We start from the raw sequence: 60,821 nt of genomic DNA, 5'->3' as shown, positions 1-60,821 counted from the left end.
AAGACAATTATAACTCATCTATCAAACTCAACTCGATAGTCGTGGATTCGCTGGTTCATCATTTTCTCCTTCTTCCTTCATCTCCATCCTCCACACTGATGCAATTCACGGACATTCTGGGGAACAAATACTCTTCGCTTATTCTTTTCATTATAATATTCATCATCCTCTCCATCATCCCTACCTTCTACTTGAAGAAAATGTGGTTTATCCTCAGATGTTGTCTTGGCTTCATACTCGTCCCCATCAATGGCGGATCCACATAGGGACCTGGGAGGTCCCAGGACCCGTTGGCAATCCTAATCGCTGCTAGAAATTTTTCGAGGACCCCTCGTACTCGAGCATGAGGTATGTGCAGGTTGTAGGTTGCAAGTTGCAGTGGTTGTCTTCTTCTCGGAGAAGATGACCGCGCACGGAGAAGAAATAAAATAGGGACCCTTCTTGCCTCTCTCCTCCTTGCTTCTGCCATGGGCTCATTTGTCGGTGCCACCCACTTCTTCTCCAACCTCTCTATGTCGTTTGGCGGGGGCAGTACATAAGCCCAAATTTCCCCAAATTATTTCAACCACCTTAGTAATTTTTCTTCTGGGTGAAATTTCCTTCATAAGGTTAGCAAGAAGAGTGAACTACTTTGCATTGGAGGTGATGAGCGTGCTGTTTGCTTAAAGACGTTTGAGGAACAAGACAAGTGTGCGATGCTTGGAGTTGTGGCTAGATGTATGTGACGAGAGACTTTGTCAAATTTGTCGTCAGGAGGTTTAAGCACCAATTAGGCAAGTGCAAAGAGAAAATGCACATAAAAATGAGTAATGCTAGGGAAATTAAATTTGTAGACTAAATTTTGTAAACTAAATGGTATGGAAGTTGATGATTAGATTATTACTTAAACATTAATAACTGTGCTCATTTCCTATTGGTGACACATCATTTAATTTCCAAATTTAGTATATAAATTTAGTCTCTCTAGCATTACTCCATAAAAATAACTTAAGGAGCTGGTTATTAATGATATATCTGGTTTGGTTTATTTATTTATTTATTATAATTTTGTTTTTCAATTTTGCACTAATTTCTACTAACTTGATACTCGACATTTGTATCTAATAATGCATTGTCATTTGTAAGTCTGGAGACATATATTTCAGTACTAGCATAAAGAAAGTGCAAACTTAGGGATGTTCACTTCCAATTAATTTGAATTGCAATTGTTTTGATTCATTACTTTCATGTGTTTACTAAAATATGAGTATGAAAATCTTTTCACTACTTCACTTTTTTCATGTGTTTACTTGCACATATAGAACCGGCAAAAATGTAAGTTTTTTCTTTACATTCATAATCAAATACCTAAAAATAGAAAACATATAGAAACTCTTTTATGCACTTAAATAGTAAATGTTAAAATGGTTCATGTGTTTTAGTCATTAAGTCAATTTAGTCCATGTGTTTTCAATTTGGCCAATTTAGTCATCTTCGTTAGCCAATTAAGGACATTTCCATCTAATTTTTGTAAATTTGTTTTATAAATTATTATAAAAAAAATTATTTGATTTAAAATATTTAAAAATGAAATAAAATTTAAAATTAAAAGAAAATTTATTCTCCTCCCAACTCCCCAACCTCCTCCCTAATATTATCCCCTTTATTTTCTATGCCACAACCTTAATCAATTTTCATATTGGAAGCTTTATCTCTTCTATGTATTATTTCTCATTGATTTTGCATTTTTCTGTAAAAAAAAAAGGTAATTATATCTCATATTATTTTTCTTATGAATTTTTTAAAGGAAATTGAATGAAATGTAATTAATTGGCTAACCGTAACCAATACGAGGACAAAATTAGTCAAATATAAAACACGGGGACTAAATTTGCCAAATGACTATAACACATGGATCATTTTGACATTTAAACCTATTTTTTAATATTACTTTGAATTAACTAATGATCAAACTAGAGTGGATTTTACAAACTCAGCACATAAATTGTTCTAACAAATATTATTAACCACAACTTTTGGGGTGCAAACCACACATTTTATTTTCATTTATAGACCCTTTTTTTAAGCACCTTAATTACATCCGTTATGGATCAAATAGGTGGGAGGTTTTTCTACAATTGGGCCTACCTGGCAGAGCCTAAAAACTACTTTTGAGATGCCGAATTTTATTTCAGGGGTTGGCCTTTTGGACATTATCAACCAATCTGATATCTTATTTAGGAATAGGATTCTCTCCGAAACCTTTTTGTGGAGATCCGAAAAATCAATTAATCGTATTTATTTACTATATATCGTACGGTTAAAAATTATTTTAAATTTTAAATTGAATATAAATAGTACATAATGAAAACTGGCCGCACAATATACGATGAACGAATACAATTGATTGATTTCTGAATCTCCACAAAAAGAATCCGAAGATAATCCTTGTCTCTTGTTTATAATCATTTTTATATAAACGATATTTTTATAATAAATACAAACTATAAAAAGAAATAAATGTTTAAATTCATGACAGCAATAGTTTGAGAAATACCGTAATCACTAAGTGATTGTTTGGATGTGCTTTTATAATGATTGAACGTGTTTTTAGAGAAAATGTTTTTCAATTCCAAAAGCACTTGAAGTAATTTCTGCAAGAAACACCAGTTATGTGCTTCTTCTAGGAAGCACTTTAAGTGCATTTCTAGAATTTACTTGCATTTTAACTAAGGATTGGTTCAAAAAACATTTTAACCAAAATCGCTTTCAGTCATTTTAAAAGCACATCCAAACGAGCTATAAGACAGTACCCCAACTTCTCAATCTAGAAGTTTTATAGGTGCAAGTCAAATCTAACGCCAATACAAAAATTAAATAAAACATTGTTTCAACAAAAATTGCATAATAGTCACGTGCGGTCGGAAAATAGAAAAAAATGCAAAAGAAAAAAAAAGAGTGACAAATGTGTTTTTGAACCAAGCAGCTCAATTTAGGATTTCACCATTTCTCTTCCAATCCAGGTCTCTATTTCTCCCCCTATTTTGTGTTCTTCATTGCTTTTGGTATTTTTATGCAAAATTTTCAGCTGGGTTGATTAAATTAAATTGTTATTCGTGAACTATTTGAGAAACCGATCCAAATAAGGATCGAATCGCAATAATTAGCTAATTTTCCATCGTATCCGACTTTAAGTTCGTTTAATTGCTCAAAGTTTCTAGCTTTTGATTTCGCGGAATTTTTTCTATTTAGTTGAAGATTATGCATTCATGTCATGGATAATCTGGTGAGGAGCAGATCTGGGTTCCCTTGTTTGGTTGCCGAGAAAACGTAGGAAAATAAATCTTAATAAAATCCTGGGACTTTTTGCTTTTGTTGTTTTTGTTTCCAGCAAAATGAAAATAAATCGTTCATGATCATGGACTCATTGGGAAGCAACATTTCGTGACGTTGTGGGCTTTTCGGAATGGTGAAGATGGAAGCCTTTGCTTTGTGATCGGTTCAAGACGGCTGCCGGTGTATGAAACCATCAAGAGGAAAAGATTGAGGCATAATTGGTATTTTCCTTGCTTCCGCTTTGACATGTTTGCATGCATGTTGATTTTAATTGTCAATAATCTACTGCATGCATGCTTGTTTTGAGTAATGTTACACTTGCTACATTTGTATCATTTTTTTAATAAAGGTAAGGTTCATTAACACATGTGAGTGAGTGAGTGAGTTTATTAGAGTTAATACAAATATGGTATAAAAACGTGGTAAGAATAACATTTGTGTGTTTTTTTTCCTCTCGCTTTTCCTTGGCTGTTCAGAATTTACGGATCTTTACAATTTACACAAATAATAGATCTCATCTCCATTAGAGAACATGTCAATAAGTGTGTCTAAATATTGAATGTGCCACTAAGGGCTTTGGGATTTGGATTAAGACACACAATGAAACAACCTTTTCAATTGATATGAAACTTGCAATTCATAACATTCAATCCTACAACTGTCTCTCTTACAAATGAAGAAAAATATAAGTAGATTGTAAAACAAGGAATAACTGATATATTAAAGTCGGGAAAAATAATGAAGGGAATAAACAATTTGACCAAGGGTAACGAACTATAACTTTGTACAAATTAAAAGACTCAAAACATTTCCACGGCTGCGTATCCATCTTACTCACGTAGCCCTACTTAAACAGTAAAAGCTAGCAGACCCTTAGCCTAATCTTACTAAATTTTCCTCTTTCATTTAGGTTTCGTCTTTTCCCTTCCCTTTCAGGAATAACCCAATCCCTTGTAGTTTTGGAAACTACACTATTCTATATATAACAAACAAAGACAAGCATAACTCATCTATCAAACTCAGCTCGGTAGTCGTGGATTCATTGGTTCGTCCTTTTCTCCTTCTTCCTTCATCTCCATCTTCCCCACTGATGCAATTCACAAACATTATGGGGAAACAAATACTCTTCGCTTATTCTTTTCATTATAATATTTTTTGGGCCCAAAATATTGGTTTGGGTTGAGTTTAGAATTGTTCTAGGCCCGGAAGCGTTGCTCATGGGCTAGCCGTGTCCTATCAGGATGGGGTAGTTGAATCCTGATACAACAAGGAGTCTCGGCATGATGAAGATGCTGAAATTTGGGAATGAATACGGCCCAATAAAAGTTGAGTTCAAAGTCCTAATAGGAGTAGGATTGACCAAGATCAGATTGGATCGGAATAAGGAGTCCTAATCCGAGTATAGGTTTGATTCGATCAGAAGCAGGTTTGCTACTATAAATAGAAGGAGGGGTGCATCATTCAAGCCCTCTCCAATTCAACACACAAACTGCCATGCGCAAACTCTCTCAACAACCTTAAGATTTTTATTTTCTTTTTCGCCAACACATCTTCAGTTTAGATAAACAGCACTGTGAAGGCAACCGGTGATACCTTCAGTTTGGATAAACAGCACTATGTCGAGGCCGACTGGTTATCTATCTAAGTCTCGATCGAGAAAGACTTTTGGGTCTTTATTGGCAAAGGTTATCTCATTAGCCTTTTCGGCGATGTGAGGTGTTACAGTCTACTAAGGCTCGGCACATTGAATGCCGAGTTGTTTTATGATTGGATACTCACAAGTAAGCTTTAGAGTTCGGCATTCTGACAGCTGAACCACATTTACCATCAAGACATATATCTGTTTTGAGTATATGTGCCCATATACTCTGGTGTTGATTCGGCGTGCTTATACCCTTACAAATATAATCACTGTGACCCAATATGGCGCCGACGATTTGTGAACTTCGTAGAACTAGCAACCTTGTCTTCAAGCTCTAGAACCCAAAGGCCGATAGTGTTCCTTCCTCGACCACAATCGCGAGATCAAAAAGTCAACAGTGCACCCAACGCAACATCAACATATTGTACTCCTTAGCCGACGAGTTGGCACGCCCCGCATAAACCGAATGACGTAGTTAGCTCATTAGTTACTCAGTTTGTGCGTCACGTAAGCTTGGTAGTTTTTAGGGTCAACAAATATTCATCGTCCATCATCCCTACCTTCTACTTGAAGAAAATGTGGTTTGTCCTCAGATGTTGTCTCGGCTTCATACTCGTCCTTATCCTAATGTGTTTCATGGCCGTATTCACATCGGTCTTACTTTATTTGCTGATCGCACTCGCTGTCGTCCTATTACTTTTTCCCATCTTCATAATTGCCCCCATCGCATATTGTTTCGGGTACACCATCAATTCCGATCAAGCGGCTCTAACCTATGACATCGAATCTGGTCGGGAGCTGATGATCACGACAACTCCACATCGGCAACTGCGACTGTGGTGTTACGTAATTTTCAGCTATCTAATGAGCAAGAAGAGTGAACTACTTTGCATTGGAGGTGATGATCATATTGTTTGCTTAGAGACGTTTGAGGAACAAGACAAGTGTGTGATGCTTGGATGTCGACACGTGTATCATAGGGATTGCATTGAGATGTGGCTAGATGTATGTGAGGAGAGACTTTGTCCAATTTGTCGTCAGGAGGTTTAAGCACCAATTAGGCAAGTGCATCAAAGAGAAAATGCACATAAAAATGAATAATGTTAGGGAGATTAAATTTATAGACTAAATTTTGTAAACTAAATGATATGGAAGTTGATGATTGAATTATTACTTAAACATTAATAACCGTGCTAATTTCCTATTAGTGACACATCATTTAGTTTCCAAATTTAGTCTCTCTAGCATTACTCCATAAAAATAGCTTAAGGAGCTGGTTATTAATTATATATTTGATTTGGTTTGGTTTGGTTTGTTTTTTTTTTTTTTTTTAATTTTTTTTTCTTTTTAGTTTTGCTCTAATTTCTACTAACTTGATTATAGTATGAGGAGACATATCACACGTCATATGCGTAGATCAAGAGACATATCTTTTGAAACTCGACATTTGTGTCTAATAATGCGTTGGCATTTGTAAGTTTGGAGACATATATTTCAATACTAGCATAAAGAAAGTGCAAACTTATGGATGTTCACTTCCAAGTAATTTGAATTGCAATTGTTTTGATTCATTACTTTCTTGCGTTTACTAAAATATGAGTATGAGAATCTTTTCACTACTTCACTTTTTTCATGTGTTTACTTGCACATATAGAACTGGCAAAAATGTAAGTTTTTTCTTTACATTCATAATCAAATACCTAAAAATAGAAAACATATAGAAACTCATTTATGCACTTAAATAGTAAATGTTAAAATGGTCCATATGTTTTAGTCATTGAGTCAATTTAGTCCCTGTTTTCAATTTGGCCAATTTGGTCATTCTATTTATCTTCATTAGCCAATTAAGAACATTTCCATCTAATTTCGGTAAAAAAAAAAATTATAAATTATTATAAAAAAAATTTTATTTGATTTAAAATATTTAAAAATGAAATAAAATTTAAAATTAAAAGAAAATTTATTTTCCTCCCAACTCCCCGACCTCCTCCCTAAGATTATCCCCTTTATTTTATATGTCACAACCTTAATCATTTTTCAGATTGGAAGCTTTATCTCTTCTATGTATTATTTCTCATTGATTTTGCATTTTTCTATAAAGAGAAAGGGTAATTATATCTCATATTATTTTTCTTATGAATTTTTTAAAGGAAATTAAATGAAATGTCATTAATTGACTAAAAGAGACCAATACGAGGACAAAATTAGTCAAATAGAAAACATGTGGACTAAATTGGCCATATGTGTAACATCCCACATCACCCAAGGGAGTGGATCATGTAAGCCTTATATGTATATTCTCATCTCTACCTAGCACGAGGCCTTTTGGGAACTCACTGGCTATGGGTTCCATCGGAACTACGAAGGTAAGCGAGTTCGCGCGAAAGCAGTCCTAAGATGGCTGATCCACTGGGAAGTTCTCGTGTGAGTTCCCAGAAACAAAACCGTGAGGACATGGTCAGGGCCCAAAGTGGACAATATCGTGCTACGACGGAGTCGAGCTCAGGAAGTGGTGGGGGCCCCGGCCGGGATGTGACTCCGAAGTTAAGCGAGAAAATGGCCAGAGGATTTCTAGGATGGGTGACCCACTAAGAAGTTTTGCTCATGTGAGCTCCCAGAAACAAAACCGTGAGGGCGTGGTTGGGGCCAAAAGCGGACAATATCGTGCTACGGCGGAGTCGATCCCGGGATGTGGAGCATGGACCGGGATGTGACAATATGACTATAACACATGGACCACTTTGACATTTAAGCCTATTTTTTAATATTACTTTGAATTAACTAAAGATCAAACTAGAGTGGATTTTACAAACTCAGCACATAAATTGTTCTAACAAATATTATTAACCATAATTTTGGGGAAATGCCAACCACACATTTTATTTTCATTTATACACCCTTATTTGAAGCACCTTAATTACGTCCGTTATGGATCAAATGGGTGGGAGGTTTTTATATAATTGGGCCAGCAGCCCAATTCCAAATAAATTATAATAATAATAAAAAAAAAACAATCGGAACCTACCTTCTTTTAATTTGAGATGCCGAATTTTATTTCAGGGGTTAGTCCTTTTGTACATTATCAACCAATCCGATATCTTATTTAGGGAATAGGATACTCTCCGAATCCTTTTTGTGGGGATTTGGATGATCAATTAATCGTGTTCGTTTATTTTACATTATACGGTTAGAAATCATTTTAAAATTTTAATTTAAAATTGAATATAAATAGTAACTAACGAAAACTGACCGCACGATGTACAATGAACGGATATGATTTATTGATCTTTAAATCCTCACAAAAAAGATCCAGAGAAGATCCTTATCCCTTATTTAGAATTATTTTCATATAAACGATATTTTTATAATAAATACAAATTATAAAAAGAATAAATATTTAAATTTAGGATTTGAGGAATACCGTAATCACTAATGTCACATTTACGTATCCGTAATCGGAAACAAAACACGGAATTAAATTCTGATTACGGAACACTCCTTTGTTTACCAAACTTGGAGGAATCAATATTTATGTGGGTCCCATCCTAATTCTAGAATACAACTCCTGCTTTTGGAGGATTTGAATTCCCTGCATGAGGGAGGGATTTGTATTCCGGGAGAAGTGGGTAATCGGAATGGATTTATTTTACCAATTGTGTCCTTAGTTGGTTTTTATTATTCCAACATGGCCCTTCATCTCACCAGAGAGACATTGTCCAGCGCCCAATATTGCCCAGCTCTGCAAATTTTTCATCTCCTCACCACCGCACCCTCCCCCGCCCAGGCCCACATCTCATACCACCGTAACCACTCCCAACCATCTCTTTCTATTTGTCTCTAGAGAATTTTGGAAGAGAACACTGGAATTGAGAGAGAGAGTTACGGTGTGGTGGTGGTTTAGTTCTTTATCAGGAGTTGCCATTGCACTGGAGAGAGAGTTTTACGGTGGTGGAATAGAGAGAGTGCGACGGCAGAGGAATAGAGAGAGAGGGGAGAGTGCTACGCTAACATATATGTTTGGCTAATTTTTTTTTTCTCCTAATAAAAATTAATTAATGTTTTCTCTTGATTAGACTATAAAATAATGAGGTATTCATCAATTTCCTCCCTGAACTTGTGACTATTGACCAATTTCCCCCCTCAACTTTAATTTTGGCCAATTTACCCCCTCAACTCTCATAATTAGTCAATTTCCCCCCTCAACTCTCATAATTTGTCAATTTGCACCCTACTGTTAATTTTTTAATTTGATCATAATTAAACAAGTGTATGTAAGAAACTAAATAAGATGTATGTTAATCATTTTCCTATGTCTTTATCCTATTACAAATAGATTAAAATTTAGAATCTTACAATTTATCATAGATAATATTATTAGTCATAATAAATCAGTATGGAGTAATTTTATTTGATTTTTTACTATACAAAATTGATAACGAAAAGGATTGATGTGTACATTTTTGTATGTGAATACAATTTTCTTTATAAAAGTGAAAGCTAAGTTCAAGTAAATTGCGGAGAATCGAGCTTTAGTGCAAAAATGGCTAGTCAATTCATAATTTTCGACTCCTTATTAAGAATAACCCATTTTATTGAAATAAGTCTGATCCATGAGTTTAGGATTATTATTTCTTCTTCTACATGCTTTAAACCCGATTCATAACTTTTTCTTATAATCAACCCATATCACATACTAATTGTATTATGTTTTTGTATATTTTACCCTATATTATGCAGGTGAGTTTATGTTAATTTTAGTACTTTGTTGAAAGTTATTAGAAAGATTGAAAGAAAAAAAAAAGAATAGATGGAAAATTAAAAAAATTTAACAGAAAGGGGCAAATTGACTAATTATGAGAGTTGAGGGGGGAAATTGGCCAAAATTAAAGTTGAGGGGGGAAATTGGCCAATGTTCACAAGTTTAGGGGGGAGAATTGATGAATATCTCTAAAATAATTATTTACTAATAAAAAAGAGATTATAAATAATTTATGCGAAATACATAGGTAAAAATGAATTATACTAATTAAAGTTTAATTATATTACGAATAATTTAAGTAGTAACAAAATAATGGAAAAAAAAAAATTAGACCATAAATAATTTTTTATGAAAAAGTGTGTTTTAGTAATTATATTAAATTTAGATATTAAAGTAAATACTTAAATTTATAAAAAAAATTTAACAAAATCATTTTAATGTGTCTATGAAATAAAAAAGCAATTTAATTTTTCTTACTATTATATACTATATCAAATTTTATTAAAAAAAGGTATATAAAATATTTGATTTGGGACAAGGGCATTTTAGTAATCATACTAGTTTATATTCCGATTCTGCTGAATTAGTAAACAGATTTATGAAATTCTATTCCTATTCCAGACAATTTTAGTAAACAATTTCAACAGGAATCTGATTCTGATTCCATCTCATTTCAATTCCTTCTCAATTCAATTCCTCCTCAATTCAATTCATCTCAATTTAATTACAAATTGAGTAAATTATAGCAATGATCCCTGAACTTTACTCAAATTAGAGGAATAGTCCCTCAACTAAAAATCCATTACCATTGGTCCCTCAACTTATCAAAATATGTAGCTATAGTCATTTTCATTAATTTCTTCAAAATTTTGTCAAAATATGTTATGTTGGAATAACCATTTATTTAATTAGGGTCCCTCAATTCATCAAAGTGTGTAATTATGGTCATTTTCATCAACTACTTAAAAAATTTTGTCAAACCGAGTTATGTTTGAAGGACCATAGCTACAATTGGGATAAAGTTAAGGGACCATTTCTCCAGTTGAATTAAAATTAAGGGACCAAAGGTAATGGATTTTTAGTTGAGAGACCATAGCTGCACGTTTTAATGAGTTGAAGGACCAATGGTAATGGATTTTTAGTTGAAGGACCATTGCTCCAATTTGAGTAAAGTTCAGGGACCATAGCTACAATTTACTCTTACGAATTAGTAAATGCACCATAAGGCAGTACACCAACTCCGCAATTTAGAGTTTTCATGGGTGCAAGTCAAGTCTAACGCCAATACAAAAATAAAATAAAACATTGTTTCAACGAAAATTGCATAAAATATTTTGCATAATAGTCACGTGCGGTCAGAAAATAGAAAAAAATGCAAAAGAAAAAAAAAAGAGTGACAAATGTGTTTTTGAACATCTTCTTCTTCCACTACGCTTTGTACCAAATTTTACTTCTCTCTTCGCCCACTCTTCTCTGGACCAAGCAGTTCGATTTAGGGTTTCACCATTTCTCTTCCAATCAAGGTCTCTATTTCTCTCGCTATTTTGTGTTCTTCATTGTATTTGGTATTTTTATGCAAAATTTTCAGCTGGGTTGATTAAATTAAATCGTTTTTTCGTGAAATATTTGAGAAACCGATCCAAATAAGGATCGAATCGCAATAATCAGCTAATTTTCCATCGTATCCGACTTTAAGTTCGTTTAATTGCTCAAAGTTTCTAGCTTTTGATTTCGTGGAATTTTTTCTATTTAGTTGAAGATTATGCATTCATGTCATGGATAATCTGGTGAGGAGCAGATCTGGGTTCCCTTGTTTGGTTGCCGAGAAAACGTAGGAAAATAAATCTTCATAAAATCCTGGGACTTTTTGCTTTTGTTGTTTTTGTTTCCAGCAAAATGGAAATCTTAGTAACTTATCACTAGATGGAGCCTAAGATCTTGGATCGAATTAATCGTGCACATCTCTCCGGATTTTTCTTTATATTGTAGACTAGGTGTTTTGGATGATCGGTATTGTTTGCTCAAGGCATAACTTGCTGAGTGCTTTTGTAGTTTAGCTCTACTAATAAGAATTGTCTTTGCAAGTGTGAGATTGCTTACTCTTTGTGATAGACTGATATCCTAAATTGTTGTTCAGTTATTCGTAATGGGTGATTATGGCTCTAATGTGACTGATACTGGGGTACCTCTTTAACGTTTTCCACCATTCTGAAGTTTGTACCCAGTTGTATAGCTAATGATCAAGTCTGGGACACTTGCAAAAGCCATTCTCTCGTTGGTAGTCCCACTATACCAGATGATGGAATGGCGGCCAATGTTACAATTGTAGTTAATGCTTAAGAGTTATGTCTATTCAAGAGACATTTAGTTATATGTTGATACTTAGCTGGCGTTGATCATTTCATACGTTTACTTTTTGTCATATTCTATTGCGATGCATTATTACCATGATGTGGTCTCATCTCTGTGTCGTGGTTATGTATGACAATGTGAGGCCTTCAGCGTCCTTTATTCTTGCATGGTTGCACCCTGTAATGACATTGCTTTTGTGCAGGAATCACTTTTTGGAATGATTGTTCTTGATCTCTATTGACAGTTATTTTCTCTCCCAAAAAAAAAAATGGAGGATGATAATGGACTTGAACTTAGTTTGGGTCTCTCTTGGGGTGGATCATCTGCCAAAACCAAGGGTAAAAATGGTGCTTCCCCAAATGCTAGAGCAGAAGAAGGTGATAGAGGCAACAAACTAGCGGATGATTTTAAGGACTTTCTTCATGGTGGGGCTCAAAAACAAGAATCTAGTAGCAGCTCTCAGAGAAGTGATTCAGTGAAACCTAAGGAAAACTTCTTCAATGACCTTTCCAAGGCCAGTGTTGATGCAGATGCATCAATGAACTTGAACGGTAGAGGAGTCTGGGTTCCAAACAATAACAAGTCTGATGAAACAGAGGAGGAAAAACGGACTGAGGCTAGTAATAAGCGCAAGAATTTGTTTGACGAGATGAACCATCAAAAGAAGCATGAGAGAGAAACTCATTACTCTGATATGCATGACAAGACGAGAGCATCACACATTTCCGTTACAGAAGATGGCTCAACTGCTGAAAATGAAGACGTGGCAGATTCTGAAGTGGAGGGTTCATCCTCAGTGCCGATTTCTCAACATGCTGAGGGCGTCAAGCGATTTGTTGGATCCGGTGACTCTTCTGATGCTCAGAAGGAAGTTCGAAGGTTTGCTGATTCCAATGTTGTCGACCTAAATGGGCAGAAGAGGTTTAATATCTCATCAGAAAATGAATATAAGCTTGGGAATATGGCGTATGGCAGTCCCTTCTCACTGCAATCAGTAAACATGAACATACCTTATTCTCTCCCGACGAAGGAATCTAATTCAGTTGGTGCGACCACCACATCAGGACATCCAATGCATGGGATGATGCAGGCGATGCCTACTGTTACTGGTGAGCGAACAGGGACTCAACCTGTGAATCCTGGAAACTTGCCAGTTATGTTTGGCTATTCACCTGTCCAGCTCCCAATGTTGGATAAAGATAATTCCTGGGGTGCGATTCCTCATGCTCAACAATTCCATCCTGCCTATGCTGGCAGAAATCCACCAAACTCAGGTAACTATAATATGGATTGGAACTTATTTGTGCACGTTGGACTAGAGAGCATGGAAACACCTTACTTTTGTGGTGATGGCACTTATTGAGCGCAACTCTTTATGTTGGATATGTTATATCTTATTGATAAATATTTTCCATTTCCATCCATAAATAACAACTCCAGGGCGTTCTTTTGTCAAAAAATTAATAATGATATTATTAGTGATGCTTTGACCAAAAGAACAGATTCTTATCCTTCTTGTGTTGATGCAGCTATGATGCAAGTCGTTTCACATAATTCACCTGATGTTGCACAATATGATGGGAGGATGTTAGAACGGGCGAGAGGTGATGGCAAACAGAATGTCACTGAAGAGGGCGCATCTTCTCAGGTAGAAGAAGACACAAAAGTAAGTAGCGCAAACCTCGGGATGAAAGATGCACCTGGCCGCCCAACGGCAGAGGACTTATCTCTTGATTTTTCAGCTATAAAGCCAGGTATTGCTGCAGACATAAAATTTGGGGGATCTGGTTCATGCCCGAACCTACCATGGGTTTCTACCAAGGGCCAAGGCCCAAATGGTAAGACAATTTCTGGTGTAACTTACCGATACAGCACAAACCAAATCAAGATAGTTTGTGCTTGCCACGGCTTGCACATGTCCCCTGAAGAGTTTGTTCGTCATGCAAGCGACGAGCCATCTAATCCCGAAAGTGGCACTGGTTTGGCAGCATTTCCTAATGGCAATCCTTCTGCCTCGGCTCATACCTAATTCATTACCATGTCTGAAGTACGTTTAACAACTTTATACGCGGTCTGGAAATCCTGGGGATGTTTTTGTACGCGTAACTCGTCATTGTGCTTGTGTAGTAATAACCTTCTTCGGTTCTTCTCAGTTCCCTCATCTGCTACAATCAAGTATTGCAGGTGTATGTAATAATATTCTGTCATTATTCTGTTTGTGATATGAAGGCCAAATATTTCGGTTCTACTGTTTTTTGTGATGCTAGTATGAAACGGGTCGATCAACCCTAGAAGACTCGATGGCTTAACAGCCCAGTGAATAACCTGATTCAGAGAGATAACCCGGTCTTTAGACACTCGCCCTACTTCTAAGAAATGCATACCGATGCCTCAGTATAATACCGGAAAATACAGAACCCGGAATATACAAAAAACCGAATACTCGTATACGCAAACCTGCAAAGGTGATTAGTCGATTAATGATTCTTATTAGTTTCAGATTAGCAATCTACAAACACTTTACAAATGGAAAATTCATGGATCAAGAGTCAAATATTTAGGTAACGATTGAGCTGCTCTGTGTCTTTTAACTTTTGGTTTTTTCTGTTCACTCGTCATCCTCCACGTGCAATTATTGAAACACTGGCGGATTTGTTGCTTCTCTGTTCTGGAAAATGAGTATCTGAATACTTTTACAGGAAATAAAATATAAATTAAGAATTGCTTAATTACTAGGACCGGCAAAGCATTTCCCTTGTTTATTGGTTAAGAAAAATGATTTCCGCCCTTCATTTTGTCTTTTCGCACTTCTATGTTTTTTTTCGCATTTAAATTATGTTATTCAAAAGAGAATTAAGATACTAAATGATGTCACATTTCGTTTTCTCTGTCTGCATGCTATGTTTGTTTATCCCGAAATTTCAACTTAATAAAAATATCAGATTCAGACAGTTCAAGATTGTAATTAGAAAACACAAAAGGCATTAGCTGAGTTAATTCATGCCTAATGATGTTCTATGCAATGATGTCACCTAAGCTAAGATCCCACGACTCTGCCCTTTGACTTTCTGAGCCATGCAAAGCAGCTAATTTGCAAGCACCATACGCAACTAACAACTTTGACTTTCCCATTAATTTAGTCAAATCACAAATAAAGTACCAAATTTCGAAGGCAAACTAATCCAACAGAGGGAGCAAATTAAATGTAAAATCTCATAACGAAATTTCACCCTAACTCATATTGGATCGAAAATAAATTAGTAGGGCCATGTCGGTATGACTGAATATGCGTTAGAAAGGCCAATCCCTTCCAGGCCAATAAGAGGGAACATAATTTCTGTAATGTTAGTATCAGTTGTTGATCACATGCACGTGGTTATATGTCATTAATTCATGACCGTTTTTAAGATTTCGAGAGTTCTGTGGAAAGTTTATAAAAAGGTCCATTTTTTAAGAAAGTTTTCTAAAAAAAGTAGAACAATATATTAATACTAGCAAGCAATCAAAAGTGGTTCAATCTTAAACAATCAAACAAGCAAAAAGCTTTAGAAATTATTGGGTTAAAGTTTCACTTGAATATATAGTATTATCATATAAAAAATTGAAAATAAAAGTCGTTTTCAGAATGTTGTTATTGGCACTTCAAATATCTCATTATGAATATTAGATATCAAAACTTTTTAGAGGTGGTTCAAATTTGAAACCTCATAAGATTACAACTTTTGCTCTCCCCCATGTCGCCTTTGATCATTGATGAATTGTGAATACATTATATTTATGTGTAAACAATTGGAGCTAGCAATTTTTTCTTTCTTTAATCGGAGTTTCACCACTTGTGTATAAGAAATTAGTTTAATGGTTTGTCTTAACATGATTGATGTCATGCTGCAGGTGGTGCTTGTATAATAATGCAGCGTACCATAAGAGGCAATATTTGTCTACATGCTATTAATCCTCTCTCTCCCACTTCGTCGTCACTTCTCAACTGTTCAATTATCTTTGCTATTAATAAATTCCAGTAATATAAAAATGGTTTATCAAATTCGAAACACATGAAAAAACCAACAACACATAAAATTTCACCAGAATGATATAAACATTTGTATGTATATATGTATATATAGTTCCTTTTCCCCTAAACTTCAACTCCTCCACAACCATATATCTGTATCTATACATACATATATATATATATATGTGTATATATAGTTCCTTTTTGCTTCCAAAGATGATTAGAATTTTGGGTCAGTCTCAAAATTTCAAATTTCCAATGTTCCATTCAAGTTTGATTGTTTTTTTGCTTCTGAATTTTGTGGTGTTCCATGTTGAAGCACAATCCAGTGGCCCAGATTATCCTTCCGATGAACAAAGCAATTTTCAACCAAGTGTTGCTGTGGTTATTGGAATTCTATCAATCATGTTTGCACTGACTTTTGTCCTCCTTGTGTATGCAAAACTCTGCCACAGAAGAGCAGGTGTGGTTGGAAACAACAATCTCCAGCCAACAGGACTTATCAGTAGAAGCTCTCGGTTTTCGGGGATTGACAAGACAGTGATTGAGTCACTTCCTTTTTTCAGATTCTATGCACTGAAAGGATCGAAAGAAGGCCTCGAATGCTCAGTCTGCCTGTCGAAATTCGAAGGTGTTGAAATCCTCAGGCTGCTTCCCAAATGCAAGCATGCTTTTCATATCGGCTGCATTGATCACTGGCTCGAAAAGCACTCGAGCTGTCCTCTCTGCAGGCACAGGGTTAGTGCTGAGGACTTGACTTCCATTACCTACTCAAACAGCATGAGGTGGATTAATCAATCAGAGCGCCGCCAGGACTCGAACATAGAGCTCTTTGTTCAGAGAGAGGAGGATCACCGCAGTTCTTCCAGATTCAGCGTAGGAAGCAGCTTTCGGAAAGTTGACAGGGCGATTGATAAGGAACTGTTGATCCAACAAGCTGCTGATGTGACAGAGGAAGATCAGAAAGTCCTGCACAAGCACAAGCACACAATTGTTGTTTCGGATCTTGAGTTTAAGAGCAGATGGAGCAATTTGAGTTCCTCTGACCTCATGTTCTTGAATTCCGAGATGCTTAACACGATGTCAAGCGATAGATTTTCTTTCAGACATTTAAATTATGAGTGGTTTTCGCCCGTGAAAGCAACAGGAAATGAGGAGATTGTAAAGATTAGGGAGGACAAGGTTGGTACAATGAAGAAAAATAGTTCAGCTTCGGTTCCTTCTGCTTCAGATAGCATAGCAACTTCAGCTCACCCCTCGAGTTCAGTGAATCGAGGAGAGAAAAGATCCATGTCCGAAATCACTGGTCTTTCGAGATTTGGGAATTTGGGTTTTAAGAACAGGACTAGAGAGCCTTCTCTGCTCGAAAACAATGAGGAGGAGGAAAGAAGGAGGCGGCTTTGGTTGCCGATTGCCAGTAGAACAGTCCAGTGGTTTGCCAATAGAGAGAATAGGCCTCCACAGCCTCAACAGCCTTTATATGTATAACTTGGATCAATGGAAGATTCAAGTTTCATAGGATTTAGGTAGTTTTGTTTCGAAGTTCTAGAGGAACACACGCACTATGAACGCTGTTTTATTTTTGGATTCCTTTGTAGCAATGCATCATTCTAAATTTTTAAGGACTAGCACATATAGCTTCTTATACAAATACCAACTTCTTGAATCAATGAAATTATATATTTTTGTTTGCTTTTTGCTTAGAAAACATATTGCTTCTTTTCCAAGAAAGGAATTTGGATAACAGCAAGACATTACCAAAGTTCTTACAAGACAAATAACTCAAACACCAAACTGAAACCGAAAAATAGAGGCGACAAGTTGTTTGCGAAAAGCTCATCGCCAAAAGTTCGATTAGTTTAACGGGTTCTCACTCGTCGGGCCTTCGAGCTAATGACTGCATTAGCTTATAGGTAGATCTTAACATGACTGATGTCATGTGGCAGCTGGAGCTTATATTATAATGTCGGATGATTACACAATAAAATCCATGGGAGGGCATATTTGTAGAAACCCAAGTATACAGCAATATAAAAATAGTTAATCTAATTAGGACACACAGGAACAACCAAAGAAGAAACCAAGAAACCGAAATATCACAAACCAGATTGGTATTTCCCTTAAACTTCCAAGTTCTCCACAAACATATATGTGTATATAATTCCTTTTTTCTTTTGCAGAATGCTTCGAAAATATGATTAAAATTTCGGGGTTTCAAAATCTCGACCTTCCAATGTTTCATTCAAGCCTGTTTATTTTGCTTCTCAACTGTGTAATCTTCCATGTTGAATCACAATCCTTAGGCTCAGATATGGATTCTGATGAAGAAACTAAATATCAACGAAGTGTTCGTATGGTTATCGGTGTTCTATCTGTCATGTTTGCGTTCCTTTTTACACTCCTAGTTTATGCCAAATACTGCCATAGAAGAGTTCCTGTTCAAGAACACAGTCTCCTTGAAACAGGACTTATCAGTAGAAGCTCCCGGTTTTCGGGGATTGACAAGACGGTGATTGAGGCACTTCCGTTTTTCAGATTCTCTTCTCTCAAAGGGTCAAGGGAAGGTCTCGAATGCGCAGTCTGCCTATCGAAATTTGAAGATATTGAGATTCTCAGATTGCTTCCAAAATGCAAACATGCTTTTCACATCAACTGCATTGATCACTGGCTGGAAAAGCACTCAAGCTGTCCTCTCTGCCGGCACAAGGTTAGCTCTGAGGATCTTACGTTCGTCACCTTCTCGAATAGCATGAGGGTCTTGTCGAATAACCAAGCAGAGCATCGACAGGACTCTAACATAGATCTCTTTGTTCAGAGAGAGGAAGATCGCTGCGGTTCTTCGAGATTCAGCATCGGAAGCAGCTTTCGAAAAAGCAAAAAGGTGGTTGAGAAGGAAGCTGAACTGCTAATAGCAGAAGCTGCTTGTAGTGATGTGACAAAAGAGGATGACAAAATCCTGCACAAGCACAAGCACAAAATTCTTTTTTCTGCTTTCGAGTTCAACAACAGATGGAGCAATCTGAGTTCGTCTGATCTTATGTTCTTGAATTCGGAAATGCTCAACACGGTGTCAAGCAATAGATTCTCTCCCATAAAACTAAACGATGAGCAGTTTTTGACCGCGAAAGCAACTGGAAATGAGGAGATCATGAACATCAGGGAGGAGATGGAGATGAAAAGATTGTTTGAGAACAAAGTTAGTACAATGAACAAAAACAGTTCAGCTACAAACTCAATTGTTCCCTCTACATCAGACAGTATAGCAACTTCAGCTCATGCCTCGAGTTCTACGAATCGAGGAGAGAAAAGATCAATGTCCGAAATCACTGCTCTTTCTAGATTCGGAAACTTGGGTTTCACCAACGGGACTAGAGAGCCTTCTCTGCTCGAAAACAACCCGAAAGAGGATAGGATGAGGCGGCTTTGGATGCCGATTGCCAGAAGAACAGTCCAGTCGTTTGCCAATAGAGAGAAAAGGTCTCCACAGCATTTAGATGTATGATTTGTTATTAGTTCAAGCTTTCAGTTTCCATAGATTTTAGGTACTTTATTCATAAGTGCAAACTAATTCCTATCAAATTTGAAGTACCAAATTCTTGAATCCGTTTTTTTTTTCTTTGCAAACTACTCAATCTAGATGGAGGGGGGATTCGAACTTGGGTTCGGAAGGACATGCACACTGTCTTAAGCAACTGATCTAACTCGCGTCCGCAACTTCTTGAATCCATCAAATGATATATTTATTTTTTGTTGCTTTTCTTTAGTAAAAGGTATCCCTTCTTTCCCTAGTAAACCACCCTCGTTCCATGAACGAGAATCATGCTGTTTCCATCATTTTCAACAATTAACTGTTGAAATCTCTTCTTTCCCAAGTTAGCCACCTAAACTTACACCAAACCAACATAAATATATTTGCAGTTGACTTAAAAAATTTATAAAACTAGAGCTCCCAGACTTTTAAGCCAATACATTCATCTAATTAGTCCTTAATCGTTAAATTGTCATCGGTAATCGTGTCTAATGATGATCGCGTCTGAAAACGACTTAATGAAAAGATTTAAGAAGAAGAAGAAGATGCTCCTTGAAACCATCGGACCAAATCATTTTATAATCTCTTTGGTTGGGAAAAATCAACTTTCATCAGTCACTTGTTGTCCTCTCATGAAATTTAGAATCCTCTGAAGATGCTGTCGTTTATTATTTATAAGTCAATAAAATTGTATTTTTTTTGTCACAGTTGTGGTATTGGTGTCAGAGCTGAGTCTGCTTCATTTGTCCTCGAGGAAAGCAGCCACGAATCGACTTTGCATGTTGATCTTAATTAAGTGTTATTCTTAATTTTACGTTTCTGTCCTTGTCGGCTTGATACCTCTAATATGTTTTTCTGCAGTTCTTATATCGTATTTGTTATTCGATTAATTTAGTGGTGTTGTTGTCTAATCGGAAGAGGACCAATAAGTGCTCTCGTTTTTTCGGTTTTGTAAGTGTTTTTAGAATGGCTCAGAGAGGTTTCTGATAACTACAATGTTTTTAATCATATTGGAAGAAAAAAAAAATTAAAAGTGGTAATTGATTCTAAAAGCCGTTTTCCATGCTTTGTTGCAGAAGTGCTTCTTCAAGAAATAATTTTATTGGTTTTTCAAAATAAAAAATAAAATAAAGAAACTTAGGTGCTCCATAAGACTTTCTCGGATGCTCCAAAGTATCGAGTACTTCAGATGTTTTAATAGTTAAATATTTGTTTAAAAATACAAAATTCAAGGTCTAACGGTTAAAACACTTGACGACGGGTACCCACCCCATCTCAACTCGGCGATGGTGGTTCCCGACCTATGAATGTAGACAAATCCTCTATGGCTGAACAATCAGAGAATATGAGAACAAGATTTAACAAAATTTGCTGGAGACCAATCGGTAAGGATTTCCATAAATCAGAGATCCAAGTATTTACAACACATAAGAAAATGATTAAGAACAATGGATAGTTGGAGACTCGAGAGCTTCGTGGCTAAGTCGATCAAATTTCTATCAGCTGCTATTACAGAAGTACAAGCGGAAATGAATAATTTCATCAAGGAATGACCCCTCATTCATCTACACATATATGCATTTACAGAGGGGGAGAAATTCGCCGAAAAGACAATGAGAATGATGGGAACAGAAAATCTATCAACCGGCCTCTCCGTGAAATAGTCAAATGGCTATCACCAGCGACCTATGATCCCAGAAGATATATGCTCTTCTAATGCTACCATGTAATTTCGGCATTTCCTCCGTTGGTTTTGTATGTCTCGGTGGTTTCTCATTGTTCAGCCAAGCTGTGAGTCAAATCTCACAGCAGAGAAGATTCAGAAGAACCCCACCTGGAATTTTTTACAAATGTGGAAAGTCCTGTAATTTTTTATCCTTCTACCAGTCGTCAAACCATTCAGGAGTATCGAGTTCTTCTCCATTTCGAGATGGAGAACCTAGAGGAACAGAACAGTCCTCGGAGTGACTTCCCAAATGTTGAGTTATACGAGATGTGATCTCATGAGGAACAGGCAAACTACTGTCTTTGATCCCTTCCCAATCCATGCCATCAAACCAGGGATGCCTTTTGACAGATTCATAGCCTTGGCTTCCTAGTCTGGTGTTTTCATCAACCTCGAGTAACTGAACATATTATTATAAACAGAAGCATGTGAAAATTCCTTTTGTGTGTGTGTGTGAGAGAGAGAGAGAGATGACTAAAAAGATTCCTACAATACCTTAGTTATGAGATCAACAACTTCAGGACTAAAAGTTTGCGGTAGAGTTAGCTGTCCCTTTGCGATCTTTGCAAATGTATCAAGCTCGCTTTGTCTCCATGAGCCGAATGGCATTTCACCCTGTAGCATGAAGTATATCAACACTCCTAATGCCCACCTGCAAATTTTTAAACAAATTCAGAACTGCAGGAGGTCTCAGAAGGATACTGTCAAGACAACAAAATAATAAAATAATATGAAATGTAATTATATATACAACTCAGATCTCAATGCCTAAAACTTCAATAATTCCACTGTTTCCAACACAGGAAGGGACCTGTTTCCATCTTAAAACTTTTCCCAGAGATCTTAAACAAATCTAGATGCTTACAAATCTCACCGGGGTGTCCTAGTGGAAGCAATTACTTAGTTTAGGATGAACGAGGCATAAATCACCATATTACCAGTCAGCTGGGAAACCATGGCCTTTTCCCTGGACTACCTCTGGAGCTAAAAAGTCCACCATTCCACAAATTGTATATGTCCTTTCACCGGATAACTTCTTGCCAAACCTGAAGTCTACTAGCTACAATACAAAAATAAATAAATAAATAAATAAAATTAGTAATTAAGCATAATTTCATCAACTTCTCCCTCTTCGATTATTCTGCGTCAATCCAGATACTATGGATAAACATGATTCATTACGGAAAAACAAAACATTACCAACCTGCAAATATCCTGTTTGGTCCAACATTAAAACATCAGGAGACAAGCCTCTGTAGAGAACGTCATTCTGAAAGTCAAATTACAAAGAAAAGAAAATGAGAGATGTTGAAAAAGAAAGATGTTACTTAAACAGTCACGGCAGGAGCTAATAAGCTAATTCCAGACAATGGACCTTATGGAGATCTGCCAAACCAGCAACTAGAGAGGCTGCACAAAATTTGGCAGATGGTTCATCAAGGGGAGTGCGAAGTATCGAAGCCAACGGACAAGCAAGGCAAGTATTATACAGTATGCCAGCATGTGTCTGATCAACACATGTGCACAGAAACTGTGGCACACACGCTGAAGAACTCATACTCTTGATTAGATCCTTCTCTCTCAACACTTGTGCTTCCTTTCCCATCCTTCTGACCTTTTGCTTTGAAAACCTTTTCAAACTAAGCAATTTTTCTGATAGGCAATAAGATTTAACAAGAATAATTCCCGTCAGCTTATGTACTGTTTTAAACAAAAATAAATTCTTCTCAAAATATTGAATCTACCATTAGATCTGCCCCATTCAATGCAGTATATATTATCGACTTCTTTCTTTATCTAACAAATGATATATCATATATTACTTCAACATGAATCCAGCATCGTGTAGAAGCCCAATCTAACCAAATAAAACCACAGCTGAAAAGAAAAACCCTAAATGATAACCAACCAACCTGAATCTCTTAAACATGCAAGTCCAATCTCACTGCAGTCAGTGCTATATAAAATTGTTCTCCAATCCTAAAATGGAAACATATGTAGCATCAATAAATTATACGATAACTCAATTAAGCATTTATACTTAGAAACTTAGAAACCTACAAACAAGCAGGGCACTGAATTCCATACCAGATCAGAAAACTGGACTTTAGAAAGAGCAGAAATATCAACGTTCTTGCCAGATCCCTTTGCAACGTCAGAAGAATAATCCCTTGACCTACATAGTGACATCAACAAACGGCATCCGTAATATGAAACAGTCATGAGATATCCTGTATAATATAAAAAAGAGTTCTACGAAGTTGTCATATGTCATTAGAGAGATCCAAAGTTAACCATGGATTTCCAATTGGTAGATTGATTAAAATTTAAGAATTGAGACTTCAAGAGAATACCACATACTTCCGATCATCCTGAGAAAGCTTTGTCAAAGGGCCAATGACTGAATCAAAATTTTCCTTTGTTAAAACAGCACAGGTGACATCTCCCACAGCAACTGCAGTAAACAAATCAATATGTTCTCCAAGAAGTGCCCATTCACCAAAGCAGCTTCCCTCCGTCTTCTCCACCGAGAGCTCTTTACTGCTCTGAGGATGATCATCTTCTTTTTGATAGTCAGACTTCAGACTCCGGACAACTGGACTACTAACTGAATTTGCATCAAAAGTAATCCTCACTTTTCCCTTCTGGATAATGTACAATCCAACTAGGCGTTCACTCTGCAGATACATGTGAAATACACATTAGTTATAGGCAAAGAGTAAATGATACCCTTAAGGAAAGTAAAGTACCTCGCTGACTATCGTCTGCCCTTGTGAGAAGGAAACTTCAGACAGAGAATCGGCAATATGGCTCAGCTGTAAGATTGTCAGCCTTGATAGAAGATCCACTGATCGAAGCAACTTCAAATATGACAAATTAGAAAACTCTGACGTTAAAATTCCACGGAAGTCTTCTCTTTTCAAAGCCCAAAGAGTTCCACTGGTCACAGCACGAACAGAGGCCTGGAGTGGTTTGTTATGCCTGCAGTATCACATATCGCAGGATCAAGTAAACAGGAATTAGAAAACACATGATGCACTATTACAAAAGGAAACAAACAGATCAAGGAAAGCCGAAACAAATTGGATCTAACATGTCCCAGGAATATGCTTCCCATTTCCCCTGGCTCCGCAATGGCAAATCATTAATATTTTCTAATGCATAGATGTACAGATGTAAGAAAACCTTATGTTCAATTTGTGCATCAAATTTCCAAGAGTAAATCATATAGTCAGCTCACAGAAACTCTATGATAGCACAACCATTTTCTGAACCAACAGATAAAAAAAGGTAGAAATGGTTAACTCACATTAGCGCTAGTTCTCCAAAGGATGACAGTTTATCAGCTGTATAGTGCTGCAGAACCCTCGGAACCTCTCCATTCTTTTCTTCCTGCTAAGATCGTATCCAATCAACAAAAAATCTGTGGGGCCTCATGAAGTTATTATCCAAATGAATTTCAAGTAGAAAAAGGATATATTTAAAACCTGGGTTGCCAACACCTCAAATTCTCCACTGCCAACAACATAAAAGCAGTCACCTTCACCACCCTACAAAATACAGTAACTGTTACAAGTAATATAACCACACAAAATTGTAACATTTTAACTTCTCTATTTTTTTAACATGGAGTCTTTAGGCTGTTTTGGCAATGGATCAGCATTGCGAATGTAACTTCAAAAATTAAACCAATAATGCTTTGTGTATTATTAAATTTACTTTTAAAAATCAAACTTACAGGGCAGGGGGTCCTCAGGTCACTTAAAAAACTGCTTTGTGTATCGGTAACTGCTTTGTGTATTATTAAATTGTAAATAATTCTACTTTAGTTACATAAATTTCTTGGCCACAGGGGCAAGCATGAGTTTGTACATACTATTTCCGTAGAAATTCACGATCCTGAATCCTGCTGTTGTAAGCATTTCAAGTAAATTAGAACTACACCAGAATTAATAGTCTATTACATATATTAATCCTTTTCAGATTATTGATGTCATAAGTCCATGTCTGCCACTCATAACCGTGCCCAAAGCAATACAATTATGTGCAAGAGCTATGAAAAGCTATTACTATAAACAAGAAAAGCAAAAAAACAAAGAAAAGGAACCTGTCTAACAACAACATCTCCAGGCTGGAACTCAACCCTTTCCATGCAGTCCAATAACACCTGACACTGAGAATCAGTAAGCTTTCTGAAGAGGAAATGGTCATGCAAAGCCCGCTCAATGTGTGCCTATTTACCACAAACAAATGTTCAAAGTAAGAACTTGCAATAGAGAAATTGATATCATTTCTAGTCTTTCAAACAAAATCATGACGAATGGAAAGCAAAAAGGATATGAAATAAAGCATACTTCTTCCTCCCAAGTCTTTCTGTGGGATGGAGATGGAGGAACCCAAATTTGCCCATTTTCTAGAGAACTCTCAATCGCACGAAGGCGTGCCTTTGACAAATCATGTCTGGTGCGCTGGTTCCTAGAGTTCCACCCAGACGGTGAAGGAGATTCACATCCTGTAACCTCTACAACTTGAGGAACAGGTGGTCTTATAGCAGTAGCAGAACTTATTGATTGACCAACGGAAATCTATAAGAAAAAGACATTATTAATTGACTACATTTGAGCAAACCATATTTACGTGAAGACAATGCACTTTGAATATTAAATGCACAGACAACGTCATAGTTTGGACAGCAAGTCCTCTTACATCAGTCAGCCCATTTACATGCACAACGATCACTGTAATATCATCTGTACGAGTTTCATACTGCAGCCAGAGTTTATACGATTCAGCTACAATTGCAGCACAAGCATCACGGGGATCTTTAAATTTTGCAACCTGTAAATATAGTAACAGAATCAAGAAAAGTGGAAAAACAAAAGATGTACTCAACTTAACTAAACGCACTATGCCCAACAAAAAGAAAGCAAACAAACAATCATAACCATTCACAATTAACTTATAAACGGTCAATGAATTAGAGATAAAAAAAAACTCTTAACAGATTCCACACTTGATTGCAACAAAGAGAGAGCAGGATACCTTACCATATCCACCACAGCTTGGCTAGAAAGGAACTCAAAAACTCCATCACTAGCAAGAACAAAGAAAGGATTATTCTGTGTAAGCTCTAAAACCACAATTTCAGGGTTCGCAACAACCCCAATTGTCTCAGCAATTGAATCACCAAGACTCCTTGTAAAAGCTGTCCCAGGATACATTCCATTTGGCACCCACAATCTAGGTGGATCACCATCATCGCTTTCTTCGATTCCCCAACACTGCACATCTGGATTCTTCAGCCCTTCAATTTGATCCAATGTAAGAACTCTTGCACCACAAAGCTTAACCCTTTCGAGCTCGTCCACTCTAAATGGGGTTTGATCAATTGAAAGGTCCACAGCTACAATGTCATCCCCTTTCCTCTCTGCTATAACAGCCCTTGAATCACCTGAATTCGCAATGCATATCGTCCTACCTCGAACCAAAACCGTAATTGCAGTTGTCCCGCTCATGCTATCATCCAAAATATCAGCGTGCAACTGAGAATTGGTTGCGATAAATGCAGAATGGCATGCCTCGACAGCATCCACTTGAAACTTATTATTCCTAAGCAAATTCTCACACAACTTTCTTTTCACAAACTGCGAACACTGAGCTCCGAATTCTCCATGACCATCAAAGACCCCAAAGAAATGATCATCCGGGTTTGTCCCAAATGGCGTGTGGATACAAAAGCTATCTTGGTTAGCCTTATCAAGAGCATCAGGGTAATAACCTCTCTGAGACAAATACGAATACCGCATGTCAAAGTTTCCTGAAGGGACCTTGACAGTTCTTGACCCATTGGGGGGCAGAAACTGTGATGAAACCCTACGGAGCCTAGTTATACCCACCTCAGCATCCCCAGTTAAGCCAGACTGGTTGAATTGGTCTCTGAGTTCACCTACTTCTCCATTGGAGGAAGTAGGAGAGAACACTGGGATCTCAGTGCTCCTCACATCCTGACTCTCTTTCAATTTCGGAACTCTTGGAATACAAAGCTCTCCAATGCAAACTCTTGAATAAACACAACCCATCACTCAAAAACACAAATTGAATCGAACCCAGATGTCAAATTTACCTGAAAATTCATCAGTTTCAAGTCTGAACGAGTTCAATCACCCTACAACCCATCACTCAAAAAAGCAAATTGAAACGAACCCAAATGCCGAATTTACCTGATAATTCATCAGCTTCGAGTTCGATCGAGCTCAATCACTATACAACCCAACACTCAAAAATGTAAATTGAATAGAACCCAGTTGCGAAATTACCTGAAAATTCATCAGCTCGAGCTTTCGAGTTCGAAGGAGCTCAGTGACTCTGCTTCCTCAGCTTCTTCGAGCAAAATAAATGAGATTTTGTTGGATTTTTCTCCAGACTTATCTTCCACAGCTGCCCAGAAAACTACTCTCAGAGAATGAAAGGAAACCGGCTCCAAAAAAAAGTATTAAATTGCAAATCTTTTATGAGATATTCAAACTGTTAGATATTACACAGCAAATTGGAAAGCGACGTTCTTGATCTACAGTGCCTCCCACAACCGTTACGATAAAATACAACAAAAATAGAAGCAAATAAAAGCACTTCTGAAAAAAGTACTTCTGAATCGTGCAAAAAATTGGAAAACAGACAGTTGGGTTTTGCAGTGGAGGCCGAGAAATCTGTTTGCTTGAGTGAGTCACTCAGCAGGTGCTTTGCTTTTGCTTTGGGGAAGAGTTCGGGATCGGGGGAAGAGGTAAGGGAAAGGCGAGTGGGGACAGGGAGTGGTCGGGGTGCGGATTGCGGATTAGGCCGGTATCAGTGCACTGCATCTATTTTTGTGGACACTGCTACTTCCACGCGCCGTGACGGGAAGTGTTTTCACCTTCATATATATATATATATATATATATATGGAAATCTTTAAGGAAAGGGTTCCCCATTTTTTTATAAAAATGGGGATTAATTGTGGGGTCCACATTACATAGAACTTTAACGATCCGAACCGTCTATTTTTCAAGTTGCATCTCATAGATCATCCTTACAAAATATTAGCCAAATCGGAAATGTTTAAGACATCTAATTGGGTTCAAAGAAATGAACGAATACTTTGTTATATAAGAAACAATGAAATTTTATCTTGATAATTAAATAGGCAAATGGTTTCGGATTAAATTGAATTTTTGCAAGAATGATCTATGAATCGAGACTTACAAAATAGACGGTTCGGATCGTTGAAGTTCGATGTGAAGTGAGCTCCACACCTAATCCCCATTTTTTGAAAAAAAATGGGGATCCCTTTGCATAAAGGGCCTGTATATATATATTGTCAAACAAGTTAGGTTTTGAGATTAAATTCTATCAGTTGTTTATGGTAAAATTTAGCATTGTCTTGAATTTGCATAATCATCGTTTAATGGGATTTTAGCTTACTCATCATTCACGAAAGTCAACTTAAATGAAGAAAATACTACTAAATCTGTTAATCTTAGTAATACAACAAGAAACACAATTTTATTAGTAAATATTATAATTTTTTCAAAACAATTAAAATGTTGACACTTTTCAAACTTTAATAATAATTCTGATAATGTGTATATGATATTTTTTAAATCTCGTCTTTGTAGTTTGTGTTGTCTTTTAAAGAGATTAATAATTTTTTTTTCTCATCATAATTCTCAAGGATTCTTTTCTATATATCATTAAAATAATAGATGAAAGATGACGTGATTATTCTGTAGTTTTTGTTACATATATAGTCTAGAGAATATTTATAGTTAAAAATCTCATAACCAAACAAGAACAAGAAAACAAAATATAAACTAAAAAAAAATTAGTTTGTAGAATGCATCCCTTATCACACACTTTGCTTTATTGTTTCATTGAATAATTGAATTATGCTTTTACCAAAGTGTGTGTGCATATGACTACCTTCCATACTCGAATGAGAAAACCACCCCACGTTCGTTCATAATCACATGAACTTTCCCAAGTTGTCCCCTTGAATGGCCCCTTGAATTCACTTTGATTAACTTCTTTTTTGTTTATCCATTCTTTTGTCGAAATGGAAATTTAATATAAAGTAAATAAAAATCTATAAAACTTTTGAGAGGATGTGTGCCAATTGACTGTGGTCACGGGATGGGCTGAAATGTTCTAGCCTTTCTGAGCCCCACTGGGTAGGGATGGGACTTTAGTAGCTGACCAACTTGACCAACCCAATTGAAATTGGTTGAGTTGTAAGCTTCAAATTTATTTTTGAGTAAAAACTTGTCACCCGTCCAATAGGTGAGTTGGGTTGATATTTTGATAACCAAATTGAAACCGACCCACCCAGATATCAACAATTCTTAATCAAGTATGTATATTACATAGATATATACATAAAATCTAATCGTTATTAAACACTCTTGTTTATTTATAGTTTAGTTAATCATAAAATTTAAATATATAAATACAAATAATGATTCTACAATATCAAATTCACACGATTTAACCCTAATATAACATGTATTTTGAATTATTTGTTGCTGATTCTCACTTTACAAATAAGAAAGAAAGTAAACTCAATTCATAAAATCCTTCCAACCCAACTTGCCGTAGAATGGTTTGGGTGCCTTGTTTGTACATTTTTTTAAGGAAAACTAATGAAAAGAGCTTGAAAACTTTGAGTTTTAACGTTAAGAACAAAAAAAAGGGTAAAGTGAATACTACCAGGTTTGACTTTTTAGTGTAAAAATGTGGTTTTTCGTTAAAGTGAACAGTATCATGTATTTTTCGTGAAAACTCTTTTTTTTTTTTTTTGGAAATTAGTTTCAAAATGTCAACCCACCCAATGCCCACCCCTACCATTGGAGATTAGCCTCTTCGTGAATTTTGTCATATAATTTGATCTAAACTATTGGGAATTCGAACTTGTGCATAAGATGACACAATATCCTAACCAACTTGAATACGTGTTATTACATTTTCTTTCCTTTTTTTAAACTTTGCTAGCAAGCAAGTGATAAATAATTAAATTCTTTGCTTTGGTTACATCGTGATTCTTCATGAAATGTTCAAACAAACCGTGCGAATGTTTTCTGTGAGCTTATAAATTACGTGCACTTTTTAGGGTTTATACTTTTTAAGACTAGAACGTGGATCGCATTCTTGTGTGCTGCTGTAGATGGTGTGGCCTCTCAATGTTCTTTTACTTGACTTTATGTGGAACCAACAAATATAAAGAATGGACAAGTACAAATGAATGAAGGAAAGCTCAGCAGCTTACAAATTAAATAGGTTTAGTAATAAAGTTGTCATCATGATTTTCAATCAGGTGAAATATATAATACCAGTCAGTTCTTCTTGAACATAGTTTATAGAGAGTTTTGATGAAACACTTCTGATATTGTTAATTTTTAATGAAAACCCACATTTTTAGATTTTTTCAGGTACTATTCACTACACCTTTATTTATTATTTTTCAGTAAAACTAAAGTTTTTAGGATTTTTTGTTAATTTTTTATATGCGTTACAAAAAAACCACAAATTGTCGATATATTATTGATCATGCATTAATAATATTTATAATTAACTGAGGCTTCACATTAGTCAAGCTCTAATCTCACCAACGACGTAAGTGACCTTTTACCATAGTGGTGGAAATGTGTTGAACTCTTACATAAAAGCGTGGATTCAAATGTCTAATCTAACTTTTGATCTAACAATATCTATCGTTTAAAAAAAAAAAGGGTTTTTATATTAACACCCCACAAAATGTTGAATGCACCCCACATTAAAATTTAATATTAAATGACTTATTTACTTCACTATGCAATAACAATTTTGACCTTATTAGGGTTTTTTAAAAAAAAATAAAGATTTATAAATACATCCTAAATCACATTTAGCGTATTATTTATCTTCTCAACTATCAAACATGTTGATTAAGAAAAAATGTTTTTGACGAATGGAACACGAAATCGATGTTTCAGGAGCTTCACATGAGGTAAGACTTCATAGTTTTCATTGTTTTAGTGATTTCGATGACATCGATAATTATTTAATTTTGCGTTTGCTACATTATTTAAACTTCTATATTCATATTCATCTTTTAGTGTTCATATGGTTAGATTCAATCCCTGAAAATTAAAAATGAGTGTTATAAGATTTGAGAAATGTGGGGTGTAAAGAAAATGTGGGGTGTATGTACAAAATATAAGATGTATATTGAGAATGTGGGGGTGTAATAAGATAAAACTTTAAGTGAAAAAGTAAATGTATGGTGTATTAAGTTTGTGGGGTTTATTCAACAATTTGTGGAGTGTTATTATAATTAGCCAAAAAAATTATCACCAACGACAAAGAAACTAATCTTACACTAATCTTACAAGGACGGTTATTAAACGTTTCGAGTTAAGGCCCAACACTACCAACCCAATCTGGCGGCGTTTGGGAATTTAGAAATGGGGCTATTAATTGGGCCTTGGGCTAGGCCCAACTTGAAAATAAACCAGAGGTCCAGAAGTCTACCCCACAGGGGACACACACACGCCATGACAAAAAATGGCAATCGAATGGAATACGACACGGCCTTCCCATTTCTTTATTCTCTCTCCTTTTCTTCCCAAAAAATAAACAATACAATTTCTTCAAGTTCACAGAGGAGACAGAGAGAGAGAGAGAGAGAGAGAGAGAGAGAGAGAGAGAGAGAGAGAGAGAGATGGTGCGGATAATTCCCATGGCGTCTTCAATCAGACCCTCGCTATCCACGCTGAGGTTCGCCGGAGCTTCTCGCCTGGGCTTTCCCTTCCCTTCCTTCACTCCTTCCCGGCGACTCGCTTGCTTCCAACTCGCTAGTGGTAAATATATTTACAAATTCTCCGCCTTTCGCTGCTTGCCCTTTTGTGTTAAACCCTGAATTTGCTATCCTTTTCGCTGAGTTCCTCTATTTTCGGTTGAATTGGGGTTTTGGGATGTTAATTTTGTTGTATGTATGCACCATTTGATTTGATTTGATTTGATTAGTGTGGAAGTAATCGATTGGAAATTTTGATTGGTGTGGAAGTAATCGATTGGGAATTTTATATAAAGTTTAGAATTTAATTGTTGGGATTGTATTTGTTGTTCACAGCCAAGTTACGGCATTGACAATGTGATTGGATTTGTGAATTGATAAGGTTTTGTGATCATTTCGACCTGCTTGATGATTTTGAGTTCTATACCAGCTGTGCCACAGTCGCCGTCTTTCGGTCTGAAAGCTTCTAAGCTGTTGAGAGGAGATGGTAAAACCGCGGGGGTGGCTGCTGCTGGAAATGCCGCGCAAGCTAGCACAACAGCTTCCCCTGAAAATGTCCTAGAGTGGGTCAAACAGGACAAGCGGAGGATGCTCCATGTTGTTTACCGCGTTGGAGATTTGGACAGGACCATAAAGTATGTCCGCTCAATGCAACTTGAACTATCCTTTTGATTTCATATATAATGCCCTGTTTTCTTATGATTATAATGAAACAACACAGAATTCAAACATAGAGTTGTGTTGTGCCTTGTAGATTCTACACAGAATGCTTAGGAATGAAATTGTTGCGAAAGCGCGACATACCCGAGGAAAGATACACCAATGCTTTCCTTGGGTACGGGCCAGAGGATTCCCACTTTGTTATTGAACTCACTTACAGTACGGCATCCAACTAGTTTTCATCTTTTCCAATATCTGAAGCATTACCTGTTTTGAACTACTTCCATACGCACTTGTCCTGCGAATTAAAATTCATATGATTGATGTTCATTTCATTTAATGGCACTTCCAGATTATGGAGTTGACAAGTATGATATTGGAACTGCATTTGGTCATTTTGGTATTGCCGTTGAGGATGTAAGCCACTATTTTTTTGTTAAATTTTGTTCTCTAAGCATGCAGGATGCAGATTTTTTTTTAATGCAATTTAGTACCATCCTGTTGTTACTACTCTCTAGACTGTTGCGGATTTTCTGTTCTTAAAGGACATCTATGTATGATCTTGTGGTTAGGTTGCCAAGACTGTGGAGCTCATAAAAGCTAAGGGTGGCAAGGTAACTCGTGAACCTGGTCCGGTCAAAGGGGGAAAAACAGTAATTGCATTTATTGAAGATCCAGATGGTTATAAGTTCGAACTATTGGAAAGAGGGCCTACCCCTGAGCCCTTGTGTCAAGTTATGCTTCGTGTGGGCGATCTTGATCGATCCATAACTTTTTATGAAAAGGTAAAGGTTGTTTTGGACGGAAATATGCTGTTGGCCTTTCATGTTTTTACTCGTCACTGCTTATTTGTTTTGGAACTCATTTACTTTTGGTTCTCAATCCTTAATTCCTTTCCACTCACTAGGCTTTTGGCATGGAGCTCCTTCGCAAAAGAGATAATCCGGAATACAAGGTAATTTTGCATTTTGTCTACACCATTAGCCTTTTATATTTGTACACTGAATTATTGGAAATGATTGGTCATTTTGATGCCTCTTTTACCCCCAAAGATGGAATAAGTATGATGAGATAGTAACATGAGACTCTAGATTGAAGCATGATTACAAAAGAACATAGTCACCATGCCTTACCAATAGTTTTAGAGCTTTGTGCTTTTCATCAAGTCACAGTGGTCATTACTTGCAGGAATAGTGTATAGAGTGTTTCTACCTGAATGACATAACCTTTTGCTTGTTGCTCCCGTACCTATTACTTCTAGTAGTACTCTAGTAACGCAAAAATGCCTTTTCTCTTCTAGTGCACTATACGTTATTGACATAATTGTGCTCATTACTTCTAGTATACTATAGCAATGATGGGTTATGGCCCCGAAGACAAAAGTGCTGTTCTGGAGTTGACATACAATTACGGGGTCACCGAATATGACAAGGGAAATGCTTATGCTCAGGTAGAACCCCTACCTCTCCCCACCTTCTCTTCTTTTGATAGCATTCCCTCTGTCCATTGCAAAATGGTTTTCTTATTCATGCATGCATAATTTCCTGTGGTTCGTCATCTTATTGTAATAATACCACATGAAAAATGATATATTTTCTTGCCAACATTTTTTCGGACTAATTTTGAAGAATGGTTTCTTTTTGTCTCTCAACAGATAGCAATAGGCACAGATGATGTCTATAAAACTGCTGAAGCAGTTAAACTCTCTGGGGGCAAGATTACTCGGGAGCCTGGGCCATTACCTGGTCTAAACACAAAGATCACTGCTTGCTTGGACCCTGACGGATGGAAATCGGTATGGCTCATTCCTTTATGCTTTACTCATTTATGTACCTACCCTGACAGCTGAAAGTTGTTTGGTGGCTCATTGCCCCATGATTACAAGGTCTCACTCCTCATTTTTGTTTTGCAGGTTTTTGTGGATAACGTTGATTTCCTCAAGGAATTGGAGTGAGTTATGGGAGGCTTACACGTACCCAAGCTTGTGATATTGAGACTGAAATCTCGGGCCAAGATGATTCTATGAAGCTGTTCTCTTGAACGAATGCATTAAATCCCCGTTTTGTAGATAAAATTATAATTAGCTTTGAATAATCATTGTAACAAATATTTATCTCACGATAGCGTCGCAGTCATTGTAAGAAAAAGGAAAAACAACAATTAGTTTTGCAGTGTTATTGTTAGTTCGAGATGTTATTATTATTTTTTGGTGATTCATCTGCCACTGTTTTTGTGGGAAGTTCTCTCTCAAGATTTCTGGTACTCATCCTCTTGCTTCTGGCTCGCCGGAGACCTTTCCAGGGTTTAGCCGTCTGCGGTTGGGCATATTTACAGGGAGATGAATATGGTTGTGTATGGTATGGTCGCCTTCGGGGATTCGATGAGAAGTGAGAAGTGATAACCCTGAGCCCTAATTTTGTTTAATCTGGGTTGGTGAGAAGTGAGCAGGGCGTGTACTTCTTTTGGTGAGAAAGTAATTTGTTTCAATCGTGGCATGAAGTCGCTTGTTTTGTCATAATATTTCTTCAATCACCATTGGACCTAATTATTTCCTTGTAGTTGCCAAATAACACTTTTTTTTTTTTTTTGAGTTGGAGTTTGAGGTACAAAAAAAAAGACAATGAGTTGGGGTTCGACGAATTTAGAACTTCTCTGGACTTTGGAAATTCGGATCCTTAGTTTGTGTGAAAGATAAATTGGAGTTATTGGTTTGTGTAAGGTGGTCTAGCGGAATGAATTAATAGGAACCATCAAATATAATTTGAGTGGACAAAGGAACCATCAAATATAATTTGAGTGGTCTGGATTGTCTGGTCCTTAAGCTCTAGACAGTGAGATTCAGAGAGAATATTTGTCACGAATTCAATCGCGTCATTTGTAAGACATTTATACAACCCCTATTTTGATTTTATCAGCCTCACGCCAATCCAACTTGTCATGACACATAAATAAGAAAAGTAGAAAATACCACGTAAATAAGAAAAGTAGAAAATACCAAAAGTAAAAATCAAAATTAGTGTTGGTGTTTTTTTTTTTTCTCCTTCTAGTACATCAATATATTTACATTAAGAGAAAGGAGAATTTAGCTAAGCCACACAATGTACAACCTATTTGGTATCGAATTCACCATACACAAGATTATAATATAAGATCACTCACTTTCAAATGAACAAAATTATTCTTAAATTACCGTTATTATTTTCCGGTTCTTTCACGTTACTTTCCAGTTTCCTAAATAAAATATTGAAAATTAAACAAGGTGTTCAAATAAAACCCTAAACAATCATATAAAAGCAATTAGACTCTCCATTCGCTCTCTCTTCCCTTGGCCCTAAGAAGCTCTCTGAAAGACTGCAATTTTATTGAGCTTCTGGTACGAAATTCCGTTTTCGGCCATGTCCAGCTCACGGAAAGGGAAGGAGGGCGCAGAGGAAGGCGAACAGCAACATGGGCAGATCAGTAATAAGAAACGCAAAGAGATTTTCCCCTACGGAAACTACAAAAGTTACTACGGCTATCGGGTAATTAAAATCTCCTCCATTCCCCACAATTTTAACTTTTGAATGTTGTTATTGCTCTAATTGGTTGTCAGGGAAAGCTAAAACAAGTGAAAAAAAACAACTGAAGATTCGATTTTTTTTTTTTTTGGTTGGGAGTTTCTCGGTTTTTTGTTTATTTGGTTGTTTGAAGTAAATATTGAAGTGGGGTTTGTGTTTGATTGAGTTTAAGGGTACCCAATCAGGTGTTTTGTCAAATTTGATTGAAATTATGGTATTTTTTCGTTTGAAGTTTCTGGGGAATTGGTGTTCTTGGGTTTTGAACGCAGTGCATTTGTGAAGCTCTTGAGTGGTTGGATTGGTTTTATGGATACTGTTAGGATTTATTTCGAAAAATAGCGTAAGCTAAACTTCACCCATGATTCATTGTGGCCCAATTTTAAGTCTTTGGGAGAGTTTAACTTAAAAAAATTAACGGACAAGTTAAAATTTTGGGCATTGCATTGGTCTGTAATTGTTTAAACATCTTGAAACTCGTTCTGTTGATAACAATGTGGAATCTCATTGCCTTGTATGGTGTTTTAGATTGGCCAAGAAATGGAGGAAGATGCTAGGTTGAAGGTTTTCAAGAAGGAATGGTTCGAAGGAAAGGATTGTCTTGACATTGGCTGCAATTCTGGAATCATGACCATTCAAATTGGTACTTTTCTCTCAGTTAAAATCGTAATTGAAATTTATTTATGAGTTTGTTGATTATACTGTATTGTTTCTATTCATCTTTCCTAAACAAATGGTATTATTAAATCTTATATGGATAGAACTTGATAGTCTGAGTCGGGGAAAGATGTAGTGAATTTCTTGGTTTTGTCAAGTTTAGGGTGTTTTATAGTCGCTGGTTGAGATGCTTTCTTTATGTATGTGGCTCTTGAATGTGTTTGTTCTCGCAGTGACATAGTCATCTTTATGTGCTTATCTACAGCCAAAAAGTTTTGCTGCCAGAGCATTCTTGGTGTTGACATCGACGCCAGTAAGATTCTAATCATATCTCAGATTCTTATCGTCTCACTGAAGTTCGAAGAAGTTCAAATTTTTTTACGTTGTTCTCTAAATGTAGTCAACTCCGCCTATGTCTTACATGGCCGGTCCCAAGCCCGGATAAAGGAGGAGGGGGAGGGCGTCAGGTAGTCGACAGCCGGCACTCCATGACCACGTCGAATCCTTATGAAAATGAATCCAGAACAAAATCGCGCTAAAGCTAGGGCGTCACCCGTAAGTGGCGCGCTGTGTGGCCTGAGCACAGTGATAAGTGAGCAAGGGTCGCTGTATCTCCATCGGCACCCGGATGCAGTGTTAAATGAGCAAGGGGGCCATAGAAACTTCTTTTCGAACGACTCCACTCAAAGTTGTTTGGGAGCATATGCTCCTATCAACTTTACCCGGGACACACAAAAGAAGTACTTTGATCCTATTAGACGGGGGAGGGTGAAGAAGCTAGGACAGAAGGGTAGAGTTCAAGAGAGCAAAATGCGTTTAGGAACGTGGAATATAGGAACCTTAACGGGAAAATCTATGGAAGTAGTGGAAGTTATGGTGAGGAGAAGGATAAATATTATGTGCCTACAAGAAACTAAGTGGGTTGGTAGTAAGGCAAAGGATCTAGAAAACTCAGGGTTTAAACTTTGGTATTCGGGCACAAATAGAACGAGAAACGGTGTTGGCATCATCGTGGACAAGACCTTGGTACAAGATGTTGTAGATGTCAAGAGGGTAGGAGATAGAATCATGGCAATCAAGATTGTAATAGGACAAGAACTTATCAATGTGATTAGTGCGTACGCACCTCAAGTAGGGTTGGATACGAGTTCGAAGGAGAAATTTTGGGAAGATCTTGGAGACTTGGTGCAAGGAATTGCTCAGACGGAGAAGTTATTTATAGGAGGAGATTTAAATGGACACGTGGGCAGGGAGACAGGCAACTATGGAGGTTTTCATGGTGGCCATGGTTTTGGGGAGAGAAACGAGGATGGGGAAGCTATCTTGGATTTTGCAATGGCATATGATCTCTTCTTAGCCAACACCTTCTTTAAGAAGAGAGAAGAACATGTGATCACCTACAAGAGTGGGTCGTCAAAAACACAAATAGATTTTCTTCTAATGAGGAAAGGGGATCGTATAACTTGTAAGGATTGCAAAGTTATACCAGGAGAGAGCGTGGCTAATCAACATCGCTTGTTGGTGATGGATGTACATATCAAAAGAGTAAGACAAAAGAACAAGACTTGGAAGTGCCCAAGGACTAGATGGTGGAATCTAAAAGAAGAAAAACAAGCCATTTTCAAAGAGAAGGTAATCACCCAATGTGTGTGGGATAGAGAGGGGGAAGCTAGCCAAATGTGGGATTCCATGGCTAGTTGTATCCGAAAAGTAGCAAAAGAGGTATTAGGAGAGTCCAAGGGCTTTGCCCCACACCAAAAGGAATCTTGGTGGTGGAATGAGGAGGTACAAACAAAGGTGAAGGCTAAGAAGGAATGTTGTAAAGCCTTATACAAGGAGAGGACTGATGAAAATGGTGAAAGGTATAGAAAAGCGAAGCAAGAGGCGAAGAAAGCTGTCAGAGAAGCTAAGTTAGCGGCTTACGACGATATGTATAAACGACTAGATACCAAAGAAGGAGAGTTGGATATCTATAAACTATCTAGAGCAAGGGAAAAGAAGACAAGGGACCTAAACCAAGTGAGGTGCATCAAGGATGAGGATGGAAAGGTTCTTGCTACAGAGAACGCGGTTAAAGACAGATGGAGAGGTTATTTTCATAATCTTTTCAATGAAGGACATGAAGTGAGTGCTTCTTTAGGGGAGTTGAGTAACTCAGAAGAGTGTAGAAACTACTCTTTTTATCGTCGAATCCGGAAGGAAGAAGTGGTTGTAGCTTTGAAGAAGATGAAGCATAAAAAAGCAATAGGCCCAGACGATATACCAATCGAAGTGTGGAAACTTTTGGGAGAGACAGGTATAACATGGCTCACTGACCTTTTCAATAGGATTTTGAAAACGAAGAAGATGCCAAATGAGTGGCGAATGAGCACTTTGGTGCCTATCTACAAGAATAAGGGCGACGTACAAAATTGCATGAACTATAGGGGTATTAAGCTAATGAGTCATACAATGAAGCTCTGGGAGAGAGTCATTGAGCATAGATTGAGGCAAGAGACACGGGTTTCGGACAACCAATTCGGGTTCATGCCAGGGCGCTCAACCATGGAGGCAATCTATCTCTTACGAAGATTGATGGAAAGATATAGAGATGGGAAAAAGGATTTACACATGGTCTTTATAGATTTGGAAAAAGCGTATGATAGGGTCCCAAGAGACATTCTTTGGAGGATTTTAGAGAAGAAAGGAGTACGAGTAGCATATATCCAAGCTATAAAGGATATGTATGAAGGAGCAAAGACTGCCGTAAGAACCCATGAAGGACAAACCGAAAGCTTTCCCATAACTGTAGGATTACATCAAGGCTCATCCTTAAGTCCTTACCTTTTTGCGTTGGTAATGGATGAGTTAACACGACATATTCAAGATGATATTCCTTGGTGTATGCTTTTCGCAGACGATATAGTGTTGATAGATGAAACTCAGGAAGGGGTAAATGCAAAGCTTAACCTTTGGAGAGAAGTGTTGGAATCTAAAGGTCTTCGCCTAAGCCGATCAAAGACAGAATATATGGAGTGCAAGTTCAGTGCAAATGGAGGCCAAAACGAGTTAGGGGTGAGGATCGGAGATCAAGAAATACCAAAGAGCGACCGTTTTCGTTACCTAGGATCTATCTTGCAAAAGAACGGAGAATTAGATGGAGATCTCAACCATAGAATACAAGCTGGATGGATGAAGTGGAAGAGTGCATCCGGTGTGTTGTGTGACCGCCGTATGCCACTGAAGCTCAAGGGAAAATTTTATAGGACGGCAATAAGGCCGGCGATGCTGTATGGCACAGAATGTTGGGCGGTGAAACATCAACACGTACACAAAATGGGTGTAGCGGAGATGAGGATGCTTCGTTGGATGTGTGGGCACACGAGAAAGGATAAGATTAGGAATGAGGATATCCGGGGTAAAGTAGGAGTAGCCGAAATTGAAGGAAAGATGAGAGAAAATCGGTTACGGTGGTTTGGACATGTGCAAAGAAGGCCTACTGACGTTCCGATTAGAAGATGCGACTATGGGACAGAGGTTCAGGGCCGAAGGGGTAGAGGAAGACCTAGGAAAACTTTGGAAGAGACTCTAAGAAAAGACTTAGAGTACTTGGATCTAACGAAGGACATGACACAGGATCGAGCACAATGGCGTTCTAAGATTCATATAGCCGATCCCACTCAGTGACTTGGATTTTCCAAGTCTCCAACCGAGAAGTTTTCCTCACTCGGGAAATTAAGGGAACACTACCCCAACCTACATGCTCCACTCAGAAAGCTTCAACATACAAGCTTTAACAAAGGAAAATTCAAAGAACTTAGCGAAGAAGGCTTTGGTGTATTTAACACAATACGTTGAAATGAAGGAAAGCTTATTTATTGATATCCCCAATAAGCTACAAATATGTACATATACATGAGTCAAAATAAGCACACAAGAGGGAGCCTTCACAAAGGTTGCTTAGGAGAAGTCTCAGCAGTCGGTAGAGCCCCAGAAAGAGAAGGCACCGGAGGGGGATCATTTGGAGCCTCAGTACTGGACAGAACCCTAGAAGGAGGAGGCATCAGAGGTTGATCATTTGGAGCTTCATTACGCGGTACAGCCCCAGAAGACGAAGGCAATAAATGCCTTTGGAACAAACCCACAAATCTCTGATGATCAAGTAAAACCTGACCATCAGTTTCCTTCATCTGGTCAAGCTTCCTCTTCATGTTTGTAGCATAATCATGTGCGAGCCGGTGCAACTGTTTATTCTCATGCTTGAGCCCTCTAATCTCCTGTTTGAGACTCATCACTTCAGCCGCCAATGATTCAACTTGGCGGGTTCGAGCAAATAGGCGTTGTGCCATATTAGACACAGAACCTGCACACTGAACACTGAGAGCCAGCGAATCCTTAACAGCTAACTCATCAGACCGTTTGGAAAGTAGTCTGTTATCTTTGGGAGTGAGAAGGTTCCTGGCCACCACCGCAGCGGTCATATCATTCTTCATCACGGAATCCCCAACGGTAAGAGGACCAGTAGGGGAGACGAAGGATGGGCGCCATATGTTGTCTGGAGAAGGCGGGGCTGCCTCTTCAACAAGGTTCAAGTCAAAACGACGGTCGGAGGGGCCAGACATTTTCAAAGGTGTTGAAGAGAGAAGAGGTCGGACAAATCAAGATCTTAGAAGTGCAAGAATGAAGCTTCTACTGGTGGAGATTCAAGTGTGCTTTGGAACTTAATGCCAGCCCCTATAAAAATCTGCACTCGACGAAGCTTCAGAAATCGAAGAGGCGCCTGCTCAGAAATCGAAGAGGCGTTTGCTTTCTCAAAAGCTGGGCTGCTTAGAGATCACGAGGGTTGATCTCAGAAATCGAAGAGGCGTTTGCTTTCTCAAAAGTTGGGCTGCTCAAATACCACGAAGGCCGATCTCAAAAATCGAAGAGGCGCTCGCTTTCTCAAAAGCTGGGCTCCCCAGAGACCACGAGGGCCGATCTTAGAAATCGAAGAGGCACCTACTTTTCCAGCCTTTTCCAGCCTTGTCAGCACCTGTCACACGCACACTCAGTTTTGCGGAAATTATGGGCATTCTGTCAAAGACTTCTGGGGAAGTAGAAAACACATGAATCTTACTGTTCAATCACCCACTTCCCATACGCAACAATAGCTCATGGGTACCACAAATAACTTTGCCAAAGTTCTCTGCCAAAGTTGAGCACGTGAAGCTTGCAGCTCCCACTACATCGCTCTGACCAAGAAGGGTAAAAGAATAGCAAAGAAACAGCACTAACAAAGTTTAGACCCATAAATTTTGACGGTCTAGCTACCATATTATTACCCACAAGGGTAAAGGAACAGTACCACTGCTGGATAATTGGAAAGTCCCTGTGTGTCAACCTCTGTGCTTCGTGGCAAGGTAGACTAGCAAACATGCCCAACCTTTACTCACATTCGAGAAAACACTCCCAATAAGATTGCTTGCTCCAAAATCGAAGAGGCACCGTCCTCCGAATCTCGAGAGCCAGACTCCCAACATGACTACTTTCTTAAAAATCGAAGAGAGGGTAAAGGAACAGTACCATTGCTGGATAATTGGAAAGTCCCTGTGTGTCAACCTCTGTGCTTCGTGGCAAGGTAGACTAGCAAACATGCCCAACCTTTACTCACATTCGAGAAAACACTCCCAACAAGATTGCTTGCTCCAAAATCGAAGAGGCACCGCCTTCCGAATCTCGAGAGCCAGACTCCCAACATGATTACTTTCTCAAAAATCGAAGAGACACTGCTCCCCGAATCTCGAGAGCCAGACCCCCAGCATGATTGCTTTCTCAAAAATCGATGAGGCATCGTTCTCCGAATCAATCGAAGAGGCGCTCGCTTTCTCAAAAGCTGGGCTGCTCAGAGACCACGAGGGCCGATCTCAGAAATCGAAGAGGCACCTACTTTTCTAGCCTTGTCAGCACCTGTCACACGCACACTCAGCTTTGCAGAAATTATGGGCATTCTGTCGAAGACTTCTGGTGAAGTAGAAAGCACATGAATCTTACTGTTCAATCACCCACTTCCCACACGCAACAATAGCTCATGGGTACCACAAATAACTTTGCCAAAGTTCTCTGCCAAAGTTGAGCACGTGAAGCTTGCAGCTCCCACTACATCGCTCTGACCAAGAAAGGTAAAAGAATAGCAAAGAAACAGCACTAACAAAAGTTTAGACACATAAATTTTGAAGGTCTAGCTACCATATTATTACCCACAACTGTAAAGGAACAGTACCACTGCTGGATAATTGGAAAGTCCCTGTGTGTCAACCTCTGTGCTTCGTGGCAAGGTAGACTAGCAAACATGCCCAACCTTTACTCACATTCGAGAAAACACTCCCAATAAGATTGCTTGCTCCAAAATCGAAGAGGCACCGTCCTCCGAATCTCGAGAGCCAGACTCCCAACATGACTACTTTCTCAAAATCGAAGAGAGGGTAAAGGAACAGTACCATTGCTGGATAATTGGAAAGTCCCTGTGTGTCAACCTTTGTGCTTCGTGGCAAGGTAGACTAGCAAACATGCCCAACCTTTACTCACATTCGAGACAACACTCCCAACAAGATTGCTTGCTCCAAAATCGAAGAGGCACCGTCCTCCGAATCTCGAGAGCCAGACTCCCAACATGATTACTTCCTCAAAAATCGAAGAGACACTGCTCTCCGAATCTCGAGAGTCATACCCCCATCATGATTGCTTTCTCAAAAATCGAAGAGGCATCGTTCTCCGAATCTCGAGAGCCAGATACCACAGACCACTTTTTCAAAGTGCTCTGACAGAGTTAAAACATGTGAAACAGGCAGCTCCCACTACCGTGCTATGACCAAGCAGGGTAAAGGAATAGCATTACTACTTGTTGTTAGGGAGACTCCTATATATGTCGACCTCCATCCCCAACGGACAGGCAGACCTGCAAAAATGCTCAACCCTTCATCATATCTGAGAGGGCACTCCCAACGAAGCCTTTCGAAATATTCAGCTTTCTTTCCCCCCGATAATACCTCTGCAAACAAGCTATACTAGAGCAAGAATATCTCATATCATCAGGGTTAAAAGCAAGAGTATCCCATATCATGCTTTTTCCCTGTCTTTTCTTTTGGCCTTGTTTTTACCTGCAAGACAAGGAGAAAGAGAGCAATCAGTCAGCACTTGGAATCAAGCTTCCAGCCAGGAACTGACTGCCTGGAACCCCTTACCTGATTACTTACCTGGCATTGCTCTCGAGTACTCATCTTCAACATCTTATGTTTCCAGGGAAGATTCCGCATCTGCTTGAGGAACAGATAGGGCAAGTGCGAAGGATACAAGGATACAAGGAAGCATGTGGAGACAAGCGTAACAGCACACGTGCCGATACATTCATTACTCTGTCAAAAGCAAAAGTATCCCATATCAGCAGGGTGGAACGTACTCTAGATTTGATGGACTTGTTTTGACCCTCAAATTCTTCAGTCGGCCTTATACTCTGGAGGAAACCAGAAAACCCTCCAGCTCAGTTCAAGAATAAGCCTGTGGAAAGTTACTTCTTCAAAAGCAAAAGTATCTCATATCATCTCTTCTCATTTTTCTTCTCTTTATCCTTCATGCTGCTGCAAGATGGGGAGAAGGTGAACAATCAGTCGGAGCTCTGATTGCTTACCTTGTCTGTCACCTCTTTCAGCAGACCCCCTAGCTCGGCGACTTGGGGGACTCCTACTACATGGTTTGTATCGCGCTTGACCAAGCCTGAAACTACAAGTAAGCTTCAAGTGAAATTGATACATTACCTTGTGCATCTCCACCAGTTAAAGATACCACCCCTGGATGGAGGAATAGTACTTCCAGAGAAGATGCCACATCTACCTATGAGACAGATAAGGCAAGTCAAGACGACACCACACTCCGATACTTAGAAGTTTCGTGATTACGAGATCATTCTCCCACAATATTTCCTAATGTCATTTGTACTAAATCATTCACTTGTACTCACTAAATGAGAGCTTGAACCTATGTACTTGTGTAAACCCTTCACAATTAATGAGAACTCTTCTATTCCGTGGACGTAGCCAATCTGGGTGAACCACGTACATCTTGTGTTTGCTTTCCTATCTCTATCCATTTATATACTTATCCACACTAATGACCGGAGCAATCTAGCGAAGATCACAAAAAGCGATCGTTTTCGCTACCTAGGATCTATCTTGCAAGAGAACGGAGAATTAGATGGAGATCTCAACCATAGAATACGAGCTGGATGGAAAGAGTGCATCCGGCGTGTTGTGTGACCGTCGTAGGCCACTGAAGCTCAAGGGAAAATTTTATAGGACGGCAATAAGGCTAGCGATGTTGTATGGCACAGAATGTTGGGTGGTGAAGCATCAACACGTACACAAAATGGGTGTAGCGGAGATGAGGATGCTTCGTGGGATGTGTGGGCACACGAGAAAGGATAAGATTGGGAATGAGGATATCCGAGGTAAAGTAGGAGTAGCCGAAATTGTAGGAAATATGAGAGAAAATCGGCTCCGGTGATTTTGAACATGTGCAAAGAAGGCCGACTGACGCTCCGGTTCGAAGATGTGACTACGGGACAGAGGTTCAGGGCCGAAGGGGTAGAGGAAGACCTAGGACAACTTTGGAAGAGACTCTAAGAAAAGACTTAGAGTACTTGGATCTAACGGAGGACATGACACAAAACCGAGCGCAATGGCGTTCTAGGATTCATATAGCCGACCCCACTTAGTGGGAAAAGGCTTTGTTGTTGTTGTTGTTGTTCTCTAAATGTAGTCAGCATTTTATGTCAAATCTATTATGTTTCATAAGCTCTTGTTTGCATGGGATCTAGGATGCATAATTCTGTTAGTATCTGAATGCAAACCATCACACTCTCACACATGCCTGCATGCACCACACACACACACACACATGTGCATGAACATCCACGAATTTGTAAATGTATTCTATTCATTATACATATCTCTACAAGCTCTTCTTAGTTTACTAGTGCAATATTCCCTTGATGCTAAATTTGTGTTCGACTATGCAGTAGCGTGTATTGTGGGTGCCTGCCACCTTGATCTTGAACTTCAAGGACATGGTTCAATGATGCGTCTTTATATGTGACATGACATCTGGCATAGTTTGACCTCATAGTTTGTAAAGACCTCATAAGATACCCATTTAAAAAAGAATGAAAACTTCACTGGGTTGGGATGCAGTTTGGCGTCCTGCTTTGTGTGTGATCAGACAGATTTAACACTAGTTTTTATCTAATTAGCCCATACCCTAGTCAATTCTGCAACTTTCTTTGTAGTTAATTAATGCAATTTTGTTTTCTTTCAGATCGAATTCAGGATGCATACTGGCACGCCAGAAAATTTTTGAGAATGGAGAATGCTAGAAAGACACTCGGAAAGGCTTCTAAATTGGAGGGTGCAAGTGGCTCTTCTGAGGAGAAAGATCTGCTTGACACAGTATCTTTCCGAAAAGAAGATTTTGTTAACAGTCGGGATCCTCACAAGAATCATTATGATACCATTATATGGTGAGCTTCGCCGCATCTTTTTCTCATTTATTCTAATATATTATGATTTCAGTCCTATTAAGGATATCAGTAATAAATGCAAACTTGCTATGATATGTGTAGGCCATAAACTATATACATAAGAAAATAAAATTTATGGTTATGCTCATTAATATGACTAAAACTGCTCATCAAAATTTGTGACTAAAACTTTTGGGTAAACAGGTTTACCAAATATAACGTAGATCATCAAAGAAGTCGAAACTGGGTATGTCTATCCATAGGCCATCAAAGAGTAGTACTCTAAGGACAAGTACCTATCATGAGACAACCAGTGGAATCCGCACTGGCCCAACAAATATCTAGAAAAAGCCATTATAGTTACCCTGGTTTTTTTGTTTATGCCTGTAACATTGAGCTCTAGTGAATGTGATTCCCATATCTGATAGCTCACATTAGCATTAGGTTTCTATATGTTTATTTTATGCAGAAATTGCATCTTGATGCGTGCTTTTTTATATGCAGTTACATCCTCTCATTTACAAGTACAAGCGTCACATTACTTATTGTGTTGCCTTGTTGTTAAATTTGTTTTTCTCCTCTAATACAGTTTGAGCGTGTCAAAATGGATTCATTTGAATTGGGGTGACGATGGATTGATTACATTATTTACAAGGGTTTGGAGTCTACTTCGCCCGGTAATTCTTATAACCATTGCTATTCCATCCTCATTTCATTTCATTGTTCTTTTCTCGCCTACTGTCAACTAAGTATGGAATTTTAGTTCAAAATAATCTTGATTTATAACTTTCGATATCTTGGGGAAAAGTATGACGAATTTTTCTTCTTGTGAGCAGGGTGGAATTTTTGTGTTGGAACCTCAACCTTGGAAGTCTTACGAAAAGAATTATAGAGTTTCTGAGGTGATCGTTTTTCTGTTCAACATTTCTGAGATTGTACCTAGTTAGGCACTACTAAATCAATTACGAGTCAGAGACTTTTCTACATTGGTTATGTTTCTGACTTAAGTTTCATTGCTTAAACTGGAATTGGGTCTAAAGAATTATTTGTTCCATTCCGCAGACAACTAGAGAAAATTATAGAAATCTTATGTTCTATCCGAAAGATTTTCAAGACTTACTTCTGGATAAGGTATGCTTAATCTTCTTAAAGTTCGACTTCAGATGACAGTTTTGCTGGCTATCGGTTGAGATCTGGAAATATCTGATATCTAACATGATTACAGATAGGATTCAGAAAAGTGGAGGACATCACTTCAAGCGTGTCGGGCAGCAAAACCGGATTCAACAGACCAATTTTAGTGTTCCACAAATGAGTAATGCAGTTCCGGGAGCAGGATTGTTTGTTTCGTCTGAAAAGCCGTAGTTTATGTACCAATTTTGACTGGGGTTTTTGTGTGCATGTGCTGCACAAGTTTTTGTTTGGGTTAATGTAAGATTCATACGACCAAATAGATGGAACATGTCCTGTCCCAATTTTGTATCTGCTCCTAGTATTTTGTACATACATTATAATGTGTAAGTGCTCACCAATTTTGAAGAATATTTTGTAGAATCCGATTGAATGGACAATTCTAGAAGTTTGTAGAATCCGATTGAGTGGTACAATTTTGAAGAATATTTTGTACTCTTGGTCCATGAATGGTATAATTCTAGAAGTTTATAAAATCCGATTGAATTTTAATTAGGGAATATTTTCTCGTCTCTTCATGATTTTGCCGTTGTAGTATAGAGACGATTGGAAGTTGACCAAATTGTTGAATCTGATCACTATAATGTTGCTTGCTGAAAAGCGCAACAATGCGACTGGCTTCTTGTGTATTTTTAGGATGCAATTGGTGATTTAATTGGCAATTAATGGATTAATTAGGTAATAAATCCATTAATTAGCTAATTAACATAATTTAAAAGGAATGTTTTGAAAGTTATGGAATAATTACATTGTGGAGAATATAGGATGAGGATGGATGAAATAATTTTGAATTTGTTATCTATTTTGGACATCTTTGACTTGGTTGAGAGATGATTGCCCACTGCTCGCGCGTAAGAATCCCGGTATACCGGTATTTTTTTCCTCTTTTATCCAAAACCCACGTGTTGCCTCTCGATTATTTTTTGCTCCACAGTATCCCTAAACTAAAAATCTTGTTAACGTGTACGATTTCTTAGTGAACATGGGAGATTGATTTTGCCCCACCTAATTGATCTTAAGAAGTCAGCCCTCAATAAGTTTTGAGCACCTAAAGAGAGTTAGAGACTGAGGATCAAACAATTCATTTTCCCTCTTATGAATATTTAATAGCTTAGTTATTATGTACTTAAGCAGTCACGTTGAAGATTAAGTACGACGATCATATCATATTTCTTTTCACTTGTAAGTGAGATGTCTTAAGTTTGAATCTCACACTTGCAAGTGAGAACTATGTACAACATAGAATCCAAGCTTTGGGTTTTTTGTATCTTGTAACCAACACATTTTTAGTCACCATATGGAAAAACACTTGCACAAACCAAGGAACTAACTCAATGTTTCCGGAGATGCGTCCCCAAGATCTTCCTGCATAGATACATTGCATATTTGACAATTTAATCGCCGTACATCAGCAGCTTCGAAGATGTGCTAGAATCTTACAGAACAAACCTGTTGCTAAAACACAACGGAGAGCACCCGGTCAACAATAATGCTTAAGACGATAGACGCGAGCATTAGCTGCAATTACAAAAGCCGCCAACCAAATGATGACTCAAGTACGAACCAATTGAATTACCATAAAGGTCACTTGGCTGAAGAGATGCGCTGGAGTGATTGAATCCAGCTACTCGAAGGACCTACTTTGTTGCCATGTCTATGGCCAGTGTTTGTAGCTTCAGCGGGCATACGAGGTTTTGTGGGGTCCCTTCTTGAGGCGCCGGAAAATGAAGTAGACGGAGGAGGGTATGCTTCATTCGCAATCTAAAAAGGGAAATTTTTATCCATGAGTTATATATCGGAACTGAATTTTGAACAATGTAACGGAGTAATGATAAATTCCATTTTATCTCAGTTTTTATTTGACAGTAATATGACTTACGTTCTTTTCAAGAGGATTGCCATAACTTAAATTCCTGCCCGTTGTTGGAGACTTAAATTGCATGCGGACACCAGAACCAGTGGGATTGCTTGATCTAATTCGATCTGTGACCTCAGCTGGGTATGGAGCACTAGCACCTCCTGCCACTGACAATTAACAAGGAAAATGTAATTTATTATAACCAACTGATATTGTATAGTTACATTAACCTCATATCTCCCATATATTGTGACGAGCAGTCAGTTATTAAGATATGCAAAAGTCTTTATGGAAGATCTAACCTTGATGACTATCTACACGCACTGGCATTGCATGACTGTTGCTTCCTCCAGGAACCGGCTGAACATGTGGAGTTTCAAATTAGAAGCGCAGCAGTAACCCAATGTTCAAAGAGTCATACAACTAAAAAAATTTGAAAAGACTGAACAGCAATTGCACTTACAGAACCAGTCTTTTGTGACTGCTGGTACTTTATGATGGTCCAATCAAATACGTAATCAAATTCATATCCTGCCATTTGGAGACAAACATCCAGATTATTGAATCCACGTCAAAATAAAGCTCTAAAATGCTCAGAGAAGCATATGACATACATAGTTCATACATAACATACTTTATCATATGGGAATTTTAGGTAAATGGGAGATCAAACATATGTAAGCACATTGACTTCAAGCTAAGAGGGCCTATGCAATGTGAAGAACTTATTTAGAACAGATGAAAGCACAAGAAAGTTTGAACACCACTACCTTCACGAGAAAACAAATCACGGAATAGGCGTTTCAAGAATCCGTAATCAGGTCGCTGATCAAATGTCAGTGAATGGCAGTAATGGAAATACGACGCGAACTCCACCGGGTGAGATTTGCATAGAACCTTTAGAAGACAGCAGTCAGACCAGTTGACACCAGATACAAATTTCAAAGTGCACATAGTACTTGACACACACCTCAATAGGGGTTGATAACTTCTTCTCACAAATTTTGTCATATTTCTGCTTTTTTGTGTCAGCTTTTAAACCCTGCCACGGAAGGCTATAAGCAGGAAAAAGAAAATCGTCAGGGGACAAGGCGGAAGAAACATAAGATGGCATGAACAATATATTATCGGGTCCTTTCCTACTGTATAAGTTTTTCAATTCCTTTCTACATATTAAAAGTAAAAAATGGGTGGAAACAGACTATGTACCTTCCTCTGAGAAAATACAGAAGAACATATCCAAGAGACTCCAAATCATCCCGCCGACTTTGCTCTAAGAACAAAACAATAAATAAGGTTAATGAGTATTTATGCCAACAGATTACAAGGTTTTAACACCGAGTAGCTTACCAATTCCAAGATGAGTATTGCAGCTTGCATAACGTGCAGTTCCTGTTAAGTTCTTATTCTCCCTGTATGAGGCAAGTGTTAACAATAGGAATATAAACCAATACAAAACTAATAAGGTTGCATTTCATATTTCAATTGTTCCTCGAGCGTTTCAGCACACAGAGAAGAAAATGAGAGATTGTCTTGATACGAAACTGGAAATACCTGTATGGGATGTGACGATTTGTTGTCGCATCTCGATATCTTTTTGCAAGACCAAAATCAATTATGTAAACCTAATAAGATAAATGAAAAGAAGAGATTGATGACAATATAAACTTGAAATACATCTTAAATGAAAAAAAAAAAAAAAAAAAAAAAAAAACAGACAGAGAAGATGCATCACCTGATTTGCTTTTCGACCAAGACCCATGAGGAAATTATCAGGTTTTATGTCTCTGTGTAGAAAACCTTTCGAGTGCGCAAACTCTATCCTCGTAATCTTGAATTAAAAGAATCAAAAGAAAGAAATAATTGTCAATTGATACGAGCACACATAAACATCGTATCATTCAGTGATACGAAGAACACAAATTACAAAAGTGAAAACAACTTTCATCACGAAAAATTGTAACTTTCAAAAGGAAAATAAGCTGAAAATAGTAAGGTGGGAAAGCAGATTAATGATATGCCAACGAATGTAACGCGTGAGCTGCGCTGCGTAAGCTCTACTTAAAATCCGTCACAATGTATTACCATTTGATCGGCTAGCATTAAGACAGTCTTGAGTGAAAACTTTCTCCCACAATACACAAACAAATCCTCAAGACTCGGTCCCAGCAAATCGAGAACCAGCACATTGTCCTCGCCGTTAATTCCCGACCATTTTATGTTCGGAATACCGCCTAAACATTTACACACACACTCAATTAATCAAACAGTGATGCTCACAGAACACTAAACCAACATGTACCAAGAAAAAGTATACGTATTCGAATACGTATACACCACGTACTTCCTCCTTGAAGGATTTTGTATAATTTCGCCTCGTAAAGCAGCTGCGGATGCTTCGTTTTACCGTTCTCCTGCATTTACCAGAAATTAAAATAAACTTAATCACTTAAATTAACCAGTAATTAAACTAAAAACATGCGTCTTCACTAATTAAGCAGTTAAAAACTTCAAATTTGCTGACAATTGGATTGCATAAACATAAATTTAATTTAAAAAAAAAAGAATTAATTTCTACTGAAAATTGAATAAACAAACAGAGAGAGGTAATAAGGAGCTTACAATCTTAACGGCGACGATCTCGAACGTATCGGTGTGAGTAGCTGCAGACGAAATTCAAATAATTTACAGAGATCAGCCACTGTTACTACGATCAACGACTCAGATTCAAACCACAGCACTCACCTAGGAAGATTTCGCCGAACGATCCGCTGCCGATCTTGCGGCCGAGCTTGTACTTTCCGCCGATGACCCGCTCCATGCCCGAGTTCCCCGGATCGGATCACTCAACTCATAGAACTCAGGATTTTGGATCCGAATCGAAAACCCGAGAAATCGAGAAAACCTGAAAATTAATTTTCGAAAAATGGATTTTTATACGTTGGAACTGAGAAACTGAAGCCACACACAGGCGAAGGCCCGGCCAGCAAGAGACAGATAGGTTCAGTCGTGGGGAGGATAAAGGGCGAATGTAGAAGGGTAGTTTCGGAACTTTGAATTGTGGAGCCGTTGACTTGTTGACTTCGTAGAGATTTATGTCGTAGAGGATGAGAGTTCCGGGGATTTGGTTTTTTGATTAAGGGTATTCTTGTCAACTCGTTGCTTTACCGCCAAATGCGTCGGTGTCAGTTCGGTAAATAACGTGGTGGATGGCGGGTAAATGTGGTAGTGCGGCCACGTGATTCCCGCGCAGGTTTTGTTCCTCTGCTAGCGTTTAGTATGCTTTTGAAATGCGCGCGCTTTTCGGATGTGCCTTTTCTTGCCGGTTTGGGGCTTTCTTGTGGTAGAAGCGTGGGTTTATGGGAGAAACACAGAAACCGTCGGCAGGGGATTGCAGTTCAGCGCCGTCGCGGTCTTGTTTTATTGCCGAGTAGATTTGGTCACGTCAAAATCCGGCTCCACAACATGCAATAATAGGTGAGTTGGTTTACAATGCTACCCTTGATTATGATTGGGGATTCGAAGTCTGATGTAATGAGGGGAATAAAATTGTTTTGGTCAGCAAAAAATCTTTGAAACTAAAGTGCTTTGATTTGAGTTCACCTTTAATTATAATTTAACAAAGAATTAAAATTTCTCATTTTTAAATAGCTATATAAACTTACGACAATGTTTGTTAACAAAAGTAAAATATTTATGAGTATAAATGCCTGAATTAATTAGTTATACAATACAGTGGTATTTTTCTTTTACTTATACTTAATGTTTTCAAGTCCGACTTACATAAATAGTACTGATATATTATGATTATACTAAGTTCGATGCTTAATTAGTAACTGACCATTGTGTAGTGCAGTCTAATACTTATTTATATTCTACTGTTAAAATATAATATCCTTGTATTAAAAATAAGGACGGATCCATGACACTACTTTTCTTAAATACTTTTATTTTACATAGGTTTTCGTGGAGCCTACTTGTAATGTATTTCAATGATTTGAACCGTCAATCTTTTAGGTATTGTGGAGCCAAAAATAACAAGAAGAATATGGAGGTGACATGTGGATTTTTTAGTTAAAGATATAAAATTATCCTCGAGGCACACCGAGATTTCAACGCGCAAGCAGTGGGTAATCATCTCTCAATCAAGTCAAAAGTGCCCAAAATAGGTATTTATTCAAAACCTATTTCATCTATCCTCATCAAATCTTCTCCACAAGGTAGACCCCAAATCATTCATTTCTAATTATATTAATTTATTACCCAATTAATCTATTAATTAGCTAACAAATCATGAATCTCACCCAAAAAACCATCCAAGTGGCCGGTACCCATCTCCTAAAAGGGTTGGCCACACCCTTATAAATACCATCTCATTTTCTCCAAAACTCAGTTCGAACTTTCTTGCAAAATTTTCTAAATTCTCCAAACACTTTTCTCTCAAAATTCTAACTTTGGCATCAGAGGTTCTTCGCCCAAAGCCCCCCAATTCATTGTTGGCGCGTGAGGCTCTTGGCCTTGACCTAAAGTGTTATTTGTTTTGTATGTGCAATTTTGTCCAAGAAAAAGAAGACTGAAATTTGTATCCACAAATTGGTGCATTCATTGAGAGTTGAGTCACACACTTGTAGAAGATTCTCGCATCCAAGGTTTTTTGTTTTCTTGTTCATTTGTAGATTTTTCGTACCACGACAAGAATTAGGACCACTACAATCTACAAGGCTCAACACAATGATGAATGGAGCGATTCCACCCCCACGGAGCACCATGGTGGCCACCCTCTGCAAAACTCATGGTACTAAGGCCATGGCTCAAGCCGTGCCACTTCAACCTTCGAGGGCTTAAGCCTAAGCCGAGCCTTAGCCTCACACTCACGTGAGCCACATGCCGAGCAGCCTACTCCCGTGACTTTCCAAGTAGCCCAAATTAGTCCAAGATTAGTTCAACCGTCTCGGCTTCAAATTTCTAGGCCTACGATTGAACCAGGGGCATTTTCACCACATTTCTCCACGGATTTGACATTTCCCAACTCAAATCTTGCGCCCGGAGTCTACCACACTTCCACTGCTCAAGGAGATGCATTCATTCCAAGCTCTTCCAACCCAAATGGAGAACAACACTTGTCTCGACAAGTTATAGAGTTGACGAGCGTCTTCGCACAACAGACGACCTTGGTGAATCAGCTCTTGCAGTGCACCGAGATGCAACGTGCCCCATATAAGGTGTCTCGAAGTAGGACAAGGGCAGACGAATAACCTCTCCAGTAGTGTGCCAACAAACAGCCACTCGACCAATCACGAACCAAATATTCAGGCAGTGTACACTCCCGATAAGGCCCCCGAGATAGCGTATACTCCCGTCTTAGCGTGCAGATGAGCGCGCACTCTTGATTAAGCCCATAGACGAGCATACATTCACGGTTGAGGCCATACTCCGATAGTCAACATGAACAACCTTTCACACGAAGTGTTCATTCGCGGCTAAGCCCGCAATGAACATCCTTCACCTCACATAGGAGTAGGTAGCACGAAAGACGAAGAAAAGTAGTCACTCAATCCGTCTCAAGTTCAACTGGCAGCCTACGAAGAATTCCCTCACTTACCAAGAATGGACCACATGCACCGCTGCCGCGACATAGACGAACTGAACACATAAAAGAGCAGCCTAGACCAGCATGTCAAGATCGGGGGCAACTGAGAGCTTCGCTACCCCAACAAAGGTAAATTCAGGAAGAGGTAGAGAGACTCTTAAACGAACAATTACGTGATTTCTAATGCAACGAAGTGGTTGATAAAACACTATGACATGACATAACCAACATAAGCAGGTCACCCTTCACGGAAGAGATCGAGCGGGCAAAGCTTCCACGCAAGTTTAACATGCCACATTTCACATCGTTCAAAGGAGATGAAGATTTGGAAAGGCACTTGAAACACTAACGAAGCACAATGGTCCTTTATCGGAACAACGACAATCTCATGTGCAAGATATTTGCCACCACTCTATAAGGCAAGGCGCAAGATTGGCTCTACACCCTGCCGCCATGATCAATCCAGAGTTTCAACGAATTTTATTTGGTTTTCACCAAAGAATATTCATCCTATCGCTTGATAAAAAAAAGTCCTACCACTTGTTCAACGTCAAGAAGAACCCAAATGAATCGTTTCGCAACTATGTGAAAAGGTTTAAAGTAGAAAAGGCAAAGATAGTCGGATGCAATAACTCGATAGCTAGAGCAGTATTCCAAAAATGACTTCCAGCAGACCACCTGTTATTAAGAGAGTTGATCATGAAAGAAGATCTAACTTTGGAAGACTTTTTCGCTATAGTAGAGAAACATGCACTTTGGGTCGAGGTTCGTCGATGCATATTCAAGGTAAATCCGAGCGATCTTGAATATGAAGTCCCTCACTATTTTGAAGGAGATTCAAGGTTTGATTGGATGCTGCATCTTAAGTAACAATAAGCTCTGCCCTCTCCAACTACCTGTATTCCACAGTTTAAAAGCTATCCTCGATGCGGAAACCAGCTACCAGAAATTCAAAAGCTAACTTTGGCGATAGTTGCAACCTGGAAGCTTAAATTATACCTTTAGACGCATGCAGTCATCCTCATTACGCATTATTTCGTCCAATCCAGACGCCCGACAATAAAGGCGTAGACATTGGCGGATGTAAAGTTTTCTGACGAATTCAACAACTCAGCTCAAAAGGCGCGCCAAGGGTAGATGAACATTAAAATGACACACTCGGAAGCAAGTTTTGTCCTTGTCACCCTAAAAGATTCTACATAGGAGCAGCATGTACTGACAGTTGAAAATCACCTTATGTTACGCGTCACACAGCCCCAGCCGACCCTTGCTCCATAATTCAACTCTAGACTAGCCCAATACCGGCAGTTGAGCATCTCCTGTTGGGTGTAACATGGCCCCAGCTCCACGACTTCCTATTGCACATTCACGCCTAGCCTAGGCAACGTAACAGAGCAGAAACGACACCCCGGAGGTAGCCGAGCACGCCCTAGCCGCGCCTGCTCCATCCGATGGAGACTTCTGGCATTTGCATGTCGATGGCGTATCCAACTACAAAGGTTCGGGAACAGGCATGGTCATTGTCACCCCATACGGTTCGATACTCAAGTAAGTAATCACTCTAGGCTGTAAAGCATCCAACAAGACAATCCTCGACTGCCTCAAGAAATCCTTCTCCTACAAGAAGGGAAAGTGGCAAGACGAACTATCCAGATGTCTATGGGCATATCGCACGATCAAATGACAAGCCTTCGGTGAGACTCATTTCTCTTTGGCATTTGGTTCAGAAGCAATCATTCTTCCCAAATGTCATCGTGCCAAGTATTAGCACTCTTCTGCCAAGCATTGAGCAGAACAATAAGGAAATGGCCACAAGCTTAGATCTGGCAGAGGAGAAACGCGAACAGACAATTACGCTCATCGCAGCCTACTAGTAGTAACTTCTTTCCAACTACAACAAAAGGGCTAAGATCCGGCAGTTTCAACCTGGAGATCTAGTCCTAAGAAAATCCTTCATCGTTACCTATAGAGAAGACTCCAAAAAGATGGATCCCATCTGGGAAGGTCTGTACAAGATCAGCAAAGTAGGCGGCAAGGGTAATTACACCCTTACCACCATGAACGACAACGAGATTGAAAAGCAGTGGAACGTCTACAATTTGAGGAAGTACCATGTTTGACCTCCGTGCACATCAAAGCCTGAAGACTCAAGCAGCTCAATGGGCACCACCTTGCAAGTTGAGGACTATCTAGTTGTTATGTAGTTCATACCTTACAACTAAGTTCTTGTTCGTTTCACTCGTTTTTCAATGAGGAATTCATAAGTTATCTACAACTTGGCTTGGTTGCATGTTTACAACAACTGATCATTCTTGCACTTCAAAAGAAGATCGGGCTCTTCTTAAGAACTTATCGTAGGAATTGCGCCCCTCGAATGATCAACCATGCTCTTCAATGCAAGAGGGTAAACCAATTCCCCGACACCCATCTGGGTATGCTCTCCAGTGTGAGAGGATAAATTAATTGCTCTCTAGTGCGAGAGGGTAAACCAATTCCCCGACACCTACATAGGTCTGCTCTCAAAGGCGGGAGGATAAATATACACTCCGAATATCCAGATGTGGATGAGATGGGCTGCTTTGGTATAACTAGGTGCACAATGGCTTGTGCCGGGATTCCTAGATGTAGCTACAATGGTATTTTTCAAGGTTTAGCTAACTGAAGGATTTTGGGTCTCTTGGCCTAATCCATGGGGAACCGGGCCTCAAAGACGGATGAGGCACATTACGCAGTACGCCCTATGGACGGCTGCCTTAGAACCCTAAAGCTGCTACCAAGTGCATTAAGGTAGCCTAGGGTTTCTAGAAGACTGCATACGGCTTGCCCTTCGAGCAGTAAAGCCACGCTAGACTTATACAACCGCACATTCTTATGAAAGGTTAAACAAGTTAGCATGCATATACGAAGCTTTATTCACTGCCGACATGCTACGTAGTCGATAAGCTTCACCTCTGCCAAGCACATAACAACCTACACCAAGTCCTAAAATGTTGTGATACTTGTTACGCAACCTACGAAATTGGAGAAAGCCAAGGTTAACAGCCTAATGGTCATGCGAACTTGTGTACTTCTGTAAGTAAGGCATCCGGTTGTTAACCCTATGACCAACAACTTTGCAAAGCTCTACACTAACACCTACGGCTGCATCGGATACTTAGGTTTGTCTACTTATAGAAAAGTAGCACGTCTGTCATTGGTCTATAAAGTCTAAAGATTAGGGCATCAACAAAAGAAGCGAAGATAGAGAAAAGCGAATGAAGCAAATTTATTAAATTTTCTAGCAAAATTGATAAACAACTAGCAAAGATCGAAGGAGTTCAGGCAAAGCAAAAAGCAAGACAAAGAAAATCTTAAAGATTACCTAGAAGATTACTCTTTAGCAGCTTGGACACTTCACGACTACTCAGTTGCCACACCTTCAACAGCCGTGACATTCTCAACAGTGGTACCATCCGGCGCTTCACCTCCGACTGCTCCAGCCTGGGCACTAACATCTCTGACTACTTCAATAATGGAGGCCTCAAAAGTAAAGGCAAACAAGTCTTCTAGAGAAATAGAGAAGGTTTTGAAGTCTCTCCTAGCAAACTTAAAGTCAAATGACCTACTAAAGAGATAATCTACATAACCCAGCTTGTAAAAATCAGTTTGACTTTGAACAAGCGGAGCCTCGAGCCCAGCCTTCTCACCTTTCAGCTGCCCGATCTCCTCGAGCAGACCAACACGGATGTGATGCAGCTCATCCACTTCTTTCTTCAAACTTTCGTTGATCTTCAGTGCACCTTGGAGTTCCAACACTTGGGGTTCAAGCTTATCAACGACCTTTTTGAAGTGGATCACTTGGTTATAAGCAGCAATCAACTCTTCATCCTTTGCATAAGTAGTAGAATGAAGCTAAAACACGGCACGCTTAAGATCTTGAATCTGAGGTATGTGACATCCGATCACATTCTCTGCCCTTTTATACTTAACTTGGATCGCATCAAACCTAATCTTCAAGTCAACAATCTTTTGGCAAGCGATCTTAAGCTGCAGAAAAGTGAGGGTAGATATATTATACCCATTCAAAGCGGCGAGCTCAGATTCCAACCTCTTGATCTTCTTGGTAGAAGAATAAGTTTCGACTATCATAGCCTTTGCCACCTCCTTGGTAGTTTTGGTATCCTATTAGTCAAGGAGTACAGACTCGACTGCCAGAATAGCCATCTTCTGCATCATTGCAAGTAGAGCAGTATTCCCATACTCGACCATATGCATCGCAAATGAACTTGGGCAAATTAACGCCATCGACAAACTTGGCATAAAACGTCCATGTCTTCAAGCAGATCTGGTTTCAAAAGTGCACAAATCTTAGTAGCTTCCCTAGAAGCAGGTTTAGTGGATTTCTCACAGCTGCCCACGTGAGCAGTCTCCTCCTTCCTAGCAAGCGAATCAGTTTCAGCAGCAGGGGGAGTGGGCCTTGGCACCATTTTAGTAGCAGAGTCCACCTTATCGCTTTTCATAAAAGCAAGCTTCTCCAAATATGAACCAGACTTAGCTCCCAATGAACGTTTTAGCTCTCAACGGACGTCTTGGTTCAAACTTCTGCACTGAGGGCATGACATGACCTCTATGCTGAGCAATCCTATCAACAATTATACTGGCCATTCTCGACATGGTAGGCGCCATAGGCTTAGATCTAGTAGACTTATTTTTCTTCCCATTGAAAGAAGTCATGCCAATCACAGGCCTCCCGGCAGCAGGCGGACCCTCATAAGTAGCGGAGGAAGTCTTCAGTTTTTTCTCAACAAGCATCTTTTGAGCAGGCGGGGAAATATTTTATTTCCACCTTCATTCATAGTAGGCTCCACGACAGTGATCAAAAGAGCCAATGCATCCGCCTTGATCCTCTTTACCTTATCTTTTGGAAGCAGCCCACCTTTCTCCTGGAGAATAGGACTAAGCAGCCAACGCCATTCATGGTACTCAGCATAGGAGCTCAACCTTGTATTCTAGTAGGCATGAGGTTTAGATGCCCAGTATTCCTGCAACCTTCTCATTTCTCTCAATCGCTTGCCTGGTTCGCGTCAAGTCCAAGAGCCCAAATGACATAAGCCATGTGGCTCACCTAACACTGTACCCCAGCGCCTCAATTTGCAACCCCAACCGCACAAGCTACCTTTAGATCTAGCCAAGCTGAGCAGCCCAAGCAGTGGTCCCTACCATAACACATCATTGGCCTATGCCGAGCTAACTCCTGGCCCTTGCCAGCCGAAGTGCTACACCACCCCGACAGCTTCCCCGTTATAGCACTATCCAAGAAGAAGACAAAGAAAATGAAATTTTTCTTACCTCGGTGTGGCGCGGAGAAGACGAAGAAAGCAACAAAATACGGTCCTTTGCATGGGCAAGTGTAGAAGATTCCTAAGGGAGGGGGAACAAATGTCCTCTAACTTTCTCTCTCTTGTAGGGTAGAATAAATTGCACTCTAAACTTGATTTAATCATCTACTTAAGGTAGACTTAAATAGGCTTTGAAAGAAATTTATTTCCCTTTCCTAAAAGAACTTAATTTCCTATTAAAGAGGGAATCTATATCAAAATAAGAAACAATCCTATGTTTCCTAAAGCAAGAAAATCTCTACACTTGCTGCCCTTTCTTGCGAGCAGA

General features: G+C 38.6%; 7 protein-coding genes across 18 annotated transcripts; 5 read left to right on the top strand and 2 right to left on the bottom strand.

Moving 5' to 3' along the window:
• The first annotated feature begins 11,078 nt into the window (after positions 1-11,078).
• On the top strand, positions 11,079-14,316 carry LOC126604067 (ninja-family protein mc410-like). The gene is made up of 3 exons (XM_050271143.1): positions 11,079-11,239; positions 12,271-13,342; positions 13,598-14,316. Exons 2-3 carry the CDS (start codon positions 12,337-12,339, stop codon positions 14,095-14,097), a joined length of 1,506 nt encoding a protein of 501 aa, XP_050127100.1. The 5' UTR covers positions 11,079-11,239; positions 12,271-12,336; the 3' UTR covers positions 14,098-14,316.
• A 1,797-nt stretch (positions 14,317-16,113) lies between these two features.
• LOC126602115 (E3 ubiquitin-protein ligase ATL42-like) lies at positions 16,114-17,702 on the top strand. The gene has a single exon (XM_050268940.1). The coding sequence runs from the start codon at positions 16,264-16,266 to the stop codon at positions 17,566-17,568; it is 1,305 nt and encodes a 434-aa protein (XP_050124897.1). The 5' UTR covers positions 16,114-16,263; the 3' UTR covers positions 17,569-17,702.
• A 457-nt stretch (positions 17,703-18,159) lies between these two features.
• On the top strand, positions 18,160-19,792 carry LOC126605185 (E3 ubiquitin-protein ligase ATL42-like). Its single transcript, XM_050272546.1, has 2 exons — positions 18,160-18,191; positions 18,261-19,792. Exon 2 carries the CDS (start codon positions 18,275-18,277, stop codon positions 19,580-19,582), a length of 1,308 nt encoding a protein of 435 aa, XP_050128503.1. The 5' UTR covers positions 18,160-18,191; positions 18,261-18,274; the 3' UTR covers positions 19,583-19,792.
• A 1,184-nt stretch (positions 19,793-20,976) lies between these two features.
• Positions 20,977-28,178, bottom strand: LOC126603971 (protein phosphatase 2C and cyclic nucleotide-binding/kinase domain-containing protein-like). Of its 5 annotated transcripts, none has more exons than XM_050271000.1 (17): positions 27,877-28,172; positions 27,653-27,773; positions 26,384-27,459; positions 26,043-26,174; positions 25,691-25,921; positions 25,444-25,569; positions 24,824-24,886; positions 24,646-24,728; positions 24,086-24,317; positions 23,697-24,013; positions 23,424-23,511; positions 23,249-23,315; positions 22,711-22,988; positions 22,540-22,605; positions 22,274-22,395; positions 21,831-21,987; positions 20,977-21,735 (listed from the first exon to the last, which is right to left on the bottom strand). In XM_050271000.1, exons 3-17 carry the CDS (start codon positions 27,413-27,415, stop codon positions 21,490-21,492), a joined length of 3,240 nt encoding a protein of 1,079 aa, XP_050126957.1. In that variant the 5' UTR covers positions 27,416-27,459; positions 27,653-27,773; positions 27,877-28,172; the 3' UTR covers positions 20,977-21,489. The 5 variants fall into 5 exon arrangements, 4 of the variants coding, with proteins under 4 accessions (XP_050126957.1, XP_050126959.1, XP_050126958.1 ...); XM_050271002.1 differs by having other exon boundaries at positions 28,013-28,172; XM_050271001.1 differs by having other exon boundaries at positions 26,384-27,773; positions 27,875-28,173.
• Positions 28,179-31,919: 3,741 nt separating this feature from the next.
• LOC126605126 (probable lactoylglutathione lyase, chloroplastic) lies at positions 31,920-35,038 on the top strand. Of its 3 annotated transcripts, none has more exons than XM_050272492.1 (10): positions 31,920-31,997; positions 32,031-32,203; positions 32,522-32,774; positions 32,894-33,018; positions 33,152-33,216; positions 33,372-33,584; positions 33,707-33,754; positions 34,142-34,249; positions 34,454-34,594; positions 34,712-35,038. In XM_050272492.1, the coding sequence occupies exons 2-10, from the start codon at positions 32,065-32,067 to the stop codon at positions 34,751-34,753; spliced, it is 1,134 nt and encodes a 377-aa protein (XP_050128449.1). In that variant the 5' UTR covers positions 31,920-31,997; positions 32,031-32,064; the 3' UTR covers positions 34,754-35,038. The 3 variants fall into 3 exon arrangements, with proteins under 3 accessions (XP_050128449.1, XP_050128450.1, XP_050128448.1); XM_050272493.1 differs by having other exon boundaries at positions 31,950-31,997; positions 32,041-32,203; XM_050272491.1 differs by having other exon boundaries at positions 31,979-31,997; positions 32,033-32,203; positions 32,570-32,774.
• A 1,047-nt stretch (positions 35,039-36,085) lies between these two features.
• On the top strand, positions 36,086-48,125 carry LOC126605128 (probable RNA methyltransferase At5g51130). Of its 2 annotated transcripts, XM_050272497.1 has the most exons (8): positions 36,086-36,320; positions 36,882-36,996; positions 37,276-37,323; positions 46,335-46,536; positions 47,126-47,213; positions 47,373-47,438; positions 47,599-47,667; positions 47,762-48,125. In XM_050272497.1, the coding sequence occupies exons 1-8, from the start codon at positions 36,195-36,197 to the stop codon at positions 47,849-47,851; spliced, it is 804 nt and encodes a 267-aa protein (XP_050128454.1). In that variant the 5' UTR covers positions 36,086-36,194; the 3' UTR covers positions 47,852-48,125. The 2 variants fall into 2 exon arrangements, with proteins under 2 accessions (XP_050128454.1, XP_050128453.1); XM_050272496.1 differs by lacking the exons at positions 37,276-37,323; positions 46,335-46,536; positions 47,126-47,213; ... (1 more) ...; positions 47,599-47,667; positions 47,762-48,125 and adding an exon at positions 37,447-42,461 and having other exon boundaries at positions 36,289-36,320.
• A 748-nt stretch (positions 48,126-48,873) lies between these two features.
• On the bottom strand, positions 48,874-52,593 carry LOC126604552 (casein kinase 1-like protein 3). Of its 5 annotated transcripts, none has more exons than XM_050271840.1 (15): positions 52,331-52,593; positions 52,208-52,248; positions 51,930-51,999; positions 51,671-51,819; positions 51,321-51,416; positions 51,140-51,210; positions 50,936-50,997; positions 50,795-50,858; positions 50,556-50,640; positions 50,356-50,482; positions 50,049-50,116; positions 49,888-49,945; positions 49,607-49,752; positions 49,292-49,488; positions 48,874-49,182 (listed from the first exon to the last, which is right to left on the bottom strand). In XM_050271840.1, the coding sequence occupies exons 1-14, from the start codon at positions 52,404-52,406 to the stop codon at positions 49,312-49,314; spliced, it is 1,290 nt and encodes a 429-aa protein (XP_050127797.1). In that variant the 5' UTR covers positions 52,407-52,593; the 3' UTR covers positions 48,874-49,182; positions 49,292-49,311. The 5 variants fall into 5 exon arrangements, with proteins under 5 accessions (XP_050127797.1, XP_050127798.1, XP_050127795.1 ...); XM_050271841.1 differs by having other exon boundaries at positions 48,874-49,176; XM_050271838.1 differs by having other exon boundaries at positions 49,304-49,488.
• Positions 52,594-60,821: the final 8,228 nt, after the last annotated feature.

Source organism: Malus sylvestris, chromosome 15 (genome assembly GCF_916048215.2).
Source record: "Malus sylvestris chromosome 15, drMalSylv7.2, whole genome shotgun sequence".
In the NCBI taxonomy this organism is placed as follows: Eukaryota; Viridiplantae; Streptophyta; class Magnoliopsida; order Rosales; family Rosaceae; genus Malus; species Malus sylvestris.
Note: the sequence above shows the minus strand (reverse complement) of the source record. Positions and strands in the feature narration are given on the sequence as shown.

Bases quoted from the DNA above. Each gene is read 5' to 3' on its own strand.
- LOC126604067 (XM_050271143.1), top strand. From the start codon at position 12,337: ATGGAGGATGATAATGGACTTGAACTTAGTTTGGGTCTCTCTTGGGGT. The intron at 13,343-13,597 runs GTAACTATAATA...GTGTTGATGCAG, and splicing joins CAGAAATCCACCAAACTCAG to CTATGATGCAAGTCGTTTCA.
- LOC126602115 (XM_050268940.1), top strand. From the start codon at position 16,264: ATGTGTATATATAGTTCCTTTTTGCTTCCAAAGATGATTAGAATTTTG.
- LOC126605185 (XM_050272546.1), top strand. From the start codon at position 18,275: ATGATTAAAATTTCGGGGTTTCAAAATCTCGACCTTCCAATGTTTCAT.
- LOC126603971 (XM_050271001.1), bottom strand. From the start codon at position 27,415: ATGGGTTGTGTTTATTCAAGAGTTTGCATTGGAGAGCTTTGTATTCCA. The intron at 22,396-22,539 runs GTTGGTAATGTT...TTTGTATTGTAG, and splicing joins ACCAAACAGGATATTTGCAG to CTAGTAGACTTCAGGTTTGG. The intron at 21,736-21,830 runs GTATTGTAGGAA...TAATATGTTCAG, and splicing joins TTGTTGATCTCATAACTAAG to TTACTCGAGGTTGATGAAAA.
- LOC126605126 (XM_050272492.1), top strand. From the start codon at position 32,065: ATGGTGCGGATAATTCCCATGGCGTCTTCAATCAGACCCTCGCTATCC. The intron at 33,019-33,151 runs GTACGGCATCCA...TGGCACTTCCAG, and splicing joins TGTTATTGAACTCACTTACA to ATTATGGAGTTGACAAGTAT. The intron at 34,250-34,453 runs GTAGAACCCCTA...GTCTCTCAACAG, and splicing joins AGGGAAATGCTTATGCTCAG to ATAGCAATAGGCACAGATGA.
- LOC126605128 (XM_050272496.1), top strand. From the start codon at position 37,518: ATGAAAATGAATCCAGAACAAAATCGCGCTAAAGCTAGGGCGTCACCC.
- LOC126604552 (XM_050271840.1), bottom strand. From the start codon at position 52,406: ATGGAGCGGGTCATCGGCGGAAAGTACAAGCTCGGCCGCAAGATCGGC. The intron at 52,249-52,330 runs GTGAGTGCTGTG...TTTCGTCTGCAG, and splicing joins GTTCGGCGAAATCTTCCTAG to CTACTCACACCGATACGTTC. The intron at 51,417-51,670 runs GTAATACATTGT...TTTTAATTCAAG, and splicing joins TAATGCTAGCCGATCAAATG to ATTACGAGGATAGAGTTTGC.